Source organism: Entelurus aequoreus, linkage group LG06 (assembly GCF_033978785.1).
Source record: "Entelurus aequoreus isolate RoL-2023_Sb linkage group LG06, RoL_Eaeq_v1.1, whole genome shotgun sequence".
In the NCBI taxonomy this organism is placed as follows: Eukaryota; Metazoa; Chordata; class Actinopteri; order Syngnathiformes; family Syngnathidae; genus Entelurus; species Entelurus aequoreus.
In genome coordinates this window covers 18,316,827-18,386,489 of record NC_084736.1, presented here as the reverse complement: position 1 = coordinate 18,386,489, position 69,663 = coordinate 18,316,827, and the positions used below count along the sequence as shown (strand labels likewise).

Here is a 69,663-nt window from a genome sequence, read left to right as displayed (position 1 = left end):
TATATATATATTACAGTCAAACACACACAACAAAGTGGCAATAAATATTTCAATAATGAATAAAGCAAAATACGTCCTAGACCAAAAATGGCTCCATATTCTCTACTGTTCACTAGTGTTACCATGTCTGAGTTGTTGTGTAGAAATAACTACAACTAGTGTAACAAAAGAGGTCAGTTAGAATAATACATAATGTTGGATGTAGAGAACGCGCCAATCCTCTATTTACTGAATCAGAAATATTGAAAATAAATGCTTTGGTGCATTTGCAAACAGCTAGAATGATGGACAAAGCAAACTATGACCTGCTACCCAAGAATGTACAACAATTCTTCTCAACAAAAGAAAAATATTTGTATGTACGTACAACACTTACAACCTTTAGCATATCTGCATGTGGAATGGATTAACAAACAATGTACTAGTATGATCCAGTTTAAGAAACTGTTCAAACTCTAATGTTTACAAAGGAGAAGGATATTTTAAATTGTATTGATGAATGCATCACATATTCAGTAAATGATGTGAACCATACAGTTAATTGGCACTCAGCATCAAGGGTTGGAGTTGGGGGTTAAATCACCAAAATGATACCCGGGCGCGGCGCTGCTGCTGCCCACTGCTCCCCAAGGGGATGGGTCAAATGCAGAGGACAAATTTCACCACATCTAGTGTGTGTGTGACAATCATTGGTACTTTAATCTTTAATCTTAATCTCAACTATAAAACTATTCTTTTATCCATTCATTTATTGCTGTTGTGTTAAAGATTGAAAAAGGAAGTGAACAATTGTTTGTAGACAGAAAAGGGGTAGGAATAAATAAGCTCTACTTCTTCCTATTCCTTTTCGGACATGTTAGAATGTGACACGGTAAACAATGTAACTGTATACATGTGACAAACACATCACTATGTTGTTGGTTTTCTTTTCATTACTCTTTTTCTTGTTGTTTTCCTCTTTATTTGTTTGTTTTATTAAACATGTCTAAAATAAAATACAAACTGTAATCACTTGCTCCTCGTCCCATTTCTGACATTTCCTGAAAAAGTCTGCCCGTAACTTTTTGAGTTATTTATAGCAGAATAAAAGAAACAGAGTGAACCCTCTTGTCAGTGAGCCACTGTCTTTGTCTCTGCGGGTGGAGGCGGGGCTGCTAGCATACACACACAGAAAGATGTAGAGGTTTCTTAATGTAAACCTAAGGTAACATAGTAGAAATGATGGCAATCAGCCCCAAAATGTAATCACTTGTTTCTTATAGCATTTTTTTACATTTTCTAAACGTATCATTAAAATCTGCCCATCATTTTTTTGTTGTTGTTTTGCTAACAAATGATTGCACAAGAAAATGTTTTTGGTTGCAAAGATGAAAAATCCCTGATAGGCGAACTTCCATAAACTTGCAGCGTTTATTTCAATCAGGTGTTTTTTGTAGCTTTTGTTCCATATCGCTTTGAGGTTGAGTGCAACTTTAGAGGCGTATTTTGCCCCCTGAACTTGTCAAGATATAAATTGCATGACTTGTGTTGCCGCAATCAAAGTGCGTCAAGTCAGGAGCCGCACTTTGTTCCGTCTCGCTTCCTTTAGCACATTTTTTCGACCCTTCAAAGGGTCCCGGGGGGTCTGCCACAGTGCAGCCTTTGTGTAAACACACTGAAGGGGCTTGAACTTCACACACACACACACACACACACACACATTGTTGTATTTGGTACCTTCTTGAGATCTGAGGAAAAAATGCCTACCTCTTTAGGACCACCCTTTCTAGATATATAAAGATTTGTATTTACAACATTAATAATATATACATACTATACAAATATAAAAAAGGTAAGCTTTTAGTTAATTTTTCCAATTTTTTTTTTTGTAATTGGTTTTTAATCCTCATTATTTACTTCAAGTTATTACAGTATGTCTCTATAAAAGTATTATTTTTTTTTTTTTTAAATTAATTTTGGCCAAAGGGGGCACATTTCAATTTTTTACACACACTTGTTATTACATATGTTGACCAGAGGGGGAGCACTTTTAAAACCCCCTCCTTTTTGGGACCACCCTATTTTTTAAAAGATTTCACCACCAGGGGTGCAAATGAGAACTTTATTTTTTGTTTTTTGTAATGTGCTTAAAGACGATGACAAACGGACCACAGATGGCTCCTGTGCCGCACTTAGGGCAACCCAGCTGTAGAAGCTAACTGTTAATGGCCACTATAGTCTTAGTAGCATCGTGTATTTGTTCATCCTATGGTCACATATGGGTTGTGTTACGTCAGCACCGGAAGTCGTAAACTCCGCTGTTCACCTGGCTGGTTTTTTCGGGGATGAATAGGGAAGTCCTTCTTTAGCTGCCGTCTTGTTTTTATCATATATTGCTGCCTTTGCACCTGTCAATGTTTTACTTTTGTATGCACACTAAATCAACAAAAAATCCTGACTTTGGAGCAATGTTCACGGACTCTAGTATTTGGCTCTCTATTACCGGTAGATGCAATGGTTTTCCGTATTGGGACCATGATTTCGGTCCTAACTTGTTCGCCGGTCCTCATATGGAAGGTACTTATCCTTGGCGATGTCTTAAGAAGGACAGAAATACAAGAACACACACACAAACACACACACACACACACTCCGAGCGCTGTAGTCAAGTGTGATGTTTGTTTCTATACTTGGAATGATTTATTGGAAGAGCTCCTGTGAAGGTATCTCGGCGTAATTAAATCTGAAGAGCGAAACAGGACTTTTACTGCAGTGTTTATTTTAAAAAGCAGTACAACCTCCAACTTTACTCTAAGTTTCATCAAAGGAGGAAAAAAAATGCTTCTAAAGTTGCACAAAAGCGTCGTCAAAGCAGCAAACTCCATTGTCAACATGCTTCACTTGAGCAAATCAATATGTTAGTACTTTCAACATTTCACTTTTATGACAGCTGAAAGTAGTGATGGGTAAATGACGCCTTAGTGAGTGTGTGCCACACTCACTGGCTGTATTGACACTAGGAATGTTCACCTTTGAACAGACACAGTGCCAATTCTCGGTACTTGGGAATCGATACCTGTACTCAACGGTACCAATTTTAAATATGTGTGTGTGTGTGTGTGTGTTAATAAATGTTAACTGATTGATGATAACATTTAAATTTTTTATGTAACATTTAAAAATGTGATGATTATGATAACTGCTGTCTCATTTGCAATGCAGTTGTACTTTCAAGACATTTGATGGCAGTGCTTTATAGGCTAGCTATGGTATGTTGTCTAACTAGGAAGTAGCTTTTTCCATGTCGCTGAATGTGTTATGTTGTGCCCTACAAAGTGTTCATACTGTAAGTATTGTGCTCATTACACACCAGCTGTTTGATTGTACCGTGCCTCTTAGTTGTAGTTTGCTAAATTTGGAGGTGTTGAAATCGCCATGTGAAATTGCTAATGCTAATAGTAGCCTGTTTATAGGCTGAGAACTATATCACAATTTAAGTGTTTTATATTGGTCGATTTCGATACTTGATATGTTTTATGACCAATGGAAAATAAGGACCAGAAAAAAATTATTTGAAATGTTTTTATTTCAAATGTAACCTTCCTCTGATTATAATCTCCTCACCTGGAAAACACTCCAACAATGTAAACAAAATCACATTGAACACTTAACAATAGGTTCTAAAAATGAAGGTATAAATAAGGCATGTGTAAGAAATGTTTAATAAAGTGTAACAAAATAGTGCAAAGTGTAAAAATGTCATAATAGGCAAACCTGAGAAGAGCTATTTTCTGCAGGTTTAGTGGCCAGAAAGTTACAGCTGTGCTCTAAAGGGTGAGCGCGGCTAAGGTGGTGTGGTATATTACCTGTCTTGGTGGGGACGAGCGCCTTGCATCATTTACAGACCACATTGGTCTGACTACGGTCCTCTTTGAAAGAACTCCAAAAAAAAACTGCCATACAGTCGAGGTGACTTTTCCCGTTTTATCCACAATTTTTTCATTTTTACTTTCTCTTCTCACTCCATGCAAAGAGACAACCAAACCTGATAATTGATACTGTTACCTGATTGGCTGTTAGCATGTCATTCCTACTGATCAGCATACTTGCCAACCTTGAAACCTCCGATACCGAGAGGTGGGGGGTGGGGGGGGGGGCGCGGTCGGGTTGGGGCGGGGGCGTGGTTAATAGGGGAGTATATTCACAGCTAGAATTCACCAACTCAAGTATTTCATATATATATGTGTATGTGTGTGTGTGTGTGTGTGTATATAAAATACTTGACTTTCAGTTAATTCTAGCTATATATATATATATATATGTGTATATATATTTATTTTATTATACATATAAATAAAATAAATACTTGAATTTCAGTGTTCCGGGGGCTATCCAGTAGATGGCAGTATTGTCCTGTTTAACTTCTCCTCCGTTCATGACTCGGCCACCATGTTCAATGGAGAAGTCTGTTATACAAAATGTACAGGCAACATAATTACATACACCTTCCCCTTCGAACTGTCCTGGATGAACTGAAATTCTTGTTTCCATTCGTTTTGGAACTTGCAAGCGTATTTCTTCATCTTGCTCGTTGACGGCGTCGCCATGTCTGTAACTTCCTCGTTCTTCTGCTTCGTCTCCTTGTTGTGTGCGCAGTTGTGCACTCTACTATCTAAAAGCCGTAGATGTTATGACGTCATTGGGCAGGCAAGCTGTTTATATTGTGGGAAAGCGGACGTGAGAACAGGCTGTCCCCACTCAGGTCCGCATTGAGCTGGAGGGGGCGTGGCCTCCAGCTCCGGCTGAACACCGGGAGTTTGTCGGGAGAAAATTTCTGCCGGGAGGTTATCGGGAGAGGCGCTGAATACCGGGAGTCTCCCGCTAAAAACGGGAGGGTTGGCAAGTATGCTGATCAGTGATCACTTCCTGTGTTGCTAGGTTACCAGAGAGCGAGTGCCTTTGTTCATGCAACCAACCTTGCTATGCTTCTTCCGACAAAAAATCTAAATGTTTTATTGATATCGATAACGTGTCTATTGTGATATATATTGATATTGCCTCATGTTTCATAATGCTTCAGTATCACTACTTAAAAGTGTTCAGATGTGACTACAAGGCCTTCGGTGATGGCCAGAGTTTCACCCTGGAACAGACCTTTTCTATTCCCATTGTTTCCTTTGTGGAAAATGTGCACATTTCAAACACAGCAGAGCATATTTTAGGGGTTTGACTGCAGTCTGGTTGTGAGTAAAAGTGCAGCAAACTTCCTTTTAAAAGATGCTGCTTGTTTTTCTCTTTGCTGCATCCAACCTCCATCTATAATTCATGTCTTCATCTCGCAAAAGCAATAAATCTCGACTTTTTTAATCCCGTTCAAGACACAGGGATTACACGTGCAGACGCCTCAAAACAACAGACGTGGGAACCGATACGGTACCTGGGAACAGATACCAGTACTCGACTGTTCATGTGTTAATAATATGGTAATACAATCTTATTTTTCATGTAACATTTAACAGTGAGCTGATAATAACTGTGCTGTCCAGTTATGTTTTGTTTTGTTACAATTTGAGTCTCATTTGCAAATATGCGGTCATTTCAGTTTGGTGCATTGCCATAGACAGGAAGTAGTCTTTGCCATTAAGTTGACTTCTCTCCTTGCTCTCCAACTTCAACAGCAATAATAACCAACAATGTTTCTGGTCAGTACCACAACACAGCGGACTCTGATGCTCTTTTTGGTTCCAGTGGACGACACATCATCCACCTTAATGTGAACAGCCTCTCTGGAGCCAAACTTGACCAAATCAGAAAAAATCTTGTGTTTCTCTGAAACCAAATTTGATCAAAGTATTTCTGACTCAGAGATAGAAATAGAAAACTTTTCGGTTATCAGAAAGGATAGGAATAAACACGGTGGGGGCGTTTGTATGTATAGATAGATAGATAGATAGATAGATAGTACTTTATTGATTCCTTCAGGAGAGTTCCCATATTCACCAGGATATTAAATACATAACTCGCACTGATCTTAACCACAATGACCTGGAATCTGTGGGCGGAAATCAAATTTTAAAACGCTAAGCCGGTACTAATAGGGACTGTTTATAGACCCCCTAATCAGAGTGATTTCTATGGGGCTTTGGAAGAATGCTTGGCAGGAACAGACAACGTGGAGAAAATTATAACTGGGGATCTGAACACAGATATTCAACGCAAAGATGCGCCTGTCTTCAGATCCTTCAGCAAGTTTTGTAATCTGCACGGTCTTTCCCAGCTAATAGCGCTACCTACAAGGGTGTGTGATTCCACCCAATCAACCATAGATCTCATTCTCACTTCAGACCAGCCTAAAATAAAAAATAGTGGGGTCATGATCTGTGGTCTTAGCGACCACTATCTAACCTTCTGCACACGCAAAATAGCTAAACCTAAAGCCAATGGCCACATAACAGCCCAATCCAGATCCCTCAAAAAATACTCCAATGACAATTTCAATTTAAAATTAGATGAGTGTGACTGGTCCCCTGTGCTCGCGAGCAACATGGTCGATATTGCTTGGGATCGCTTTAAAACGGCGTTCCTAAAGATACTAAATGACATGGCTCCCGTGAAAACAGTCAGGATCAAAGCCCGCTCGGAACCATGGATGAATCCGGACCTATTAGCTGCCATAAAAGACAGAGACAGGAAATACTCTGAATACCAAAAATGTAAAACAGAAGTAGATAAACAACCCAATAATATCAACCTCAAATTACTCCTTTCAACTCTCAAAAAGCAATGCAATAAATTAAGAAATAAGTCAACCAACCTGACTAAATCCTTAAAAAAAAATTACATTAACGACAAAATAGAGGAAAACACAAATAAGCCACGTGAGCTCTGGAAAATTCTCAACAACCAGCTTCCTGGTTGCAGCCAGAAACTTAAAACAAGACTCACCAACATCAGCATCAAGGAGGGTGACTCCCTCATTACAGACAAAATGGAGGTAGCTAGCAGACTTAACATCTTTTTCACCAGCATAGCCGCAACTCTTGTCAACAAGCTGTCCCACCACTCTGGTCGCTTTGGTGTAGAACACATTAAAGCCTTCTACAGAAAGCTAGGAGTATCCAACGATGATTTCAAATTAGAAATGGTCACAGCTGATGAGGTGTTTAAAAAATTGAGCGCGCTCCATCCTAACAAGGCCACCGGCCTTGATAATATTCCCTCCAGATTCCTCAGGGACTCTGCCTCCATCATTGCCCCGATCATCACGCACATAATAAATTACACAAGGCCAAGTACCAAAAGATTTTAAGATAGCAAGAGTAACTCCCCTCTTTAAAAAAGAGAAGCAAATTGGAACCTGGCAACTACCGACCTGTTTCTATTCTCAGTTCCATTTCGAAAGTAATGGAGAAAATAGTTTATGAACAGGTCGATAGTTACCTTGCCACTAATAAACTCATGTACAAATTCCAATCTGGCTTCAGAACTAACCACTCCACTGACACATGCCTTCTCTATCTGACCGACCACATCAAACATGAGGTGGACGCGGGCAAATACTGCGGCATGGTCATGCTGGACCTTCAGAAGGCCTTTGACACCGTTAACCACGCTATACTGTTGGATAAGCTCAGAGCAATCGGATTTAACAAAACCTCATGGAGCTGGATGCAATCTTACTTGGAGGGGAGGGAGCAGGTGGTAGAGGTGAACGGCACCGTGTCCCCCCTCCTCTCGGTGAGCTGTGGAGTCCCCCAAGGCAGTATATTGGGACCTTTACTGTTCCTAATATACATAAACGACATGTCATCGGCATGCGACTGTGAATTGTTTTTGTTTGCGGATGACTCGGCCTTGCTGGTATCCGGCAAGGACAAGTCACAGGTGGAGAAAATCCTCAGTGCTGAGCTCTGTAGAACTTGCACCTGGCTCGCTGACAACAAGCTATCCATACACTTGGGTAAAACAGAATCCATCCTGTTTGGGTCCCACATCAACCTTAAGAAAGTCAATGACTTCACTATAAAAGTGGGTGACATTGTTATCACCAGGAAAGATGAGGTCACCTACCTAGGTTCCATTCTAGAGGCTAACCTTTCCTGTGATAAAATGGCAACCTAGGTCATCAAAAAGGTTAACCAACGAATGAGATTTCTCTACAGAATTTCCTCTCTGGTCAACAAAAGCACCTTGAGGATTCTGGCGGGAACTCTCGTTCAACCCTTTTTCGATTACGCATGCACCTCCTGGTACCCTAGCACCTCCAAAACCCTCAAATCTAAACTCCAAACATCTCAGAACAAGCTAGTCAGGTTACTTCTAGACCTCCACCCCAGATCCCACCTCACTCCTACCCACTTCTCTAAAGTGGGCTGGCTCAAGGTGGAGGACAGAGTTAAACAACTTGCACTGAGCCTAGTCTATAAAATCCGCTACACCTCCCTGATACCGAAGTACATGTCAAACTACTTCCTTAACGTAAATGACCGCCATAACCACAACACCAGGGGGAGCTCCACTAACCACGTTAAACCCAGATTCCAAACTAACAAAGGTCTTAACTCATTCTCTTTCTATGCCACATCAATGTGGAATGTGCTCCCAACAGGTATAAAAGAAAGGGCATCTCTATCCTCCTTCAAAACCGCAATAAAAGTTCACCTCCAGGCAGCTACAACCCTAAACTAACACCCTCCCCGGATTGCTAATAATCAAATGTAAACAATCAAATGCAGATACTTTTTCTTATGCCTTCTGATCAAATGTAAACAATCAAATGCAGATACTTTTTCTTATGCATTCTGATCTCTCTCTGTCTCTCTCTCTCTCTCTCTCTCTCTCTCTCTCTCTCTCTCTCTATGTCCACTACTTGATGTCCATATCCTCCCCCCCCTCCACACCCCTGATTGTAAATAATGTAAATAATTCAATGTGATTATCTTGTGTGATGACTGTATTATGATGATAGTATATATGATAGTATATATCTGTATCATGAATCAATTTAAGTGGACCCCGACTTAAACAAGTAGAAAAACTTATTCGGGTGTTACCATTTAGTGGTCAATTGTACGGAATATGTACTTCACTGTGCAAACTACAAATAAAAGTCTCAATCAATCAATCAAAAGACTTTGCCAGCTCATCATTTGTTGAGTCCTACAAAGTGCTCATACTGTAAGTATTGTACTTATCACACACCAGCTGAGTTGTACTTTTTATTACCAAATTTGGAGGTTTTGAAATTGCCATGTAAAATCACTAATGCTAATAAGTAGCATGTAAATGGCATATCTAATATATATTAGCATCCAGCTAGTGCGTTTTGAAATGTAGACACAACATGAGACTACAACCTTTTTTCTAATGAGACTGAAGAGAAATTGGGCATCATGACTCGTTTGTTTCTGTTTTTCCAACAACTGTTAGTTTGTAAATGTCAACTTGGGGTCTCGAAGACGCGACCGTGAATGGATCTGTTGCCAGGTAACCAACTTTATCTATCTCTGGTATGTTGTCTAACTAGGAAGTATCTTTTTCCATGTAGCTGAATGTGTTATGTTGCGCCCTACAAAGTCTTTATAGGCTATCTATGGTATGTTGTCTAACAGGGAAGTAGCTTTTTCCATGCAGCTGAATGTGTTATGTTGCACCCTACAAAGTCTTTATATGCTATTTATGGTATGTTGTCTAACTAGGAAGTAGCTTTTCTATGCAGTTGAATGTGTTATGTTGCGCCCTACAAAGTCTTTATAGGCTATCTATGGTATGTTGTCTAACTAAGAAGTAGCTTTTTTCATGCAGTTGAATGTGTTATGTTGCGCCCTACAAAGTCTTTATAGGCTACCTATGGTATGTTGTTTAACTAGGAAGTAGCTTTTCTATGCAGCTGAATGTGTTATGTTGCGCCCTACAAAGTCTTTATAGGCTATCTATGGTATGTTGTCTAACGAGGAAGTAGCTTTTTCCATGCAGCTGAATGTGTTATGTTGCGCCCTACAAAGTCTTTATAGGCTACCTATGGTATGTTGTCTAACGAGGAAGTAGCTTTTTCCATGCAGCTGAATGTGTTATGTTGCGCCCTACAAAGTCTTTATAGGCTACCTATGGTATGTTGTCTAACTAGGAAGTACCTTTTTTCATGCAGCTAAATGTGTTATGTTGCGCCCTACAAAGTCTTTATAGGCTACCTATGGTATGATGTCTAATGAGGAAGTAGCTTTTTCCATGCAGCTGAATGTGTTATGTTGCGCCCTACAAAGTCTTTATAGGCTACCTATGGTATGTTGTCTAACTAGGAAGTACCTTTTTTCATGCAGCTAAATGTGTTATGTTGCGCCCTACAAAGTCTTTATAGGCTACCTATGGTATGATGTCTAATGAGGAAGTAGCTTTTTCCATGCAGCTGAATGTGTTATGTTGCGCCCTACAAAGTGTTCATGCTGTACGTACTGTGCTTATTACACACCAGCTGTTTGAGTGTAACGTGCCCCTTAGTTGTAGTTGAATTCGCCATGTGAAATTGCTAATGCTAATAGTAGCCTGTTCATGGCAGCTGTTTGATTGTAGCGAGCATCTGAGTTGTACTTTTCATTACCACATTTGGAGGTGTTGAAATCGCCATGTAAAATCACTAATGCTAATCAGTAGCATGTATATGGGATATCTAATATATATTAGCATCCAGCTAGTGCGTTTTGAAACGTAGACACAACATGAAAGAGTACAACCTTTTTCTAACGAGACTGCAGAGAAATTGGGCATCATGACTCGTTTATTTCTGTTGTCCCGACAACTGTTGGCTTGTAAATGTCAACTCGGGTGTCAAGGACGCGACCGTGAACGGAGGCGAGTGGATCCGTTGCCAGGTGACCAACATAAAAGTGCGAGGTAAGAAATATGAAGTGTTTTTGTTACTGTCACTTTGTGTGTGATCGATGTCCCGTGAAAGTGTGTGCTCCTGCAGACACGCTGGAGGAGCAACAAGTGATGGACAGATAACATGGCGACAGACATCTGGAGGTGAGGACACTTTTTTTTTTTTTAGAAGAAGAAGAATCTCACTTTCACTTTCACTTTCGCATAGAAATAACTCCACACTGCACGCCTGACACATATTTAACCGGACAGTTTATAGGCCATATTCCACTAAATCTTTTTTATTTATTTTTTTTACAACTTTTTTATCCTTTTTCAACTTTAAATATGACAATTTGCTTATTGAACGACCTAAAATATGTAGTAGCCAAGTGATTCTCAAAGTGTGGTGTGTGTACCACTAACAGCACGCAGGCTCCATCTAGTGGTACGCCAAAGAATAACTTGGAGTGTTTTATATTCTGTTCAAACTGTGTGTAATGTTACACTAGCCAAAAATATTAGATATACCTGTTAAACTTGTTTTTAATGACTACTTGTGCCTACTATGTCACTGTATTTTAATGTTGGTCGTTATGGTGGTACTTGGAGAGCCAAGTTTTTTCTGAGGTGGTACTTGGTGGGAAAAAAGTGTTAGAACCACTCCGCGACCCCGAAAGGGACAAGCGATAGAACATGGATGGATGGATGGATGGATGGATGTATTAGCAGGCAATTTTATTTTATTTGTGTACAAGTTTCCTAAACTGAGGATTAATTTGTGTTACAGGAGTGAAGTAACAGGAGTGAGTATTAGCGTAGAATTTGTAAAAAAAAACAAAAAAAAACATGACATATAACCGTTAGCATTCATGCTACAGTAATTTTAAAATATTTTTGAAAATAAACATTAAGAAAATAATTGCGAAATCATGCAACTTTCGACCATGTGAGAAGGTAACGTGTTAGCAGGGTAACAGGACTGAGGGATTTTTTTTTTTTTTTTTAAGGAAACCAATTTATAAAGTATCGTAACAGGAATATATAGAAAATACAACATTTCAAAAGGATTGAAATTATATTTCATGTAAAGTCTAATTTTAGGAAGCTCGGTCAGAAAAACTAATGTTTTTTTTCCAGTGTTCAAGGTTGTTTAAATTCCTCTTTGGAATTGTATTGATTGAAATATGCAACCATAACAATGTTTATATGATTGATATCATTTGTATTTTATAGCGTATTTATGGCACTCATTTAGTGGAAAATGCCTTTTTTTTTTAGAGAAAATAAAATAAAAATAATGAAAAACAAGACTTCTGCAATGGCATAAAGCTTCACACATGCTGTGCTAGTGCCCCCTGGTGGTAGTTTGGCAATACTGCAGTCAGGAATTTTTCCTTTTTCTACCATTAAGTACCAATGATTGTCACACACACACTAGGTCTGGTGAAATTTGTCCTCTGCATTTTGACTCATCCCCTTGTTCACTCCCTGGGAGGTGAGGGGAGCAGTGGGCAGCAGCGGTGCCGCGCCCGGTAATCATTTCTGGTGATTTAACCCCCAATTCCAACCCTTGATGCTGAGTGCCAAGCAGGGAGGTAATGGGTCCCATTTTTATAGTCTTTGGTATGACTCGGCCGGGGTTTGAACTCACATTAAAACACTCCGAATGCACTTTAAAAGAAGCTATCTCTTATTTTATGTGTATAAACAGAACATTTTGTACTTTACATATTTTTTCTACTTTCAAGCACCTTAGAGACAGCCAGATGACTGTATTGCTTATCTTAAAAGATGGCAGGTAATTATGTTTAATATGATCAGAACTTGTGGGAAAACAGCAAGCAACAATTAAAGTGTACATTTGGTCCGTTGGAGTCGATATAACCGCACACACCTAAGCCAAAAAATTCATTTAATGACTAATAATCCGATTTAAACTAACCTAAAACAATTATGACTATAAATTACAGTAATTGGACACAATATTAAGTACAGTTTCATGAGTTCCAATTTTAAAATGATAATCCTGTAAGAGTTGCTTCATATTTATTGAACAATATGCCTTTCATATTTAATGTTACTACATAGTGTAATCCAAATAATAGAAACACATAAACGGTGCAGCCAGTGTGTGATTTGATTCCAAAGGTCAACTTTGTATTCTACGAAAATAAATCAACAAATTTCACGCTGAAGTGAATATTAATTCTGCATCTGGACTTCATTATTTCAAACCAACACCCTACTTTCTCTCTCGTCTTATGAGTCCTCCTTTAAAGTCCATACTGTCATTCAGAGTTAAGTTGTGCTTGCTCCGGTCTGGCGAACTCAGACGCCTTATTTCATTTTCATATTTCATTTCTGCGTCAGCACATTACTGACTTGATGTCCTGGGTCGGAAGATGAAAGTCCACTAAAGTCAATGTTTGCTTTGTTCAACCTGTCACCAGGTGACTGATCGCCATAGTAACCAACACACCTTCACACCAACACAGTTGATGATTCCTCATCAATTATTGATCAATTATAATGCAAGTGTCGTAGCTCATTTTGCTCAGGCATATATTGATAATAAAAGTAATTCGCTACGTCAAAGAGATGTATTGTCATATAATATTTGTCCTAAATACTGATCATCCCAAACTAGAAAAACCCTCAGAGTGCAGACCTATGCCAGGTCCTACCTTTTAATAGTTAAAAAAAAGATCAGGATCAGCCTTAAAATGTAATCACTTGTACCTTATCATATTTCTGACATTTCCTGAAAGTCAGATAAAAATCCGCCCATAACCTTTTAATCTATGACTGAATGAATGAAACAGAGTTGTCAGTTGTCTCTGTGGGTGGAGGCGTACAGTTCATTCCTGAAAGTTTCATCAAAATCTGCCTGTACTTTTTTTTTTAGTTATTTTGCTATCTAACTAACAGACAGAAAAAAATAATGTCAATGATTGCATAACCTCCTTTGTCTCTGCGGGTGGAGGTGGGGCCGCTAGCGCACACACACACCAAGAAGTTGAAGCTTGGAATATAAAGGTAGGATAATGAAGGAAAAAAATATCTGGACCAACCCCAAAATGTAATCATGAAAGAAACTGAGTCATCCAGTATATTTTTCTCTGTGGGTGGAGGCGGACAGTTCCTGAAAGATTCATGAAAATCCTCCTGTACCTTTTTGAGTTATTTTGCTATCTAACTAACTGACGGAAAAACCAACGTCAACAATTGCATAACCTCTTTTGTCTCTGCGGATGGAGGCGGGGCCGCTAGCATAAACACACACACACAGAAGTTGAAGATAATGTATTCACTTGTTCCTCATCCCATTTCTGACATTTTCCGAAGGTTAAATAATAATCCGTCCATAACTGTCAATAGCAGAATGAAAGAAACAGAGTGAACTCTCTTGTCAGTCATCCACTATCTTTGTCTCTGTGTGTGGAGGTGGACGGTTCCCGAAAGTTTCATGAAAATATGCCCCTACCCTTTTGTGTTATTTTGCCAACTAACTGACAGAAAAGCCAATGTCAACAATTGCATAACCTCCTTTGTCTCTGCGGGTGGAGGCGGGGGACACTAACATACACACACACGGATAAGTTGAATCTTGTAACGTAAACGTAAGATAATGTATCCGGATCAGCCCCAAATTATAATCACTTGTTCCTTATTCCATTTCTGACATTTTCTAAAAGTGAGATGAAAATCCGCCCATAACCTTTTGAGTTATCGATAGCGGAATGAAACATAACGGAGTGAACTCTCTTGTCAGTCATCCACTATCTTTGTCTCTGTGTGTGGAGGTGGACAGTTCCCGAAAGTTTCATGAAAATATGCCCCCACCCTTTTGAGTTATTTTGCCAACTAACTGACAGAAAAGCCAATGCCAACAATTGCATAAACGCCTTTGTCTCTGCGGGTGGAGGCGGGACCACTAACACACACACACACAGAAGTTGAAGCTTGTAACGTAAATGTGGATAATGTTGTAAAAAATTATCCGGATCAGCCCCAAAATGTAATCACTTGTTCCTTATCCCATTTCTGACATTTTCTAAAAGTTAGATACAAATCCGCCTATAACCTTTTGAGTTATGGATAGCGGATCGAAAGAAACGGAGTGAACACTCTTGTCAGTCATCCACTATCTTTGTCTGGGTGGAGTTGGACAGTTCCTGAAAGTTTAATGACAATCCGCCTGTAAATTTTTCGAGTTATTTTGCAAACTAACTGACAGAAAAGCCACTGCCATTGATTGCCTCACCTCCTTTGTATCTGCGGGTGGAGGCGGGACCACTAGCATACATACACACACACACAGGTTGAAAATTGAAACGTAATGTCGTAGAAACTATCCAGACATGCCCCAAAATGTAATGACTTGTTTTTTTTCATCCCATTTCTGACATTTCCTAAAAGGTTGAGGCAAATCTGCCCATAACTTTTAGTTATTTTTTCTTACTCTTTATTTTTATGTTCTTTTCATCTTTTCTATGTCTATGAAACGGCAACCTTAATGAGCTTCAGTCTTGTTTTTATTATGGCACTTTTTACATGACACTTACAAATTCCTTAGTGGGTTGTACAGCACGTGAAAAGACAAAAACAAAAGTAGTCAAGGTGACTTTTTTTTTTTCTTTTTCTGAGTTATCATACCAAGCTAAAATATGAATTATTGCAGCATGTCAGGTTTTTGTTCATTTCTGCAGCAGTTTCATCGCAGCCATAAGTTATCGTTTTCATGTATCTTGAAGGGGCTTGGAATTAAATAAGTGGACATCATGGAGGAAGATTGTTTTCAAGTCTTTAAAACAGGAAACCGGTTTTTCTAATCAAAATACTCCTACAATAGTCGTCATTCTTGGCTTGATAATTAGCTAAAAAAAACAAGTTTTACTTCAGTCAGCAGTTAGCAGTCAAAGAAGAACAGGAACAGGCTTCAAGGGGATGGAAGGTAAACAGGTTGCAACAAAGTGCTACGAGATGATCCGTTGGCACACCAGGAGTCACATGTTCATTATTTACATAAACAAGCTGCCGTCATGCACTTTTTGGAAAAATAAACTTCTCACATTCTGTCGAGTATTTAGAGTCATTTTGGGGTTTTTTTGTCCAGGAAGCATTCTGTGATGTCATGAAGTCAAAACATGCTACGAGGTGGACTCCCATCAGGGCGGAGTCACGGTGAGGCTGACTGAGTGATCCCCCCCACCGAAGCGGACCAGCAGCGAGAAGTGGAAGATGATCGTCCGATCCTCTTGCCTCTGGTCTTGGCTCACCTTGGAGTCCCGGATCGGCCGCTTCGTGGCTCGCCTTGGAAGATTGCCTGATGCGTCGGTATTTAAGGTTTTAGGTCCGAACCCAGCTGAGAGGAACCCAGAAAGATTCCCGCTCCAGTCTTTCCAGGATACTCCTCAGTTCCGTGCAGGCGCTGGCCGAGTCCTCCTTGATCAGGACCCGGTCCACCAGGTGTCCGTACTGCTGATCCATCTGGATGGCCGACTGACGCATCTCCTGTAGGTCTTCGTCCTGTTGAGGAAGACATGAGCGCACTTGCACCGCAATCTGTCTTTTAGAATCCCCTGAACTACTTAAAAGCCTACCAAAGGGTTCAGTAACTAGGGATTCTACCTCTACTATCATGGACTGATCCTTCCAAAAGTTCAACTAAATGAATTCCTGGAAGTTCAAAGCAATCCCCTGAAATACTTAAAATCCTACCAAGGGGTCAGTAACTACTGATTCTACCTCTACTATCATGGACTGATCCTTCCAAAAGTTCAACTAAATGAATTCCTGGAAGTTCAAGGCAATCCCCTGAACTACTTAAAATCCTACCAAGGGGTCAGTAACTACTGATTCTACCTCTACTATCATGGACTGATCCTTCCAACAGTTCTACTAAATGAATTCTTGGAAATTCAAGGATCACTTTTGGGACGACATTATCCCTAGAAGTCTAAAGAAATCTGACTTTCTGAAACAAAGATTCTTTTGGTCGCAAAGATGAAAAGCCTCAACTCACTGTGACTCGGCCTTGTTCCGCCCCCCCTGGCGAGCTGGCGGCCGTGGTGCGCCGCCTTCTGCTGTCGGGGACGCGTGGTTTAACGAAGACGACGTAAGGCTTAAACTCGGCTGTCCTCAGCCTTTTCAAGGCCTGTAGATTCATGAAAGGATCAGAGCAACAAATCCCAGGTGGTTGCACTAATAGGATGACTGTGGTTCTTCACTGATACCTCAGGCTGAACGTCTACGACACACATCTTGTTCTTGGACTGCACTGAGCGGATGGCCTCAATGCTGGTGCCATACTGGTTCTCCTTGTACTCCCCGTGTTCTATGAACCTGAAGGAGAACCCGCCAAATGTTTAGCAAAACCTCTTGAGTCCACAGTCCAAAGTAGGAGAGACTCACTTGTTGTTGAGGACGTCCGCATCAAACTGCTGCTTATTGACAAAGTGATACTCCACTCCTTCCTTCTCGTGAGCTTTCTTGGGTCTGGTGGTGTCTGCAGGACCACAAACGAGCCTTTTAAGATAACGCCATCTTAAAATGATCTTGATGTCATGTGGGATTTGGAAATTTGCTCCGGAGATCCGGGTGAGGGAGAATCGGTATCTCAATTATTCAGTATTTTCTTCAGAATCTATAAAGTCTTTGAAGTTTCAAAGACTTACGTGGAACCGCCACCGCGTAGCGATGTGGGTTCTCTGCAATCACCCGCTGCTTGAGTTCATTGATTCGTGCCCCAAGAGAACCTTTAGGGGTGAAAAATACAAGTCATTTACCACACACAAGACATCCATGATGACATCAGTCATTGTGGCTTGTGCAGCCCTTTGAGACACTCGTGATTTAGGGCTAAATAAGTAAACTTTGATTGATTGATTGATTGAAACAACAAGATCTGCTGACTGAAGCACATTTGAACAGGAACAACTCAAATGAACTAATCTAGAAGATGACAACTTTATTATGGTCTGTAAAATGTGAAGCTAGGCAGTCTAACTAATCAATTTATTGACCTAAATACAGAACGTTGTTTCGTTTGGTTGTCTTATTCCGAGGTTTACATCTAAATACATCAGTTCTTCTCATAAGTAGTTCAATCAGTTATGATTCGCTAGATGAGATCCAGGTCAATATGGCAGATGTCACCTCATTGCTTGATTATAGTCAATTATAGTCGTCGTTTGTTCTGTTTTGGTTCGTAGCCTTGTCATTGGCTTGTTAGCTTTCAACTAACACTCATGCTAGTGACATTAGTCCTGTGACTTAGCTCATGCTACATTGATTGGGTCTACATAAATGATTTTATTATCCTTTCTAACACCCCATGCCGCGAAAGATATTTGTGGTTCTCTGTTATATACGTATTACACTATGAAGTAACACTTTGTACTTTTCTTACCAATCAGAACCACCAGTCGGGGCCTCTCATTGGGCCGTTGTTGGTAGCGGGTCACTTCCTCGTAGGTCAGGAAGTCTGAGTCCCCAGAATCTGAACCGTTGCTGGAGGACCCCTGTCGATCTTTTCGACTCAAACGGAAGCTCCTGCGTAGACCGGCTGTGGTGGTTTTGGATGACAGGCGTAGAAAAGATTCAAATATGGTAAGAGGACATAAGGATGGTACTTCATGTCTCTTAACGCGACTAGCAAATGTTAAAAAGGAATCAGATGAATGCGTAAAGGTATCAAAACTTGATCTTAATGGAAAACTCAGGCCAACCGTTGATGTTCATGCATTAAAGCCAATAAGAGTAAATGTTCTCACTGGTATTTTCTGAATGACCATGTTTATTTACAGTGAACTTTGATCCCAGTATACAAAAACTATTGGCTTAATTTCCGTGTTGTCTATGGCGACACATGCACAGGCTACAGTGCTGAGGCGCCTTGCCACGATGGACTACCCCCGAGGGAACGAGCCGGCCACTGTACCTGAATAAAACTCCCAGGAAAACACCTGGCCACAGGAGGGCGCCACTGCTTTACACTTGGGAGAGACTGCAAGTGGTGTTAGAGCGGCACACGACTCAGGCTCACACGTGCGAAACCCAGGTGAACGAGCAGCAGACGTGCACGCTTAGAGTGCGCAATGCGTCCAACGCAGCGGGGCCCTCGTGGGGGTTAGGGGTCAGGGGGAAAGGGTAGATGCAGGCAGGTGTGAAGGGGGATGGAGGAGGGTGCTGTACGGCTCCAAGCAGAGTGCGGAATGTGGTGGATCGCCATCATGTTGTTGTTGTTGAGTTACGAGGTGAAGTTAGCCGCTGTGTTTGGATTCCCAATGTGAGCATTCCAGCAAGAGGAGCAGATGGGTCATGTTTGGCTGAGGGATTGAACAAAGACTATTGGTAAAGTCCAGCTCTTTATGGCAAGTCTAGCTGTCGTAACGTTACCGTACTGACCCTGCATATAGAACCACTCTGAATATAGGACCCCTTTTTCTTAGACTTTTTTTTTATGGAAGAAATACTGTCTTTTATTTAGGTCAATATGGTAATTAGTCACCCTGTCTAAGTCTTCTTGAGAACATGTCCAATGTCCAGAGAGCTAAACCAGTTTCTACTTTTAGCGCCTATTCTCTTCATGATCTTGGACTTCACTGCCACTCTCCATGCTGATTTTCTACTTCATATTCAACCATCACTTCTAAAAACACAAACCTATTGCGAGTGTTTCCCTTCATCAACTTCCTCTAATGGACTGATTAGAAACTTTCTTGAGGCCACCTTTCCAAAAAAGAGAAGGTAAAGACCCTATTTCCAGTCTCTTCTCCCTAAGTACAACTTAAATGGAGTCCAAAAGAGCTTCCAGCATTTTTTTAAAGCTTCTGCAACTTTGTACCGTGCCAAAGTGAACACTACTGTCCTGCTTGGTGGAAAACCGGAATTAGACATCCATGACTCCATCCCTAATCCTTTATGACCTCCATCCCCCTGACATAGAAAGCAACCCTACAGCCAAACATTTGGACCCCAGACTAGAAGCATCCAGGGAACCAGCAGACCGCAGCCAAGGACAGCCATGACAGTCAAAGAGCAGAGAGAGGGTGTTTTGGTGATGGAGGATAGGGAAGGTGTGCTCTCACCTATGTACTGTCCATTGAAATAGCCCTCACAGTCACAGTCGTCTGTAGGGAGGCAAGCAGGGACAAGAAGAAGGGGTGGGTCAGCACAGGGCAGAATTGTTACGGAAGGTCTGTGGAGGACTTGAAGAAGGGGGTCAGGGCTTGTGGAGCAAGAAGACTTAAGGGATGATGATAAAACATAAATATGGAAGGATAGTTGGAAAGATGACAAAAACTCGAGGGCTCAGAGGCTCGAAGAACTAAAAATCAGGAGGATGAGAAGAGGTGGTGTAGTCTTTAGCACCTGTAGCCTGATTGGAACTCAGTCCAAGCACCTTTTTTTAGGCAATATGCAGGCATAGTGAAGATGCAGTCAACATGCACACATGCAAACATGCCGGCTGTGGCGTGTAATCGGCGATTCTACTCACCCTTATCACACGCTTGGTCAACTGCAAGACAAGAAGAAAGCGTTAAAACATGTTTTATTTATTTGGGTAGGAGAATGTGACGATTTAGAAAAACAGGATTAAAGCAGACATACACTGTATATGTCACTAATGGGAAAAGCTGGGGCCCCTGCTGGGCTGTGGGGGGGAATAAAGCCAGCCGGGTGGGAGAAGAGAGGGCGACTGCCATGTTGCTAAGCCGTGGTCCCGTAATCGGATCACCCACAGCTTACAATCCACACAGAACCCCTCAGCCTCGCCCCAAATACTGAATATGGATCTGCCCCTCACCTGCCTGGCTGCAAGCACGCAGAATTCCAGCTAGAAAGTGAGAAGCATATTGTTGAGGCATGTGGATCTACTTAATCTGTCACTGGACAGATGGACTGAGTGAGCATGGCTGGGATTAATTCAACCCCCCCTCCCCAGCCTCCCTTGTGTCTAAAACATTTCCACCCGCACAAGAGAGGACATCCCACAGTACCAATTAGTAAATGTCACCCTAACAAGTTAGCAGAGGAAGAAGGTGGGGGTCGGCAAACAGCGAGCAGCAACTCACAGGCTGGTGTTTTGGGAGATTTGGGATTCGGGAGTGTGCCCACTTTCATCCTGTAGGCCAGTCGCCTGGTGACGTGCGAGTAGGAGGACAATGAGTAAGAAGGAAAGAGAAGAAGAGATGAGTCAGTCAACAAGGTGCCTCTTTGTTGTTGACGGTGATGCAACACAGAGAGGATATTATCTACTGACCTCCGCAACAGCTGTAGAACCACAAATAAAGGACGCACCCAAAAAAAGCCCAAGAAAAATACTATTTTCGATACTCCAATCCCTATAATATTCCTCTGATTGAATGCCGAGCTGCAAATATGCGCAGATGTACTCCACTAAAAAGATACTAATACTACATACGGAGGAGGATCCAGGCACCAAACCAGTAACCCTCGAGTTCTGAGACAACAGCTGTGCATGTGTGGCTCTGGTTCCTCTTACCTCTCCTGGAACTGTTTGGACGGGACCAGCCCAGCTCGCAGGTTGCTGTCTCCAACTCGCTTGGCCTGCCACCACGTTGAGTCATCCTGGGTGACCACCTGCAGGATGTCGCCCCGTTTGAAGGGGAGTCCCGCCTCCTGGCAAGGAGTGGCCTTGTCCTCCAAGGGAACGTAGTCGAACAAGGCCCTAACGTACACCTGGGGGGATGTTATCCACATTAAAACCAACCCATGCTTCTTGTTATCAAGCCTTTGTTTGAATTCTGAGGACCCAACCCTTCAGAAGAATTATCTATACGGTCTACAGAGACAAATCCTTTAGAGGAGACCTCAGAAACCAAACCTCGATACACAGAATGGGACAGTCTAACCCTCTAGAGCAGGAATATTAATTTAAATTTTTTGGGGGGCCACATTTCTAGAAATCTAAGGACCAAGGGGATGGACTTCTCCCTTCAGTATTAGTCTTTTTTTGTTTATTCAGTAGAACCAATTTAATTTCTATGACAGAAACTTTAGTGTTTTTAGTAATCTGCTGAGAAAACATGAGTCCCTCACAAGCTTTTTTAACTGAACTTGCGAGGTTAAAATGTCAACGTAAGGATCTGCCAATGTGTTTCTGGTGGTCCAAGTTCCTCTATACAACAGGAGTACTCTAGTGTTCTTAGGAATTTGCTACACAAATGTGAGTCTGACACAAGTCTTTTGAACTGAACTTGCGGGCCACCAGCTGAATAGCCCAAATGATGAAAAAGAGAGGCCCTAAGATCGAACCTTCAGGAACACCACTTGTATAGCTTAAGTGGAACAAATGACTACCGACTGCATCTGAAGTGACCAAGCTACAGCAAAACCTCAGTTACCTCGATCAGAACACAAAAAGAAGTGTAACTGACAAAAAGGGGAGGACTTAAAGAGGTGCCTTGAGGAACGCCTCAGTTGTGTACATCACAAGTTTGGACCCCTGTGTTCTGTATTTAGACTCAGACTTAGACTTCCTTTATTGTCATTCAAATTTCAACTTTACAGTACAGATAAGAACAACATTTTGTTGCATTAGCTCGTTGTAGTGCAGGATAAAAGAGCAATAAGGTGCATCCATCCATCCATCTTCAACCTCTTATCCGGAATCGGGTCGCGGGGACAACAGCTCCAGCAGAGACCCCCAGACTTCACTCTCCAGAGCAACATTTGCGACTTCCTCCTGGGGAATCCCGAAGCGTTCCTAGGCCAGAGAGGAGATGTAATTCCCCCCCATCTGGTCCTTGGCCTGCCACAGGGTCTCCTCCCAGTGGGACGTGCAACGAGGACCTCCCTAGGGAGACGCTCGTGAGGCATCCGCACGAGATGCCCGAACCACCTAAGCTGGCTCCTTTCCAAGCGAAGGAGCAGCGGCTCTACTCCGAGTCTCTCTCGGGTGACTGCACTTCTCACCCTATCTCTAAGGGAGATGCCAGCCACCCTTCTGAGGAAACTCATTTCGGCCGCTTGTATCCGTGATCTTATTCTTTCGGTCATGACCCACACTTCATGACCATAGGTGAGAGTAGGAATGTAGATAGCTCGGTTGACCGAGAGCTTTGCCTTCTGGCTCAGCTCTCGTTTCATCACAACAGTGCGGCAGAGAGACTGCAATACTGCCCCAAGCTGCTCCTATTCTCCGGCTGATTTCCTTCTCCATCTTTCCCTCACTCGTGAACAAGACCCCAAGATACTTAAACTCCTCCACCTGGGACAGAGTCTCGTCCTCTACCTGGACTGTACAATCCATCGGTTTCCTGCTGAAAACCATGGCCTCAGATTTGGAGATGCTGATCCTCATTCCAGCCGCTGAACACTCGGCTGCGAACCGATCCAGTGAGAGCTGAAGGTCACGAACCGAAGGTGCCATCAGGACCACATCATCTGCAAACAGCAGTGACGCAACCTTTAGCCCCCCGAGACGTATACCCTCTCCGCCATGGCCACGACTCTGCCTAGAAATCCTGTCCATGAAAATCACTAACAGGATAGGTGACAGAGCGCAGCCTTGGCGGGGACCAACCCCCACTGGGTGCAGATATAAATAAATAAATAGTGTCACGGCCAGGGCGCATTCCAATGTGCCCTCATCTGTTCGTCCTGACGAGCGCACAGCGGGCCATGCCCACATGCGCTCTCTATCCGCTGACAACGCGCTCGGACACGCTGAGCGCAGCACGCCCACGCAGCGACAAGCCTGCATGCAATCTCCTATCTGCACACCTGGAATTGATAAGGGCTGCTTAAAGGACCAGTGGACCCAGGCATCCTGGCGGGAAGTTAGTTCTCATATGGTGAACCTGTTTTCCTTCCGTTGCCCTGGATTTCGACTGCCTCCCTCGTTCCTTGACTCCTCGCTTGCCCCTGGACTCTGACGCCTCTCTTTCGCCTCGGATCACCTGCCTGCCCCATGGACTGCCTCGTTCGCTCTCGTCAACACTTGGTAACACACACTTCAGCTAACTACACACATAGTCTTACACCTCACGCTCTTGTATTTTGGTCACACTCCATTATATAGTTAGTAGTCTTGTTTGTTATTATTATATATACATTGACTATATATATATAATACATTTATGAACATTGCCGCCCTCTGGTGTCAGTTGCCGTCACCTCCCCTTTAGCAACCATAACAAATAGATTACTGTACAGATAAATATATTGCACTTTTACATATGCATCCACGTTTATGGATGTATGTTATATTGTTTTTATAGTCCAGCGTGTTAATCCCTTTTTGGGGGGAAATTGAGGGGATTATTATGATGCGTTCAAAAGTCTTATGGCCTGAGGGAAGAAGCTGCTACCGAACCTGGAGGTTCTGCTACGGAACCTCTTTCTAGAGTCCAACTAGCCAGCCAGGTTAAAATGTCCAAGCAAGGATCTGCCGATGTGGTTAAGGTGGTCCAGGTTTCTCTACACAACAGGAGCACTCTAGTCTTTTTAGGATATTTTTCAACTGAACTCACGAGCCACCAGTTGAATAATCCAAATGATGAAGAAGAGAGGACCTAACATGGAACCTTGAGGAACACCACTGGTATATAACTAAAAAAGTTGAACACAAGACTATTGACTGCATCTGAAGTAAACAAGCTACAGCAAAACCTCGGTTACATAAATCCGAACACAAAAAAAGACGACTTAAAAGTGTTTTGAGGAACGCCTCAGTTATGTAATTCAAATGTTTGGACCCCAGTCTTCAAGTTCCTCCCTTCCCCTTACATCACGATGCTAGGTGGCTACATATTAGCATTTCTGACACCACACATTTGAAGGGATAGTAGCAGTGCATTTGTGGACCCGGTCCATCCCGGAGAACCCACCTTGCTCTCCCGCAGTCTGTCCTCCTCTTTAACGGCAGGGATGATCTTGAGCGTGATGGATCCCTGCGACTGAGACTAGGAACCACATTAAGAAATTAGCCCCGAACCGTCACTGACCGCAGTACGTGCTAGAGGTGCCTCACCAGCAGCTGACTGATCTCGTCCGGTCTCTTGTGGATCACAGAGACGCCATTGACTTCCCTGAGTTCATCTCCGACGTGGACCAAACCTGCCGGGAGGAGCAAAGAACGTCTATGAAGGATTTATTTGGATAATTGCGAGCTGCAGCCCCAGCAAGATGCTGACAACTGATCAGTGCTCAGTCCTTCCACGCTCACAGTTCGAAACAGAGCAACATGTTGCCATGGTAGCGTCTGTGACCATTACAGTCTGTCAGGCAAGGCCCTTTAAGTCGTTAACATGGTTACAAATCACTCATATCTCCACCATCAGGCAGCCTTACTGTTACATTTGCATGACAAAATAATGGAAGTGGAGGAATAAAACGTGCATAAGCAAATTTTGGAAGCCCAATAAAAATCTCAAATTAACTCAGAAGATTATAAAGTAAATCAGTTTAATATGAAAATAATGAACATAAGTTTGCCATCCTTCAAGCTTTTGAGTTTTTTTTACCGAAGCACAACTCACCGCTTCTGTCCGCGGCGCCTCCTCTCATGATGCGAGCCACAATCACGGCCCCGGTCACGTCGTCTCGCCTGATGGTGGCGCCCTGGAGTCCGTGCAAGAAGAAAGGTAAAAACGTGCGTAGGGTCCCACCATACCTTGGGGCCCCGTTTTGCTTTATTAGGCTCGTGTAAAATGTCAGTGAATCAATGACAAGCAATTCATATGAAATTTTACTGCAAACGTATTCTTAGCCCTTTTCTGCTCTGTCACTGATAAAAATATACTGTAAAAAAAAAAAATTGTAATTGGGGGACAACAAATAGATTTTTTGCTTGGGGCCCCAATGTAGCCAGGGAGGTAGTAAGTAAAACAGTGTTATATTTGCACCTGGATGCAACCGCTGCTACTAACCAGAGGCTCCTTGTTCTTCACCAGACGCACTATCTTCACCGACTCCTCCTCCAGCTCGTCCTCGTAGTCGTCCGGCAGCGGCGGCAGGACGGGATCGAAGCTCTTCTGAGCGACGGTGTCGTGTACGGACAGAAGGGCCTGTCAGGATGCGACAGACGCAGCAGCTTCAGGTACATTGATGCACTTAAACGTTCTATGAGTAGCATCACAGACAAAAAGGTGTCCCTCAGGCATCCCTACTAAGTCCCATCCTGTTTGCTAGAGTAGTCATCATCTTTCGATATCAAACATAAAGATTCATAAAGATGACTATCACACTAAGAGCTCATAAGTTAGCGTCAACATTGTAGTCAGACACAGGTGGTGTTTTGTTTTCTCACCATGAGATGTGGCGAGGTGAGCAGGTGCACCAGCTCCCTCTCCTCCGGGCTCATGCCTCTGCTCTGCAGCTCGTCCACCACCTGCCCGTCACACACACACACACACACACACACACACACACACACACATGAGGACACGCCACAGCAGCAGCTTCCTGCCGAGCCCACTCAAGACGAGTGGCGAGCGGCCGAGGTCAGCACTTTTGCCTTCCGCCAGCCAAGGCAGCAGGATGTCGGCTCTTGATGAGATGAGCCTCGGGCTGAGTCAGCACTTTTTTTGGAGTAGCTATAGCTTCTTATAATGCTCCTTGGCTGGAGTCCACTCGGGGTGAAGAAGGTATTACCTCCTCCAAGCAGACTTTTGTACGCCTGGCCATGACCTCGTCATACATCCAATTATTGTAGATCTGCTGTTAAGGATATTTTGTAGTATTTCTGTATGAACTGCACAACTTTTTGTTACTTTCGGGGAAAAATTCTGCAATTTCCCCCCAAAAAATATGTATTCTATATTTGGCAGCGTTTTGAAAATAAATGACATACCGTATTTTACGGATTATAACTCGCAGTTTTTTTTCATAGTTTGGCCGGGGGTGCGATTTATACTCTAGAGCAGGGGTCACCAACGCGGTGCCCGCGGGCACCAGGTAGCCCGTAAGGACCAGATGAGTAGCCCACCGGCCTGTTCTAAAAATAGCTCAAATAGCAGCACTTACCGGTGAGCTGCCTCTATTTTTTAAATGTTATTTATTTACTAGCAAGCTGGTCTCGCTTTGCCCGACATTTTTAATTCTAAGAGAGACAAAACTCAAATAGAATTTGAAAATCCAAGAAAATATTTTAAAAACTTGGTCTTCACTTGTCTAAATAAATTCATAATTTTTTTTACTTTGCTTCTTGTAACTTTCAGAAAGACAATTTTAGAGAAAAAATACAACCTTAAAAATGATTTTAGGATTTTTAAACACATATACCTTTTTACCTTTTAAATTCCTTCCTCTTCTTTCCTGACAATTTAAATCAGTGTTCAAGTAATTTTTTATTTTTTATTGTAAAGAATAATAAATACATTTTAATTTAATTCTTCATTTTAGCTTCTGTTTTTTCGACGAAGAATATTTGTGAAATATTTCTTCAAACTTATCATGATTAAAATTAAAAAAAATTATTCTGGCAAATCTAGAAAATCTGTAGAATCAAATTTAAATCTTATTTCAAAGTCTTTTGAATTTCTTTTAAAATTTTTGTTCTGGAAAATCTAGAAGAAATAATGATTTGTCTTTGTTAGAAATATAGCTTGGTCCAATTTGTTATATATTCTAACAAAGTGCGGATTGGATTTTAACCTATTTAAAACATGTAATCTTAATCAGGAAAAATTACTAATGATGTTCCATAAACTCTTTTTTTAAGTTTTTCTGAATTTTGAATTTTAAAGAGTCGAAATTGAAGATAAACTATGTTTCAAAATTTAATTGTCTTTTTTTTTCGTGTTTTCTCCTCTTTTAAACCGTTCAATTAAGTGTAAATATCATTAATTATTAATAATAACATAGAGTTAAAGGTAAATTGAGCAAATTGGCTATTTCTGGCAATTTATTTAAGTGTGTATCAAACTGGCAGCCCTTCGCATTAATCAGTACCCAAGAAGTAGCTCTTGGTTTCAAAAAGGTTGGTGACCCCTGCTATAGAGCGATTCATGTGTGAAATTTTTAACACATTACCGTAAATTATCAAATAATATTATTTATCTCATTCACGTAAGACAGTGGTTCTCAACCTTTTTTCAGTGATGTACCCCCTGTGAACATTTTTTTAATTCAAGTACCCTCTAATCAGAGCAAAGCATTTTTGGTTGAAAAAAAGAGAGAACGCAGTAAAATACAGCACTATGTCATCAGTTTCTGATTTATTAAATTGTGTAACAGTGCAAAATATTGCTCATTTGTTGTGGTCTTTCTTGAACTATTTGGAAAAAATACATAAAAATAACTAAAAACTTGTTGAAAAATAAACAAGTGATTCAATTCTAAATAAAGATTTCTACACATAGAAGTAATCACCAACTTAAAGTGCCCTCTTTGGGGATTGTAATAGAGATCCATCTGGATTCCTAAACTTAATTCTAAACATTTCTTCACAAAAAAAGAAATCTTTAACATAAATATTTATAGAACATGTCCACAAAAAAATCTAGCTGTCAACACTGAATATTGCATTGTTGCATTTCTTTTCACAGTTCTTTTTGACAGACATTTAAAAAAAAATCTCACATACCCCTTGGCATACCTTCAAGTACCCCCAGGGGTACGCGTACCCCCATTTGAGAACCACTGACGTAAGAGACGGGGCATATATCAGCAATCGTCACGCACACACGTCAACCAATAAAAATTTGGCGAGGGCGGGTTATGGCAGAAGTGCATTTTGAAAAAAAAGATGCTACCTGCTACTACAGATTTATTAGTAAACGTATAGCATGTTCTATATGTTATAGTTATTTGAATGACTCTTACCATAATATGTTACGTTAACATACCAGGCACGTTCTCAGTTGGTTATTTATGCCTCATATAACATACACTTATTCAGCCTGTTGTTCACTATTCTTTATTTATTTTAAATTGCCTTTCAAATGTCTATTCTTGCCCAAAAAATGCGATTTATACTCCAGTGCGACTTATATGTTTTTTTCCTTCTTTATTATGCATTTTCGGCCGGTTGCGATTTATACTCCGGAGCGATTTATAATCCGAAAAATACGGTAATTAAAATGACACCTAATATAAACACAAGTGCCGATGCAGTTTTGGTTAATCCAGATCTGATCCAGAAATTGCAACAATGAAACCCTCGTTTATTGCTGGTAATTTGGTTATATTTATTAATTATCAATAGAATATTTTTGCTCGTGCAAAGGGACGTAACGATATGAAAGTTTCAAATCACGGTTATTGTCATCATATAATTGTTTAAAGTGCTCAAAAAGTACTTTGTGTTTAAAAAATAAATACGTTCCCACACAAAATATTGGCAGAAGAAATATGTTACATAATCTGGCTGCTTTAAAGCCATATCATTTTTACTTCAAGGTGTTTATCTTCTTCTGTATTAATTTGTAAAAATGGTTGTGTTTTTTTTTTAATGATAAACAAAATAAACATGTGTTGGGCGCGTCATATCTGATTTATGTGACGTCACTCAAATTCACTTCCTGTTGTCGTATTGCTTCTCTGTAGAAGAGAGCACAGCTTGTGGTGTTTATGTGGAAAATGTAAATACATCTGTGGAGGTTACCCTCCTGTGGTTTCCTCTGACCACAAAGATCCTCGCGTGAGCCCGTGGGTCTGCTGTAACAATGTTTTTGTTGTCCGCACACGCGCCAGGTCAGCACTCTTTTCGTCAACTTTTCAGTCTTTTCTGGCTCCAACTGACGTGTCTCGTCTCGGCTGCTGCTAATAAGCATGGCAGGTGATTGGATGATCAGCCCCAGCTGGGTTATTCCAATCACCTGCCAGCTGTGCTTCGAGGCCGGTCCTTCCACACGCCGCTCCGCGGCAGGCCCGCAGACCACGCCCCCCTCCACAACATCTTAGTGGCTCGGACAGTAATGTGTTTATACAAGTTTGGATTGAAGAATGTTGTTTTTTTTAATGGAGAAAGGTGTTAATGTCTCTTGTTTTCTAACTTCTCCAGTAAATGAGCAATGTCACCGATCAACCTGTCAGTTTATAAGTGTTATCAATAATTGAATACGATAACTTTGATTTAAAACGGTAATGCTAACTGTGAGAAGTTTTACCACGGTTTATCAATGTACATTCCTACTACAGCATAAAAAAACTGAGAAACGTTTTTCTTTACATTCTGAGAGTCCTCCAGACATGAAATAATACTCATATAGTCACCTTTACACTCTTTTGATATGTTTAATCCATTCTAGTCATGCTGTCTGAGGCTGAGCCAATGAGTGGCCCCGATACTGCACAGCACGCTCTGATTGGTTTGGTCTCATTACTAGGAATGTGTACCCTCTACATTTGAACTGATATGGTACCACCTGAAAATCGATACAGGTACTAATTTTCGATACTTTTGCGTGTGTTCATAAAAGTTAATTGTTTTTTATAGTAAAACCTCATTTTTTGTTGCAACATTTAAAAATGAGCTGATTATAATAACTGCTGTGCATTTGTTATATATCAGTGTTATTTTTATCACATTTCTGAGCAAGTATAACATTACGTTGCAATTACAGTCGCAAGTCCAGTAGTGTTTATGGTGTGTCGGACAGTTCAGTCTTTGCCGTCTGTTGTGCCCTACAAAGTGTTGGTACTGCAAGTGTTGTACTTATTACTACTTAGATTTGAATGTGTTGAAATCGCCATGTAAAATCACTTATGCTAATCAGTAGCATGTCAAAAGCAAAGCCAATGTATATTAGCATCAACCGAGCGCATTTTAGGAAACGTGGAGCCTGCTCAGTGGCCTTGTGGTTAGAGTGTCCGCCCTGAAATCGGTAGGTCGTGAGTTCAAACCCCGGCCGAGTCATACCAAAGGCTATAAAAATGGGACCCGCTACCTCCCTGCTTGACACTCAGTATCAAGGGTTGGAATTGGGGGTTAAATCACCAAAATGATTCCCGAGCGTGGCAACCGCTGCTGCTCACTGCTCCCCTCACCTCCCAGAGGGTGGAACAAGGGAATGGGTCAAACGCAGAGGGTAATTTCACCACACTTAGTGTGTGTGTGTGACTATCAGTGGTAATTTAACTTTAACTTACAGTGGAGCGTTTTTTTGAGTCAATTTCTTTGCTGGCATTGAAAATTGTAACATTGCCTCCAGGTAGTTTGGATGAGTCCGCTCTCAGTGCTGCTGGAGTGATCGCCAAGTGCCGAAGTGCAAAGAGTAAGCCACCGGGCGTGACGTCACACGCAACCCAGTTACCAAAACACGGTACCGTTGCATATTACGTGAATAGTACTCATCCCTAGCCAATACTGCTGCAGTTTTGATATTTTTAGTACATTTTGCCATTTTATGCTTAAAGAGGCTTAATTTAGGGCAAAAACATGTAGGATATGCATAAAAAAAACTTCAAAGCGCGATGTGGCGAGGGACGTGGTGTCACTTACGTCTTCAGCCAGACAAGACACACTGTGGAGGACCGGAGTTGGACTTTGTCTCTCGTACTGTCTCAGCCTCTCGTGGATCTGCAACACAAACCCAAAGTGCACCTTTTGAAGAAAAATACACGACATGGCGCCTTCCTGGCAAAAGACACGAGCAGGAGGAAGTACGGAGGAACCTCCATTTACCAACCCCTCTATTTGCAAACTTTTGGATTCACAAACTTGCCAAATGTGCATGTATGAACCGTGTCTATGTGTGCGAACGCTTTATTGTAGGGGTGTCAAACTCATTTTAGCTCAGGGGCCGCATGGAGGAAAATCTGTGCACACTATTAAAATCATGGCATTAAAAGTAAAAAATAAAGACAACTTCAGATAGTTGTTTTTTTGTCTTACTTTGGCCAAAAATAAAACAAACACATTCTGAAAATATTACAATAAAAATATAGAAAAAAAATCCGGCAGCGGTAAAGTTTAGATCCATGTAGGAAAGAAGAAAGTGAATGAATGTTTATAACTGAATGAATTACATATGCATGAAAATGTGTTTTCTTTTGTATTATTTTTTTTTTATGAATCAATTAACATTTATGACAACCTTTTTCCAAAACACAATATAGAATGTGAGATATAACAGGATAATGCATACGTTTATCATTTGTTTTCAAAACGCTTACAAAAAAGTGGGACCCCAAAAATTTACTGTGAGACCCCATTTTTATGACTTGACTTTCGAAAATTCCTAGCGCCAACACTGATGGAGTATTGGTGCGTGCAAAACAGCAGCGGGCGGCTGTGGCCTGCGGGCCGGTTCTAATACTAATCAAATATCATCCCGGGGGCCATAGATAATTCATTCGTGGGCCGGATCTGGCCCGCGGGCCTTGACTTTGACACCCCTGCTTTATTCAGTCATGTTGTGTCGCGCCTCCAGGCAAAAAGCAGGGCGCAGCATTTTTGGGGAGGCGGCGCCCTCCGCAGCACTTGCTGCACAGTACACTACTAGTCACTACTCAGTACTTAACACTTTTCTGTGTTTTTGCCTTTTTGACAAGTTCTGTCCATTTTGCTAACTCAGTGTGAGTCCCAAAAAGACAACAGACCAGCTGGGAAAGGAGGAGATAATCTCTGTTACGAGCTGTTTCATCGGGTTGTTCTTTGTTTAGATCAGTGGTCCCCAAACTTTTTGACTTGGGTTAAAACAATTTGGCCGGGGGCCGGGTTCTGTGTGTGTGTATATATTATTATTATTATTAGCCTTTATTTAACGAGGTAAAATCCCATTGAGATCAAAGATCTCTTTTCCAAGGGAGACCTGGCCAAGAGGGCAGCAGCAAGGTTACATTAAAAACAGTAAACAAATACATAAAACATCACATTTACGACATTAAAACTTGCTCACATAACACATGTGCATACAGACAAGGTAGACTGCAGTCCTTTCACAGAAGCTTTAAACTCATTCAACGTAACAAGGGTTTGAAGTTTAATATTCGATTGTAGGTTATTCCAAGCCTTCGCTGCTGAAACCCTAAATGCTTTCTTGCCCAGTTCAGTTCTTACTTTGGGGACGACAAATTGCAGAACATTCATTGAACGAAGATTGTGACTTCCTTGTTTCTTTGTTAAAAGACAAGACAGATAAGATGGAGTGATGCCCAGAATGGTTTTGTAGATGAAAACATACCAATGATTGAGGCGTCGAGCACATAAAGATATATATATCCATACATCCATTTTCTAGCGCTTGTCCCGTTCGGGGTCGCGGGGGTGCTGGAGCCTATATATATATATATATACATATATATATATATATATATATATATATATATATATATATATATATATATATATATATATATATATATATATATATATATATATATATATATATATATATATATATATATATGTATATATATATATATATATATATATATATGTATATATATATATATATATATATATATATATATATATATATATATATATATATATATATATATATATATATATATATATATATATATATATATATATATATATATATATATGTATATATATATATATATATATATATATATATATGTATATATATATATATATTCCTCGCACACTAATTGCTGACACTGCGGCGCAATGATGTCACGTTATCGGGTTAGACAATATGATTTGCCTGAGCGGCTCGGCGACACCGAGAGTAACAAGCGGTGGAAAATGGATTAGAAAGGACAGATTTAAAATAATTATAATAAAAAATAAATTTAAAAAATAAACTTTTTTTTTTTTTTTAGCTTGGGACCGTAGTTTGGGGACCCCTGGTTTAGTTTCTGGGTGTCTTTTTGGTTTTGTTGGGTTCACTTCCTGTTTTGGACTCTTATTTTTGTGACACTTCCTTCTGTAGTTGTATTCTGTTGCAGTAGCTTTACCCTCCTTCTGAGCGCTTCCCTCCTCACCTGTAGATTGTTAGTGTTAATTCATCTCACCTGCGTTTAATGAGGTTAGAGGACTATTTAACCCAGTCTTCCTTAGTTGTTGGTGTTGGCATCATTGCATAGGTTTTGATATATAAAAGAACACACAAGGTATGTGGATTTTGATATTTTTTTTCACCTTAGATTGTGTTTTGTTTGTTCGCTGGCCAATCCAGCTCGCTCCTTTTTGATGCACAGCTTTCCCTGTGCCTTTTTTGTTTCATACATTGGGACAGTAAATTCTCATTGACTTGCTTTTTGGGGTCACATGCTCCACTACGAAGAGCACACCTAACAATGGGCCCCATTCAGCAACCGTTCTTAAGACATTTTATTCTTAGGCCCACTTACGAAGTTTTTAAGGATATTGTTGCATTCACTGTTAGAATAATTATGTATATATTATCACACAACTCTTATGCTTAAGGGCCGTTGCTATAGTTATTATCAATTGTGCTGAAGTTGTACTTTTTTTTTTATCTGCGCAAAGCCAGTTGTCTCGTATCAGTGTTTTCAGAACATGGAGTGCCGTGACGCAGACAAAGCAGAGACAGGGCGATATCACAAGTGTCAACACATTTGCATTTCATTAATAATCATATATTGTGTCTAACTGGAGCTGTTGAGATTACCCCCTTCCTTCAGCGGCAGCTTCAAGTGATGTAACCAGGGACCTCCCAAATAAATAGAGGAAGCACGTGGGCTGAACTTTAGAATGTAGTTTGGATCTGTAACTAGAGTACAGCCCAAAAAAAAATGTCTCTCCTCATTAAAAAAAAAACAAAAAAAAAATGTTTTGTTTTGTTTTTGGTCATAAAGAAATACAATCATGTGTGCTTACGGACTGTATCCCTGCAGACTGTATTGATTTATATTGATATATAATGTATATATTGCGTTTTTTATGTTGATTTATTTAAAAAATAAAAATAAATTATTGTGCGGCCGCAGCCCGGTACCATTCGGGCCACGGACCGGTGGTTGGGGACCACTGCTGTATAGCACTTTATATTGAGTATAAACCTTCACTAAAATATGGACTTTCGTCAAAGTTGTAACCCATAATTCATATTCACATTGTTTCTTTTTGCTTCACTATACAAACGTTTCTATTTACAAACGGTTCAAGAACCAATGAAGGTGGTAAATGGAGGTTCCACTGTAATACTGGTGTCCCTCACCTTCATCAGGTACCCCAAGCTCCTCTCGCTGAAGACGTCTCTGAGGAACACCATGTCCTCCTTGTGGTTGGCGTCGGGCCGCAGCTGCGAGGTCAGCAGGGCCAAAGTTTCGTGGAGCCCTGGCGGGTGGAGAAGGTGGGTGTTACTAACAGCAGGTGATGGAGGACTCCAGCACTGCAAGTCACCTCACCTGTCCCCGCTGTGAGGACCGGCATGGCTTCTTTCATGGGTCAGCCAGGTGAGGAGGACAACACCCGGGCGGGGTCACTTCAAACCGCATCAATCATAAAGATGCTCGGTGATGTTTCACATGAAGTAACGTCTCTAGTGGAGAGTGGACAGAAAAGCTCTAAATGAACACAAGACGCCCGGAGGGACAGAAGTCCACGCCAGCGCGCCACAAATAGACTCAGACGTGACACTTTCTGGGTGGCGTTCCAACAAAAATGACGTACAGCTGGCGAAATCTCGTTAGGAGCTTAGCGGCGGATCACACAAACATGATGGAGCTCACCGGTCAGCTGATTGGACAGCAGCTTTTATTTTCTTTTTACCACACGCTCGCCACTACACAGCTGGAAGTCTGAATTTGACACTTTGGGGAAAATGTCCCAACATTGGCTTGGATGAGACGTCTTAGCTCGTAATTAAATGCTGCTGACTTTGAGAGAACATTTATTTTATTATAATTAGAGATGTCCCATAATATCGGACTGCCGATATTATCGGCCGATAATTGCTTTAAAACAGTGGTCCCCAACCCCCAGGCCGCGGTCCGGTACCGGTCCGTGGACCGCACAAGAAATAAAAAATTTAAAAATATTTTTTTAATTTTTTTTTTATTAAATCAACATAAAAAACACAATATATACATTATATATCAAAATAGATCAATACAGTCTGCAGGGATACAGTCCGCAAGCACACATGATTGTATTTCTTTATGACAAAAAATAAATTAAAAAAATAAACCCCCCCCCCCCCCCCCCCCCGCGGTTACGTCTCCCAGTCATACTTGCCAACCCTCCCGATTTTCTCGGGAAACTCCCGAATTTCAGTGCCCCTCCCGGGGCAACCATTCTCCTGAATTTCTACCGATTTCCACCCAGACAACAATATTGGGGGCGTGCCTTAAAGGCACTGCATGTGCGTGCCGGCCCAATCACATATCTACGGCTTTTCACACACACAAGTGAATGCGAGGCATACTTGGTCAACAGCCATACAGGTCACACTGAGGGTGAACGTATAAACAACTTTAACACTGTTACAAATATGCGCCACACTGTGAACCCACACCAAACAAGAATGACAAACACATTTCGGGAGAACATCCGCACCGTAACACAACATAAACACAACAGAACAAATACCCAGAACCCCTTGCAGCACTAACTCTTCCGGGACACTACAATATACATACATATAAAGATGGGTGGGTATGGGAACCTCAGGTTTCCCATACATTCATTTATCTGTTGCAGTGCACCACAATTTAACTCAAAGTTTATTTATATAGCCATTAATCACAAGTGTCTCAAAGGGCTGCACAAGCCACAACAATGTCCTCTGCATCATCCTCTGCTTCTTTTTCCACTTTTCTGATTTATAAACGATACCAGAGCGTCAAATCATTAGGTTTCACAGATTTTCATGCCTCTGAACGCTTTGTTTTGCAGTTATTTTTAACAGTGGGCACAGTGTGAGGGCATTTCTAGCACATGCCAGGTCTTTAATGTTATACCTTCCCGTTTTATGCTCTCCTGCGTGCTCTGTAGAGATGGAATTTTACGGCTCTTTGAGGAGCTTGCATGGTCGTTTTTAACAAGATATGATGAATAACTGTGTTTTTATGCGCAGTGTCCCACACTGCAAAAAGTCAGTGTTCAAAAACAAGAAAAAAATACAAAAATGAGGGGTATTTTACTTGAACTAAGGAAAATTATCTGCCAATAGAACAAGAAAATTTGTCTTGTCAAGACTTTTTCCAAAAAAAGTAGAATTAGATAACTTCAATGAACCCAAAAATACCTTTTTTAAAATAAGAATATTCTCACTAATAACAAATGCACTTTTCTTGGTAGAAAAAAAAAAATATAAGACCTTTTTGCTCAATATGTTGAAAAATACTCTTAAATGAAGTAAATGCTAGTGCCATTATCTTGACATAATGATATGCACTTGGCATTACATTTCTTGAAACCAGCAAACTTATACTAAAAACAATTTTATTGTTCTTAATGGAAAGGCAACAAGGCAACCGCTTGTTACTCTCGGGGTCTACTAGCCGCTCAGGCAAATTATATTGTCTAAAAATGCATTTTCCCATCGATAACATGACATCGCTCCAAGTGCGTGCTCTTTCAGTCTTTCAGTCAATTAGTGCGCATATATACAGCCCAGCCCCCGGCCAAAAAATGTTTAATTGTAATTTTGAGGAATTCATCTGAAAGTGCATGAACTATTTCTGTTCAAAATTGTTAGAAATGTCACATGTTTAAATATTAACTGTCAGTTTACTGTACTGTGCCAACTGTACTACTATATGAGTACATATTTTCTATTGTTTCATTGAAAATAAATCCGCAAAGTCCATTTGGCTGTCATCCGTTTTAATTATGAGACAAAATTGTGTCAAAGTCATGATTTATTTTTGTTCATGCTTGAAATAAGAAATTATTATTTAAAAAAAAAAAAAAGTAGTTTTATACTTGTGAGTGTTGACACAGCTTTGCAACACTTGATATTCTAGTTTCAAGCATGTGTTACTCAATATAGGTCATAAATTCTCAGCAACAAGCTGTAATATCTTACTGAGATCATTTAGGACCAAAACACTTAAGCATAAGAGTTGTGTGATAATATATACATAATTATTCTAACAAAAACCCAAAATAGATTTTACTGTAAAAAAAAAAAAAAAATTGCTCAGTTGCCAGGATTTTTATTTATTTTTTTTACGGCATATTACTGGAAATGCAATGGAAAAACAGTACCACTCTTTACAGTCAAATCTAGAGTGGTTGATTTTATAGTGTATTACTGTAAACCAGGGGTGTCAAACTCATTTTAGATGGGGGGCCACATGGAGAAAAATCTATTCCCAAGTGGGCCGGACTGGTAAAATCACGACACGATAACTTACAAATAAAGACAACTTCAAATAGTTTTGTTTAAAAAAAGAACTAGCACATTCTGAAAATGTACAAATCATAATGGGGTTTTTTCACACTTACATGTTGCGGTTAATAGTATTCTGTCTTTATTTGTAGCTATTTCTACTTTCTGAATAAATTATGTGATAATGTTCATCAGTCAACTCATTGCTGTTAATTTTCGATCTATCAAGATAAAAAAAAATATCAAAATAAAATTACAGGATGTTATTTATGTAGTTTGCTCATTTTCCTCGACTGGTGTACTAACATGTTTTTTTTTTTTTTTTTTTTTTTAAACTTGTAGCATCTACAAAGATACAGAGGATCGCTATAGTGACATCTAGTGGACAAATTTAGAACAGCGGTTTCTTTCATTCAAAAATTTCGGCTAATTTTTATACTTGGCAAACTCATCCCGCGGGCCGGATAAAACCTGTTTGTGGGCCTGAGCCGGCCCTCGGGCCGTACGTTTGACACCCCTGCTGTAAACAAACAGCTGCCTTTTTTTTTTTTTTTTTTTTTTACTAAAAAAAACTTTGGTACTAACTTGCCAGAATTTTACCGTAAAGGCTATTGTCATTTTTACAGTGCACGATTTGGTGACTTGCTTTGAAATCATAGGTCAAGCTGATATTCAAGTACTTATTTTTATTTAAAAAAACACAAACATTTTGTTGCATTATTAGATATTACATTTGAAAAGATATGAATATAAACATAAGCATGCAGTTCGTGTGTTTTTTGAAACGTCAAAATGAAAATAACAAATATTTAGTGAGAAAATATTCTTTATTAAAGTACAGTTTGTATATTATTACCATTTCGTGGGCCATATAAAAATGATGTGGCGGGCCAGATCTGGCCCCCGGGCCTCGAGTTTGACACCTGTGTCTAGCGTCATTAACGAAGCTAACAAAGGTTTCAGCCCTAAAACATATTAGACTCAGAACGTGTGTGTGTGTGTGTGTGGTCAGGTGGTGTAGGGTCTCTCTAACAGACTTGAGCAGCTTGATGGTCTCCCCATGCTGCCAACAAGATGCTGTCACACCAAGCAGCAGACGCTCGGTGACGTGTTACTCACTACTACGCGCACGGCATGCGGAGGATCAGCCTGTTTGTTTTAAAAGGCTACCACATGATCGTCGGCGGCGCATTTCAGAAGCTTCGCGGTTTCCCCTAGCAACGGACAAAAGTCTCAGGACACAATTCCCCCTACAGGAAGTGAAAATGCAGCTGCAATGCAACAGCTTGTCCTCTTCTGGGAGGATTTCTGTGCCCGTTTGCCCTTGTTCTTCCACACCACACTCCTCCACGCGCGCCCCTATGGACCTTGCTTTGTGCACAGGAGGACAGAACGAGGTCAAGTGTTTCCCACAGGTTGTCATCGTAAATTATGTCTTGGTCTAATTTGCATAACTGGCCATGACTGGTGAAATGGAGCTTATTGGATTGCGTCATTGGAAATGTGCGACATTATCTGTAACCTTTTTTTAACAACTGAACGTGACGTTATTGAATTAGAGGTGTTGCTTTCATTTCATGCAGAATGAAATGATTTCAATAGGGACGATGCAGTTCAACATGCAACTGATGTTTATTGCCAATTTCCCATTGCCAATGGTCTCTTAGAGAAATAACATGCTCTAACATTTCATACCAACTATCAATACACTGACATTAAATACATGATACAAGCCGGTATCAATTTAAAAGGGCCACAATAATGTGTACTAGGGTTGTCCCGATACCGGTACCAAAATGTATTTCAATATTTTTCTGAATAAAAATGGGACCACAAAAAATGGCATTATTGGCTTTATTTTAACAAAAAAATCTTAGGGTACATTAAACATATGTTTCTTATTGAAAGTTTGTCTTTAAATAAAATAGTGAACATACAAGACTACTTGTCTTTTAGTAGTAAGTAAACAAACAAAGGCTCCTAATTTAGCTGCTGACATATGCAGTGTCATTTATCATTCTATTATTTTGTCAACATTATGAGTGACAAGCTGTAAAAATGAATTATTTATCTACTTGTTCATATCTGGTTATTTTCTGTTTTAAACATGTTCTATCTACACTTCTGTTAAAATGTAATAATCACTTATTCTTCTGTTTGGATACTTTACATTAGTTTTGGATGATACCACAAATTTAAGTATCGATCCGATACCAAGTAGTTACAGGATCATACATACCTCATGTGTGCAGGGGACGTATTTCATGAGTTTATAAACATAATATGAATTTTAAAAAAAGGAAAAAAGATTTTGTGACGATAAAAAATATCAATGTAATCATAGTTCTCCCTTTTCTGTCTACACACTGTCTGCTTGTAAGTACTCTGTAATTGTGCGCTGCCGAACATGCTCCTCTGCTCGTAAAACCAGCAATGTCACGACGTGATGTCATGCCCGGGAACCGGTACTTTTCAGAATATAGTATCGTTTTTGATTCACTAGTACCACGATACCATACCGCACAACCCTAATGTGTACATACCTTCAGCCAACACTCAGCCTTTGTTGTGAACAGATTCATGTCTGGGATTAAATTTGATTTGTTCCATATACTCCATAATTGACAGCCCGTGACGGAACAAAGCAAAATTGTCCAATGTAGTTTTTCAATATAATATTTTACATTTCCATACCATCCCTCTTACTGTTATGTCTTTTCATGTACCTAGACCAGGGATTCTTAAACAGTGGTACGTTTAGCACTATTGGTACGCACGCTCCATCTAGTGGTACGCCAAAGAATCACTGTATTAAAGTTTTGTTATCTATATTCAAACATTGTTACTGTTCAAACTGTGTCTGTTACAGTGGCCAAAAAATTCAATATATTTGTTGAATAAAACCTATTTTCCTATATTCAAACACAGTGTTACTGTTCAAACTGTGTGTAATGTTGCCGTTTTAAATACACTTGTTAAAACCGCTGCCTTATTTTTAATGAATACTTAGGCCTACTACGCTACTGTATTGTAATGTTGGTCATTATGGTGGTACTTGGAGAGCAAAGTTTTTTCTGAGGGGGTACTTTGTGAAAAATGTTTGGGAACCACTGTATTAGCCCATCACAGGCAACTTCATTTCATTTGTGTACAAGTTTCCTAAACTGAGCACTGATTTGTGTTACAGGAGTGAGTATTGGCGTATAATTTGTAAAAACATGAAATATAACCATTAGCATTCATGCGACAGTAATTTTACAAGAAAAATAGGCTTTTTGAGAACTACTAAGACCAAAAAAAATTTAGAAAAATAATCCAGAGATATACAGAGTAGACGCTCATGCCGGAGCCTTACATGTATTTATGTTTTAATTATTTTATTATGCACGGCTTTTAAATAAAATGTACACGTCATTGCGTGTCTGATATATCACCATATTGATAAAGGGATGCGTTATAATGCGTAAAGGAGCGTATTTTATATTTATGAGCCCCAAAATAAACCTAGTCACTGCACTGCAAAAACTGAAATCTAAGTAAGATTAAATATCTCAAATAAGGGTGATATTTGCTTATTTTCTGTCCGATAAGATAATTCTTCTCACTAAGCAGATTTTATGTTAGTGTTTTACTTGTTTTAAAGGCCTACTGAAACCCACTACTACCGACCACACAGTCTGATAGTTTAGATATCAATGATGAAATGTTAACATTGCAACACATGCCAATACGGCCGGGTTAGATTAGTAAAGTGCAATTTTAAATTTCCCGCGAAATATCCTGCTGAAAACGTCTCGGTATGATGACGTTTGCGCGTGACGTCACGGATTGTAGCGGACATTTTGGGAAACCATTGTGGCCAGCTATTAAGTCGTCTGTTTTCATCGCAAAATTCCACAATATTCTGGACATCTGTGTTGGGGAATCTTTTGCAATTTGTTTAATGAACAATGGAGACTGCAAAGAAAAAAGCTGTAGGTGGGAAGCGGTGTATTAGCGGCCGGCTGCAGCAACACAAACACATAGCCGGTGTTTCATTATTTACATTCCCGAAGGATGACAGTCAAGCTTTACCATTGGCCTGTGGAGAACTGGGACAACAGAGACTCTTACCAGGAGGACTTTGAGTTGGATACGCGGTACCGTGAGTACGTACGCAGCTGCGGCTTCCAAACATTTGATCGCTTGCCCGTACGTGCGTGCCGCTATGTGCATGTCACGTACGTAACTTTGGGGACTTTGGGAAAATATATGTGCTGTATGAACTTTGCGGAGGTGAACGATACTTTGGGCTGTGGGATTGAGTGTGTTGTGCGGGTGTTTGAGTTGTATTGGTGGGTTATATGGACGGGAGGGGGGAGGTGTTTGTTATGCGGGATTCATTTGTGGCATATTAAATATAAGCCTGGTTGTGTTGTGGCTAATAGAGTTTATATATGTCTTGTGTTTATTTACTGTTTTAGTCATTCACAGCTGAATATCAGGTCCCACCCGCGTCTCACCGCATCTTCCCTATCTGAATCGCTTCCACTGCCCTCTAGTCCTCACGCTCACTTTCCTCATCCACAAATCTTTCATCCTCGCTCAAATTAATGGGGAAATCGTCTCTTTCTCGGTCCGAATCGCTCTCGCTGCTGGTGGCCATGATTGTAAACAATGTGCAGATGTGAGGAGCTCCACAACCTGTGATGTCACGCTACTTCCGGTACAGGCAAGGCCTTTTTTATCAGCGACCAAAAGTTGGGAACTTTATCGTCGATGTTCTCTACTAAATCCTTTCAGCAAAAATATGGCAATTTCGCGAAATGATCAAGTATGACACATAGAATGGACCTGCTATCCCCGTTTAAATAAGAACATCGCATTTCAGTAGGCCTTTAAGGGCCGTTGCTATAGTTATCATCAATTGTGCTGAAATTGTATTTTTCTTTGTCTGTGCAAAGCTGGCAATCCAAAAGATTGCAAGCCAGTCTCGTATCAGTGTTTGTTTCCAGAATCGGCCTGCTGACTGCCAAGGCCGAACATCGAGTACCGTGACGCAGGCAGAGCAGCATTTGCATTTTTGTATGATCATATATTGTGTCTAACTGGAGCTGTCGAGATTACCCCCTTCCCTCAGCGATAGCTTCAGTGACGTAACCAGGGACCTCCCAAATAAATAGAGGAAGCACCTGGGCTAGACTTTAGAGCAGACCTGGGCAAATTAAGACCCGAGGGCCACATGCGGCCCGTTAGGCTTTTCAATCTGGCCCGCCAGGCCTTTTTTTAGATCTTTAAGATGGAAACTGTAGCTGCCATTATGATGTGCAGTGATGTTTTCAAATGACCGTAAGTCTTGAACTATACAAAGTATTTCATTAGTTGGAATCTGCCCTTTTGCGTGATATACTAGTTACTATGGTAATCAAATTAGTTACTATGGTAATCTAAGTGACAGCAGCTCAGACGAGGCACCAAGCAGTGTGGGTGGAGAGCGTTTCCACAGAATGTTTCCAGAGCGGCCAGCCTGAAATGCGGGTGTCAGGGACAGACGCGGAAGGAGATTTTTACAACCAAGTTCTAAAGCTTAGTGATGTATCAGATGGTAGGTGTTTTGTTTTTTTCATATTTCGCTGTTTGTTGCATTTTTTTTGGTGTTTCGCTTGATTGTAAAATATGTGGATGGAGAGGGCGTGTGACGTTGAAATGTTGTCAATATTCAGTGTTTTATCGTTCATAGCTAATTTTGTAAATCCCACATTCTTTATTTTCATGTACATTCTGGGTGTCTCATTCAGTAAAAAAAAATGTAAAATCCATTCCGTTTAAGGCGGTCCGTCATAACGTTTTTAGCATTCAATCAGACATTATTGTGAGTTGTTGTATTAGTGTTCCTAAAATCAGATATACCGGCCCCCAGACACATTTTTTTCCTCTAAATCTGGCCCCCGAGTCAAAATAATTGCCCAGGCCTGCTTTAGAGCTTAAAGGCCTACTGAAATGAATTTTTTTTATTTAAACGGGGATAGCAGATCTATTCTATGTGTCATACTTGATCATTTCGCGATATTGCCATATTTTTGCTGAAAGGATTTAGTATAGAACAACGACGATAAAGACTTTTGGTATCTGATAAAAAAAAAAGGCTTGCCCCTACCGGAAGTAGCGTGACGTAGTCAATTGAACATATACGCAAAGTTCCCTATTGTTTACAATGATGGCCGCATGAAGTGAGAGAGATTCAGACCGAGAAAGCGACAATTTCCCCATTAATTTGAGCGAGGATGAAAGATTTGTGGATGAGTAAAGTGCAAGTGAAGGACTAGTGGGGAGTGGAAGATGCTGTGAGAGCCGGGGGTGACCTGATATTCAGCTGGGAATGACTACAACAGTAAATAAACACAAGACATATATATACTCTATTAGCCACAACACAACCAGGCTTCTATTTAATATGCCACAAATTAATCCTAATGCTACCTCCTAGCTACTAGCTCGAGCTAGTTATAGCAAGCGATCAAATGTTTGGAAGCGCAGCTGTGTACTCACGTTATCGCAACTGTGTATCCAAATCAAAGTCCTCCTGGTAAGAGTCTCTGTTGTCCGAGTTCTTCCATCTTGACTACATCTTTCGGGAATGTAAACAAAGAAGCGCCGGCTGTGTACGTGTTGTTGCTGACTTCCCTCGCAAAATAGACACTTCGCACCGACAACTTTCTTCTTTGCTTGCTCAGCTTCTTTCTCCATAATGCAATGAACAAATTGCAACAGATTCGCCAACACAGATGTCCAGAATACTGTGGAATTATGAGATGAAAACAGAGCTATTTCGTATTGACTTCAATGGTGTCCGAATACTTCCGTTTCAATGATTGACGTCACGCGCATACGTCAACCCTCAGAGGCGTTTCGAACCGGAAGTTTAGCGGGAAATTTAAAATTGCACTTTATAAGTTAACCCGGCCGTATTGGCATGTGTTGCAATGTTAAGATTTCATCATTGATATATAAACTATCAGACTGCGTGGTCGGTAGTAGTGGCTTTCAGTAGGCCTTTAATTTGGATCTGTAACTAGAGTACAGCCCAAAAAATGTCTCTCCTCAACTGAGCAAAATGTAACTCTGTCTCTGCATGATTCCTTGCTTTTCGTCTGTTTAATAGATGTCATCAGTGTTTGAACCTGACATCTTCTTTAAGCAAACGTAAACAAAAGCGAATAATCAAATGCTTAGGCAATAATGCAGTATCATTAGCCGAATCCTTACGTTTAAAAAAATCCTATATTTACAAGTGGCCCTCTGAGGGCAGACATAACTGTCATGTGGCCCTCAATGAAAACAAGTTTGACACCCCTGCGCTGGAGGGTCAAAGTGCGCCGTCAGCGGCTCGCCGCCGCGTCAAGGCAGGAAGTAAGATGTTATTTTGGAAGCCGACGCGCTCTACCTTCAAGCAGCTGATGGCCACCACACGCCGGCCGATCGCCTTCAAGGGAACAAAGCTAATCCGCTGCCTTGTTTACGCCACCACAAGGCCACCATCACCACCATCATCACCATCACCACCAGGAGGGTGTGGTCGCAGCCTACAATGATGGAAGGCACCCCTTCTGCTATGTTAGCATCTTCCTGGTGTGTCAGTGACAGCATCGTGCTAACACTACCCCCCCCCCCCCCCCCCCCCCCCCCCTCTGCAGTATCACGCAGCGCCGCTCTGACAAGCCGGCAGATGGAGGGACACAAAAAAAAAAAGGGAAATGTGCAGCGATGGAGGGATAAAGGAAGCTCCCATCTGCTGGCGGACAGCTCATGTTGTTGTAAAGAGGAAAAAAAAAAGCCCACAAGGAAGCGTCTCTTACCTTGTCTTCTCACGACGACTGCAGCCACACTCTTCCTCCTCCTCCTCTGGCTGCTTTGCTCACAAACCTGCTGCTGCCCCCCCCCCCCCCCCTTAACCCCTCCCCCTTTCAGCCCCGCCCTCACGTCTGTGAGGCGGTGGCGGTCATCAAACGAGCAATCCTTGAAAGAGATTGACAGCAGCACTTTTTTTTTATTCTCCGCACGTCTCCATGGAAACTACGGCGTCTCCCTCGTGATGTCATCACTCGACCCTATATAGGCACCAGTGTGACCTTTGAACTCTGCGTAATAAAATAAATCACTCGCGTTCTTAGTTTGGCACACCAGTTTGACATTTATGTTTATTTTTTTATGCATATTTTATTTGTATTGCTTTTTTAGTTGTGTAGTTTTTATTTAATGTTATTGGTTTGTTTAGCTGTATTTTAAATACACAATACACTTATTTTTTTCTTACCTTTGGTTTTTAATCGGTACAGCATTTTGGGGCCTTAGTATAGAGGTTTATTTGAAATAGGGACAGATACAAAAACATAGACAACTGAAACAGTTATCCGATGCATGCATCACAGTGTTTGTAGCCAAAGCTAATTTACAACACTCGTCCCCAACAACAACAACACAGATCCAACATCATTAAAATAGGAAAATAAAAAATAGAATGAGTTGATAATAATGATAATAGTAATAACACAGACAAAGTGTAAACTAGATAAAAGCCAATAATAATAATAATAACACAGACTAAGTGCAGACTAAATAAAAACCAATTAGTAAAAATGAGTAAAAACTAAACATGGGAACACGATTGTTGCTCAACTAGCCATAATTGTGTTTGTTTTTTGAAAGTGACAAGTGCAGGTATACTTTTCAAAGTGTCCGTTAAAGAGTTCCATAGTTGTGGTCCTTTTTATTGAAAAGGCAGTCTGGGCAAAAGATGTTCTACGGAATGACACTGCTCGGGTGGTAGATCTGGTACCACTTTGCAGTCTTGTAATTGCCTTGCAGAGCAATTGGGGAGCAGAGTTATGCAAGCATTTAAAAACCAGTTTGACTGTGTGTAACAAAATAAAATTGGTAAAACTTAAAATATTGTATTTGGTTCAAATTTGGCAATGATGATATCGTATACTCTTCTTGTCTAGAACTTTCAAGGTGCGGTTATAAAGACACTCAATGGTCTTGATTGATGACTGGTGTGCCTGGGACCATGTGGTTAAGCCATAAGATATGTGTGACAGAATCATTGCATTCATAAAAGTAAAAGCACAGCTAAGAGTTAAGCAGTGTCTTATAATCTTAAAACAGCCTAGGTTTGCCTTCAGGGTTTTACACATTTTCTTAATGTGACTTTTAAAATTCAGCTGATAGTCTATGATTATGCCCAAATATTTGACTTCAGGTACTTGTTCAATGACCTCCTCATTAATTTTTATATTCAGGTTTGTTTGAGGTAGCTTTTTTATGGAGAAGCAGACAGAGTTAGTCTTTTTAGTGTTTAGGGTTAAACAGGATGACTCCAGCCAAGATGCTATTTTGTCTAATTGAGCATTTAACTTCTCAGCAACTAGAGTACAGGTCTTACCTGATGTATATACCACTGTGTCATCCGCATACATCTGTAAATCTATATCTGTGCATACATCTGGTAGGTCATTGATGTATAGACTGAATAGTATAGGTCCCAAGACACTACTCTAAGGCATCCCTGTTTCTATTTTGCGGAAGGAAGATCCCACATTATTAATGGTGACACATTGTTCACGGCCCTTTAGATATGACTCAAACCAGGACAATGACTGTTTGGATAAATTGAATTTAGTTCGTTTTGAAATTAAAATATCATGATTGACTGTATCAAATGCTTTTTTTAAGTCTAGAAATACTGCACCGACCACCTGTCCTTTGTCAAGAGAATGTTTGATCCTTTCAGTTAAAAAACAAGTGGCAGATTCTGTAGAATGGTTACGTCTGAATCCGAATTGTAGGGGAGTCAAATAGGGATTTGTCTCAAGGTGGTGCATTAGTTGTTCCGAAACAATCTTCTCCAGGGGCCGTACTTATCAAGCTTCTTAGAGTGCCATTTTACACTTAAGTCCTGAGAATTTGCGAAATTTAGTCCTACTCTCAAACTTAAGAATAAAAGCTTTTTATCAACGTTCTTAAGTCTAAGAATCACTCCTACTCTCCACGATATTTAAGAGACCTTCAGAGGTGTCTTAAGTGGTTAGGAGTTGCCAGCAGGTGATGGCACTGAGGCGAGAGAGACGTGCGCGAACGTTCAGGGAACGGAACAATGTTTTTTTTTATTTTGATGACGAGCAGCTGATCAAACGGTATCGTTTAGACGGAGCGGATATTATTTTTGTCACAGATTTAATACTTTTTGATTCCTTGTTGATTTCTGCATGTGTCTGCAGTGGGCTAGTATATATAGAGCCACCCACACCAGTTTCAAATTAGTTGCCTAATTAATGAATTGGAAAGAAAATGTTATGACAGTAGCGTATGTGTGTGGCCGTGAGGTGAGTGACGTCAGTGAGTGTGTGGGCGATAAAAGAGAGGGAGCGGTAGCGTGAGTGCCGGCGGGGACTAGTTTGTTTTGTATTATTTTGTAGTTTATTGTCAAAATATACACTCTCATTGTCCACTTAAATATTTCCAAGATATTTCTTTATTCTTAGACAAAGGATTCCCTTCCGTGATTGGTCATTTCTATGGACACAGAAATGACGTCACCTAAAATTCCGTTTACGGCACATAGTAATGTCGTAATTCAGCTCTGAGTGTGACACTTAAGATTCAGTCCTACACTTCGCTGAAAGTGTGAGTAAGACGCTTGATAACTAACTTTTAAGTGCAGCTTTCAGCGAAGAATGTATTTACTCTTAAGTCAACTCTTAGCAGACTTCTTAGGAGTAATTCTAAGAAGCTTGATAAGTACGGCCCCAGGACTTTAGATAAAACTGGAAGAAGGCTGATAGGTCTATAGTTAGATGTCATTCCAGCATCACCAGATTTTAAAAGTGGTATTACCTGTGCAGTTTTCCATCCATCTGGGAATTGCCCAGTTTTAATGGAAATATTAATAAGATGGGTAAGAGGCTGTATAAGGATGCCGCTATATTTTTTAAGAAAAGCTGTGTCTAAGTTATAAATATCCTTTGAGTATGTGGTGTTTAGGTCATGTATGACATTTAGGACAGTTGTCTGACTAACCTCCTTGAGCTGAAATGAGCTGTCTTGTTCATTAGGTATGTCTGTTGTTTGATCATCATTAGTCCTACAAGAGAAACCCGAGGAAAGGTTTTTGACAGATTCTATAAAGAATTTATTGAACTCATTTGAGACTTGTATACAATCAGTAATGATTTTGTCTCCTACTTTAAGTTTATATTGGGTTTGGGTGGTGTTACCCTCCGGGTTTAATAGGCTGTGTAGTAGTTTCCAGATCATTTTGCCATTTCCTTTGGCCTCTAATAGCATGTGGATGTAGTAGTTTGATTGGGACATTCTGAGCTGTTTAACTACTTGATTACGCAAGCCTTTAAATATTTTTAAATCAGTGTCACTACGAGTTTTGACAAAGGTTTTTAAGGCATAATCTCTCTTTTTCATTAATTTCCGGATATCATCATTAATCCATGGTAATTGAAATTTTCTGCGGGATTTTTTTCGCTTTCTAATAAATGTATCAATAATGCGTCCGATAGTAGACATTAGCTGATTACAACAGGCGTGTACTTGGTCATGTTGTTGGAGCTCGTCCCAATTAATACCCTTTAATTCGTTTTCAAAAGCAGTTGTTGATTGGCGAGGGATCTCAAGTTTAAAAGTTTTCTAATCTTGATTTTTAAACCTTGTCAGACGTGTCTTTGTGAGTTTTCTTGCAGCTAATGTCAGATTATGGTCTGACAAGCCGGTGACTAGATTGTACGTTTTTAACGATTCTGTCAGGCTTGTTTGTGAAGATTAAATCAATTAGTGTCTGAGTGTTTTTAATGATACGTGTGGGGGTTTCTATCTTCTGACTAAAGTCATGTTTGGTTGTGAGGTCTTTTAGTTTTTTTCTGCAGTGTTTGTCTAGCCAGTTTAAGTTAAAGTCTCCGAAGACAAGTACTTCACTGTTATTCTTAAAATTCTTAAACAGTACATCTATGTCTTCGCATAGCGTTCCAACGCATGCAGATGGAGGGCTGTATACCACCAATACATTGAATTGCATATTTTGTGATAGTGTGACATTAATACATAAACATTCAGTAGATATATCAGCAGTCAGGGGAATTTCCTGTGTTTGAATTGTACTATATGAATAAATAACTAGAGATGTTCGATAATGGCTTTTTTGCCGATATTCAGATATTGTCCAACTCTTAATTACCGATTCCGATATCAACCGATAGCGATATATACAGTCGTGGGATTAAGCGATATATACAGTCGTGGGATTAACACATTATTATGCCTAATTTTGTTGTGATGCCCCGCTGGATGCATTAAACAATGTAACAAGGTTTTCCAAAATAAATCAACTCAAGTTATGGAAAAAAATGCCAACATGGCACTGCCATATTTATTATTGAAGTCACAAAGTGCATTATTTTTTTTTTAACATGCCTCAAAACAGCAGCTTGGAATTTGGGACATGCTCTCCCTGAGAGAGCATGAAGAGGTTGGGGGGTGGGGGTGGGGGGGGTTGAGGTGGGGGGGGGGTATCGGGTATCAGGGTATATTGTAGCGTCCCGCAAGAGTTAGTGCTGCAAGGGGTTCTGGGTATTTGTTCTGTTGTGTTTATGTTGTGTTACGGTGCGGATGTTCTCCCGAATTGTGTTTGTCATTCTTGTTAGGTGTGGGTTCACAGTGTGGCGCATATTTGTAACAGTGTTAAAGTTGTTTATACGGCTACCATCAGTGTGACCTGTATGGCTGTTGACCACTTGTGTGTGTGAAAAGCTGTAGATATTGTGCGATTGGGCCGGCACGCAAAGGCAGTGCCTTTAAGGTTTATTGGCGCTCTGTACTTCTCCCTACGTCCGTGTACACAGCGGCGTTTTAAAAAGTCATATATTTTACTTTTTGAAACCGATACCGATAATTTCCGATATTACATTTTAAAGCATATATCGGCCGATAATATCGGCAGTCCGATATTATGGGACATCTCTATAAATAACCCATAGCAGTAATACTGCAGTACTGTGGTAGCCATTATGGGGGGAAAAACACAAATCAATGACATTTTGGTGCAAATCTGGTTGTGTATTGGTTGTAGAAAGTAGTGTTCTAGCTAACAATCACACAATGAATAAACACTTAATAGCGCTCCATGCTCTACTGATGTTTTAATGATGTATTTAAAAAAATATATTAATTTATGTATAATTAATATTTTAATTGTCTCTTGAGTAAAATGTGAAATTCTATTTTAAATAATTGTTTTCAATCTATTAGTATTTATTTCATGAGCAAAAAATACATCAAATTGAATAAAAGTTTTGTTAGGGTTGAGCAGAAAAAAGCTGCAATGTCATGCAAATTGTTTTAATTTATTTAAATCTTTTTGTAACGTTTCAATTCTGCTTTTTTTTAAAATGTATTTATTTATTTATTGCAGTGATTCTCAAGCTGTGGTACTCCACAGTTCCATCGTGCTCCATCTAGTGGTACGCCGAAGAATCACCGGATTGAATGAAAGTGTTTTATTCTCCTATATTTAAACTCAGTGTTACTGTTCAAACTGTGTGTAATGTTACAGTGGCCAAAATATTCACTATACCTGTTTAAATAAAACTCCTGCCTGGTTTTTAATGAATACTTAGGCCAACTACACTACTGTATATTAATGTTGGTCATTCATGCACCTGGGGATAGGTTGACTGGCAACACTAAATTGGCCCTAGTGTGTGAATGTGAGTGTGAATGTTGTCTGTCTATCTGTGTTGGCCCTGCGATGAGGTGGCGACTTGTCCAGCTGGGATAGGCTCTAGCACCCCCCGTGACCCCATAAGGGACAAGCGGTAGAAAATGGATGGATGGATTATGGTGGTACTTGGAGAGCAGAGTGTTTTTCTGAGGTGGTACTTAGTGGAAAAAAATAGAGAACCTCTGACTCGACTTATTGTCTTTGCTTGATTTGGATGTTATTTTTTATTTAATTGCCTTCATCATTTTGGCACATACACTCGCACACAAAAAACTAACAGTTTTGAATTGAGTTGTCAGCGAGGGAAAAGTGATAAAAACACACCGACATGTTTAATATGTAGATATTAAATAGGTAACTAATCAACATATAAGATACTTTTATAATAGACAATAATTATGCTACTGTTATTTTTTTTATATAGAGAAATATATTTTTTGTGGTTCTAGTTTGTCATTGTGGTGATGTCATCGCCAAAAGACTAATTGGATTGGCACCTCCCCCCACACTGCCCCCACATGACCAAAGGCTTACCACTCACTGCCTTTGTGTACACACACACACACACACATTGACATGGTAATTGTGGGCGTGTGTGAGGCGTCGTGTGTCTCGGGATGCAAAGACACGAGCTGTAAATTAAAGGCGTGCATTATTGTTCTTTTCTTTTTACACTTTTGAACATCCCAGCTCTTCTTTCTTGGTTTGGTTGCTAACTAACCAAAACATGAAGAACTCCTCACCTTGGTAGCTATTTTTATTTGTAAAACCGTTTATTTTTATGCAAAGTTCATGCAACAGGAAAATCTTTTGTTGTAAAAATCCTTGGTTTTTTTCTTAGCTGTGCTTTACTTTGTAGAAAAAGGCAGCGAAAAGCGCCAGTATGTCACGTTTATAGTCTGTAGCAAGAATAATTACGTCACATAATTAAAGAAGTGATTCTCCATCTGGTGGTCCGTCAAAGAATCACTTGATTAAAGTGCAGGGTTTTATTTTCCTATATTCAAACACAGTGTTACTGTTCAAACTGTGTGTAATGTTACAGTTTTAAATACACTTGTTAAAACCGCTGCCTTGTTTTTAATGAATGCTTAGGACTACTACGCTATTGTATGTCAATGTGGGTCATTGTGGTGGTGCTTGGTGAAAAGATGTTTGAGAACCATTGCATTAAAGACATTACTCATGGTTCATATTGTACAATAAAGGCTTAAACTAAATATTATATCAATATTGGCTTGGCTCCTGCAGCCTCTTCGCAGGTTTCTGCTCGGTATTTGATCAGGGAATGTGCAAATTCAGCGAATTTTACTCAAGGAAATGTTAAAAACGGCATTTGGGGGCCAGCCCAATCACATAATATTTACGGCTTTTCACACACACAAGTGAATGCAAGCATACTTGGTCAACAGCCATACAGGTCACACTGAGGGTAGCCGTATAAACAACTTTAACACTGTTACAACTATGCGCCACACTGTGAACCCACACCAAACAAGAATGACAAATACATTTCGGGAGAACATCCGCACCGTAACACAACATAAACACAACAGAACAAATACCCAGAACCCCTTGCAGCACTAACTCTTCTGGGACACCACAATATACACCCCCCGCCCACCTCAACCTCCTCATGCTCTCTCAGGGAGAGCATGTCCCAAATTCCAAGCTGCTGTTTTGAGGCATGTTATAAAAAAGAATGCACTTTGTGACTTCAATAATAAATATGGCAGTGCCATGTTGGCATTTTTTTCCATAACTTGAGTTGATTTATTTTGGAAAACCTTGTTATATTGTTTAATGCATCCAGCGGGGCATCACAACAAAATTAGGCATAATAATGTGTTAATTACACGACTGTATATATCGGTATCGGTTGATATCGGAATCGGTAATTAAGAGTTGGACAATATCGGAATATCGGATATCGGCAAAAAAGCCATTATCGGACATCTCTATTAAAAACCCTTCAGGGATGTTCTAATCTGGGATTTATGATGCCGATACGATCCTCCATGAGTGAGCTCGGCCGATACCAATACCGATCACGTTTATTAACTGTCAATTTGTATTTATGGTGAGTGCTATTGACCGTTAAACAATATGAACACAATGTTTAAACTAGGTCCTTTTTAAAAAAAAAAAATATATATATGTTATCGTACACAATTGTTTGAGCAAAACAAAGTAAATAATACACAATTGTAACAAACGCACCCAAGTTCCCCGGGTGTATCTGCCACTACGCAAGTTAGGGGGTCACGGGTGGGACCTGATATTCAGCTGGGAATGATTAATACAGTAAACAAACACAAGACATGTATAACTATTAGCCACAACACAACAAGGCTATTCTCTAGTTACACAATAACTAGACAAAATTAAAAATTACAATCTATTTTTATTTAAACATTTTTGCCGTCAGTCATCCTGTATCTAAGGAATTGTTCCCAAAATTTGTAAGCATGAAGAAAAACTTATTTTTTATTTTAGAAATATCTACCTAATCACTATAGTATCAATCAACACTTTTTATCTTATCCTCTCGATTATTAATCTACTTGTTACTTTCTGCTAAAATGCAGTTCCATCGACTCTTCTTGAACTTTACCGAGCACTTATTTCTTGGTGTTGTTTCAAGCTAGCTTAGCAGCTAGCTAGCATGCCTGCTCCTCTCGTTGTGTAACATGTTTAGCACCGTCCTAATACTCGCTAACAACACCTAAGATACTGAGAAATGCAGTCTTTATGCCGTAATGGAGGTAATTGTTTTTATTAACTTGTTTATGGAGATACACAATTAGCTGCTAACTAGTCAACCGGGGACTCAAAACAAATACAATGGCGGTTCTCAATTTTTTCATCAAGTACCACCTCAGAAACACTCGGCTCACAGAGTACCACCTTAGTAACCAACATAAACACAGTAGGCCTAAGTATTCATTAAAAACAAGGCACTTGCAAACTTAAAAAACATCATTGTATCTCCTTTCATTTTCTTGTCATCGGTCATATTTTGGATAATATTTCATGTTGTGGAGGTCTTGCTCCTCCGGGTTCTTTGGACCACCAAGGACGGACATGACAGCTTTGTTCATGGTTCTGAACAGGGATTTATTTTTCATTAAATGTTCGTTCCGTTGCATTTCAACCATAGGGTTTCTGGCGTCTCTGTGTCTCTCTCGCTCATGCTCGTTCTCATCCTCCACCATTAACCACTCCCCCTTCTCCTTCCTGACTGCTGCCTTTAACAGAGCGACAGGTGATCAGACAAACACTCACAGCTGGGTCATCTACGCACCTGTCGCTGATCTCGAAGCCGGTCCTGGTACACCCCGCTTCGCTGCAGGTCCGCAGGCCACGCCCCCCACCCCACATATGTTTTTTGTATTTTTTTTATTAGATTTTTATTGTAACAGATAGGGTCCTATGTTATGTTATGTTCCACCTGTTGCGGGCGCAAGAGGAAAATGTGGAGAACATTCGGTTCCCATGCGTGTTGAGTGATGGAAATGACGGAATAAGACGGTTCTGTTTGTCTTAATTGTCTATTCTGGCATCCACTGCGTCCTAGTCATATCGTAACGACTTCCATTGAAGGCTGGTAACTCTTTGATAACGGCTCCAGTTACGTCATTACAATATTTTTATTTGTAATTCTTTGGCGTGCCACTAGATGGAGTCCATGTACCACAGTTCAGGAATCACTAACTGTTATGCCCATTTGATTGTAGACTCTTACTGACACCTTGTGGGGATATGAAAATACTACGCTTTATTAGTTTGGGCACTTCCGGGTTGACGATGTCAGTTCAGTTCATGAGCCAATTGAGAAGTAGACAAGTTGTGTTAGCTCTTACAAGCCTTGGAAAAGATAAGTCTGTAAATAAACTGTTTAACTTGTTTATGTAACTCAATATTAAGGTGGAAAGTGGTTAAATTTGATAGTAAGATGTCTATTGAAAAACGATTTTTGTGCACTGTTTCAATGGATGTTTTGAGGACTTAAAATGGCTGCCAGTCGTATATTTACACAATCGAAATAGTTTCAGCACTCAGCAGTATTTGTTTGATGATAGTACTGTATATTTGTGTAAAGCTAATATTTACATATTGTGTATTACATTTCAGTATGTTATTTGAATCACATAGCTTATACATTTGTCATTGTGTGTATTTCAGTTTTACAAAATCAAAAGTCCAGTGCAAGACAAAAGTAAAGATAGGAAAAAGACAAAGCAAGATCAACAACAATAAAGAGCCTAAATGGATTCATCTGCTTTGGAACTTTATTAGACGTCTTGGATTGTTTGTTAGCTGTCTGCCAAGCTGTATAACCTCAACACGTATAGTGAGGGCAGAACACTAACCTACAATTTTAGTCGAGAGGGGATCGGCTTTTTTTTTAATGAAAATCGTCCGATACTAATCGCAGATCGACACATCCCAGATTGGAAGCATACAAAAATATGTTTAACCGTTCAATGGACAAATACTGGCATTTATTTGATGTTATTTCAATGTTTGATAGGTGCTTCTGGGTTTAAGGGTACTATCATTCTTGCCTTTTTTTTCTTCCTTAACTTTTTCTAACATTGTTTTTAATTCAGTCACTTTCCAATAATTTCAGTGATTTTTGTGGGGTTTTTCCCTTCTTGGGCGTGCCAACAATTTCCAGCACTCACTCAGTCTCAACAAAATCCAAACGAGTGATAATCTCTCTTCTGATTAATTTCACCTTTTCTCATTTTTATGTCCAGGACGCTGAAAAGACCTTTCTTTGGCGTTAATGGACCCCCAGGCGGCGTGACAACCAATCAGGTCGAAGGTAAGAATTATGGTTGTACGGTATACCATAGTGTTGTCGCGATACCAATATTTTGGTACTTTTCTAAATAAAGGGGACCACAAAAAATGGCATTATTGTCTTTATTTTAACAAAAAATCTTAGGGTACATTAAACATATGTTTATTATTGCAAGTTTGTCCATGAATAAAATAGTGAACATACAAGACAACTTGTCTTTTACTAGTAAGTAAACAAACAAAGGCTCCTAATTTAGTCTGCTGACATATGCAGTAACATATTGTGTCATTTTCCATTCTATTATTTTGTCAACATTATTAAGGACAAGTGGTAGAAAATTAATTATTAATCTACTTGTTAATTTACTGTTAATATCTGCTTACTTTCTCTTTTAACATGTTCTATCTACACTTCTGTTAAAATGTAATAATCATTTATTCTTCTGTTGTTTGATACTTTACATTAGTTTTGGCTGATACCACGAATTTGAAAAACCAAAGATGTTGTGATGCCAAAAAATATGGACGTAATCATAGTAGTATCGACTAGATACGCTCCTGTACTTGGTATCATTACAGTGGATGTCAGGTGTAGATCCACCAATGGTGTTTGTTTATATTTTGACGCGGGTGAGCTACGGTGTGTAGTGAAGCATGTTTAGCTATATACTTGTAAGAAACTTACTTTATTTGTCGCCATGGAGGCCAGGATTAGTGATTTAGAAGTAGCTAAAACACTGTCGACGTTGGAGGGACGTTAGCCGCTAGCTAGCTAGCCATGTCTTAAAGCACCTCTTCCTGAGGGCGTTTCAGTCTTATAACTTGATTGATTGATTGAGAAGTTTATTGACATCTTAAAGAATTGAATCCATGTAATACTTTAAAAAGGCAAATGGATGGCACAAAAAGCCAAAAGGCTTGTTTCCATTGTGGTCCATACTTCACTTTTATTGTTAGTTTTTAAGCCAAAAAGCGTCCGTTCTCCCTTTTCTGTCTACACACTGTGTCTGCTTGTAAGTACGCCGTGATTGTGCGCTGCCGAACATGCTCGTCTGCTCGTAAACCAGCAATGACACGACGACGACAGAGGGTGTGGGGGCGGGGAGTTGGCGGTACAGTACCGGATATGATTAATTAGTACCGCAGTACTATACTAATACCGGTTGTGGAGGGAGAGTGTGATCAGCGCGCCCGCAGGAGCAAAGGTCACCGCCTCTGTCGATGGTGTTGAGGGCGGAGCACCATCGGATAGGGGCGGGGCATGTGCTGACGGCAGAGGTGTGGACTCGAGTCACATGACTTGGACTCGAGTCAGACTCGAGTCATGAATTTGATGACTTTAGACTCGACTTGACAAAATGTAAAGAGACTTGCAACTCGACTTAGACTTTAACATCAATGACTTGTGACTTCACTTGGACTTGAGCCTTTTGACTTGACATGACTTGCTACTTTCCCCAAAACCCAAAGCTTAAAAAGTTATTTGGGAGCGCTCCGTATCTTTCATTTTATACGTGTGTGTCTGTCTATTAGCGTGTGTGCTGCTTGTCAGCGTGTGTGCTCTCAGTACAACAGCCAATCAAATTAGATCTACGTTGTTTTCATCCCACAGCTCTCATCCAATCCAATTGCAGGACAACCACCGAACATGAGTTGTCAAACAATGCGGCAGTGAGAAACAATTATGCCAAAGTTGGTTTCGTTCGGGTATAAAAACTACGACTTGGTCAACAAAAAACGAATTGCGTATGCAAATCACGCAGTTGGAATATTACAGACGGAGACGCAACAACTTCCAACTTCATTCGACATTTGAAGTTGCACAAAGAAGGGTAAGTTTTGAATGTAAGCTAACGTTTATTGGCTAAGTAACATGACTTTTATTTGCTGTGTAGTTAAATGAGTGAGGCTGTAAACTCACTGCTAACGTCATAACCATAGACATCTTATAAGGGTACGCAGCATCGAGCGCTACTGCCTACTGGCGCAGACGAGACGCGGGGCCGCCATCTTGGAGTGGTGATCCGCTCCACTCAGTGCAATTCATTTGGCAGGAGCAATGAACTGTCAACGCATTTAATTCATTTTACCTCACTGAATACCACTCATTTTCACGCGGTTTTTTGTCATACGTGTAGCTATGATAACGGACACATGTTTTGGCGAGTTTTATTATTCATAGTTTGCTTAACAGTAATATAATATTCTTATACGCTATAAGTGACCAGACGTCCGAGATCAAAACTGGGAATATAATCCCAGAGAAGAGGGAAAAAACGGTAAGCTATTTTTAAATTGAAGAAACAATATGATTAGGTTATATATACATGCGTATGTCCTACATAAACAATGTATGAATACATTAGATATCTATATATTTTAGGGACCTATAGACTGTAACTCTGTTGCTGCAGCAGCAGAGAGTTTATTCTGTCTTGACACTTTGTATTGATATTTTGTATTACATTCTTCCCTTAAATGATCATGTTTACAGTGATTGTTTTATATGTATTTTTTATGTATGTCGCTTTGGATAAAAGCGTCTGCCAAATACTTAAACATATATAAACACCTGAAAGTCTTTATATCAGCTAAAACCACCAATTTGTTTCACTACATTCAGAATAAAACCAAATGCTGTCTTACCCAACAATGTTAGTATTTGAATATTGTTATTTGAAGACTCATTCCTGGTTAGAATTATACTGTTAAGAAAGTATTGTCTTATATTTTGCCTAAAATGAGAATGCATCATAATCAGTGGCGGCTGGTGAATTGTGTTTTAGGGGGGGGTCATCCTCCCCCAGAAGATTTATTTGTGATTTTCACATACAAATATTGAAGATCTTTGCTCCTTCTCAACTCTGTGGTAATATTATTTTCATAAAATACAACCAATAGTATGTTAATGTTTGTTTTTGCAAATGTGTTTATTCTGGAAAGGAATGAGTTAAATGTTTAAAATTGTTTAAACTATTAAAATGACTGGTTAATAGTGCTATTATGAATTGCAATGTCAGCACTATTTTTTTTCCTGCAATTTCAAATGCACTTGTTTTAATAAATAAATACAGCGTTTTAAAAGCATACACAATCTGTGTAAAAATATTAGTCTGTGGTTAAAAGGACTTGAAAGGACTCGAAACTCAAAATGCAGGACTTGGGACTCGACTTGAGACTTTCCAGTCTTGACTTTGGACTTGACTCGGGACTTGCCTGTCTTGACTCGGGACTTGACTCGAGACTTGAGGGCAAAGACTTGAGACTTACTTGTGACTTGCAAAGCAATGACTTGGTCCCACCTCTGGCTGACGGCGAGACACAGCTGGCAGGTGGTTAGATTTCACAGGTGGTACGTGGTAATCTAATCATCTGTTGTCTTTAACAGTGAGCAGCCGGGAGCAGAGAGGGAGAGAGAGGATACGGACGTGACTGAGAGGTCATGTTCTGCTAGAGAGAACTTTTGATTTAAAACTATTTGTACATTAAAACCTTGTTAAACCTGCACGCTTGGCTCTTATGCCGTGTCTACAATGGAGCTGCTAGGAAGCGACTTCCACACCGGTATACCGTACAACCCTAGTATACCGGTACTAATAAAGTACCGCGATACAAATCGTTTAAAAAAAGGTGATATGCTGTCTCTGCAAGCAGAAACAGTGCGGAGACAGAAGAGGGAGAATGGATGTATTTTGGCTTTAAAACTAACGCTAAAACATATAGCTAGCTTTCTAGTAGCTAGCTGCTAGCTAGCTAGTGGCTAACGCCCGCCCATACACTGTTTAAGCTACTACTAAATCACTAATACTTGTCTCCATGGCGACAAATAAAGTAAGTTTCTCACAAGTATCATCCCTGCAGGACGAGGGATAGCTAAACATGCTTCACTACACACCGTAGGAGGACACAATAGCTAACCGCTAACAACAAGCTAGCACTCCTGGATGTAAACAAATGGGTAGATCTATACAAATATCGACTGTAACGACACCAAGTACAAGAACCGTATATAGTCAAAACTAAAATGATTATATCAACGTCTTTTATCATTACAAAGTCTTATTTTTATTGTTTATACTCTCGGGAAATACTTCCCTGGACACACTTTGAATATGACCAATGTTTCATAAATCAGAAGAAAAGTAATGGGAGGCCTAAATGAAACATTGGTATCGGATTGATACCCGCATTTGTAGTATCAGACAAAACTTATGTGAAATATCAAACAGAAGAGTACATTTTACATTTTAACAGAAGAGTAGATAGAACGTGTTAAAACAAAGTTATTAACAGTAAATTAACAAGTAGATTAATGATCCATTTTCTACCGCTTTTCCCTCATAATTTTGACAAAATAAAAGAATGATAAATGACACAATATATATAGATAGATAGATAGTACTTTGATTCCTTCAGGAGAGTTCCCTCAGGAAAATTAAAATTCCAGCAGCAGTACACAGAATTGAGATTTAATTTAAAGTAATGGGGGTATAAATGGAAACAAAATAGAAAAATATTACAATAAGAATACAAATAAAAAGCAGCAATGAGAATAAAAATATAACAGTAAAATAAGAATATAACAAGAGAAACTAGGCATATGTTACTGCATATATCAGCAGACTAAATTAGGAGCCTTTGTTTGTTTACTTACTACTAAAAAACAAATTATGTTCACTATTTTTTTTAATGACAACATTATTCGATTGCAATAAGAAACATATGTTTAATTTATCATAACATTTTATGTTAAAACAAAGCCATTAATGACATTTTTTGTGGTCCCCTTTATTTTGAAAGATATCGCAATACAAAATATTGGTACCCTAGTAAGAAGTGAAACGGTCTTACTTTCATGTTGGAAGGCATCAGACGTGATGTCATGGGGAGGATGAGGAGCGAGATGAAGGCCAGCGATGTGGTTATGTGAAACCAAAGGCTGCTGGGAAATGTTTCATAATTGGATGCACTTGAGTGAGTGGCGCAGAGCTGCATTAGCCAAAGTCAATTACAGCTGTTAGCGTCTGCATCGTCACAACTCTTCTTTACTACACTGCAGGGCGGGCCAAAGTGCGGCCGGGGGGGCCGTTTGTGGCCCAGCAGATGTTTTTTGTGGGCCCGATGCATTTGAAGGATAACTTGCAAACATTACAAATAGGGATGCACGATAATGGAAATTTTAAACGGGAACGATCATTTCCAGACCTTTAGTGATAACCGATACTAATTTATTAAGATGATACGAATATTTAATGTCACGTTTTTTGCCATCATTATTATCATCACAGTATACAATTAGTAAAGTACTTATACACATGTATAACCAAGTTGTATTTAAAAAAGAATAAAACCGCCACACAATACATTTTCTTGGAAGAAATGTTATATAATTATTTTTGCTCTGCTATTTAAGAGCCATATTTTTATTTGAGCATTTAGATATGTTTATGTTCTTCTGTTTAGATTTGTAAAAAAAAAACATTGTTTTTTTTAATGGTAAAGAAAAAAACGTCTGCTTTATGTGACGTCACACAAATCCACTTCCTGTTGTCAAATATATTTTGGAGTATCAATGGATGTCTCTGCATGGCGCTTTAATGTGTACAACATAATATCTTGGTGGCTCAGACAGGAATGTGTTTAAGTAACTTTAGATTAGGGAGTGTCCTTTTTTTAATGGAGGAAGAAGTTAATGTCTCGTTTTAATGTTAGCATTTAAGCTAGCTAGCGCTAATTTGCGTCTTCAATAAATGAGCAACGTGTTAGCAATCACGGTTTAGCAATCACGGTTTAGCGATCATTTCCATTTGAAAAGGTAATACCAGCCGTAGTAAGCAATGTTCCCTCTAATTTTTCATGTGTGTGAGCAAACGCAAAAACTCCCTGAGCATTGAGTGGAGGCCATGTGAGCAACATCAGACGTGCACACTGTGGCTACACCAGCAGCACACCTGTCCCAAACCTGACTAAATAACAAGTTACATCTCCATCCATCCATCCATTTTCTACCGCTTGTCCCTTTCGGGGTCGCGGGGGGTGCTGGAGCCTATCTCAGCTGCATTCGGGCGGAAGGCGGTGTACACCAACACAGATAGACAGACAACATTCTCTTATTATTATAATCAAATGACAGCAGTCATTTCCATTTCTAATATAAGTGTTTAGGCCCACTTACAATGACAATAACAACAAATATTGTTTTTCATGAACTGTGTACTTGTATTGTTTGTCTGGGTGGAGGTCCTGCTTTGGAAATAATTTGTACAACTTTCAGACAGTGCATTTAGTTCCCATTAAAACATTCACATGTTGCACAATGAGATGTAAGCAGGGGATCATGTGTACATTCCTGCAACTTCCTGTTTGTAAAAAATATATTTTTATTAGTATTTATTTAATATACTAACAGCATGTCATGGTTAATATTTATAAATGAAGATTCCTAATAAATGACACTAGAATAAGCACACATTTGATTGGTAAATCATAGTGTAACGATCTGGAATGACACTTTATGTGTGGTGTTGGAGTTGTCCGACTTTTTGTGTGGCTGTAAACGCATCACTGGCTAAGTGCCATATGTGCATGTGTTGGCGCAAGTGAGAAAGAGCGAGCGGCTGCTGTTGATCTAACAAAGTTGCTTTTGGTCTGGTTTGTACTGCAGAAAATGACCACTTTTGCTAGATATATTTTTTTTTACTAATGTTTTGGTGATGTGTTTATGGCCGACAATAAAGAGTTTTGCTCAGTAAAGTGATGGATGGAATTCATGTCCTCAAAGCATCTCGACAGACGTTACAATATTTGAACAATGATGATGAAAACAGTTTTCTCTGTCGTGTCCGTGTGTCGAAAATTGTTATGCGCTTATTTTTTTATTTGATTTTGTGCGTGGCATAGATTTGCCGTGCGCAGAGGACGCTTGAGCATTGCGCAATTGCACAGGCGTGCACCTTAGAGGGAACATTGGTGGTAAGGTTTACCGCGGTTTCTCTTTATACCATTTATCGTTACATTTCGTGTGTGTGTGCGTGTGTGTGCGTGTGTGCGTGTGCGCGCGTTTACTAGGGCTGTCAAAATTAACGATTAAATTTGTGTGATGAATCACAAACAAATGTTGCATTAATCTCAAACACCCTTAAATTAATTGTGCAATTTATTTTGGCCGTACAAGTATTTTCACCTTCACCGCTATGTATGTATGTATGTATGTATGTATGTATGTATGTATGTATGTATGTATGTATGTCTATACTCGTATGTGTGTTTGTATGTATGTATGTATGTATGTCTATACTCGTATGTGTGTTTGTATGTATGTATGTATGTATGTCTATACTCGTATGTGTGTTTGTATGTATGTCTATACTCATATGTGTGTTTGTATGTATGTATGTATGTATGTATGTCTATACTCGTATGTGTGTTTGTATGTATGTATGTATGTCTATACTCGTGTGTTTGTATGTATGTCTATACTCGTGTGTTTGTATGTATGTATGTATGTCTATACTCGTATGTGTGTTTGTATGTATGTATGTCTATACTCGTATGTGTGTTTGTATGTATGTATGTATGTCTATACTCGTGTGTTTGTATGTATGTCTATACTCGTGTGTTTGTATGTATGTATGTATGTATGTATGTGTATACTTGTATGTGTGTTTGTATGTATGTATGTCTATACTCGTATGTGTGTTTGTATGTATGTATGTATGTATGTCTATACTCGTGTGTTTGTATGTATGTATGTCTATACTCGTATGTGTGTTTGTATGTATGTATGTATGTCTATACTCGTGTGTTTGTATGTATGTATATCTATACTCGTATGTGTGTTTGTATGTATGTATGTATGTATGTATGTATGTATGTCTATACTCGTGTGTTTGTATGTATGTATGTTTGTCTATGACTCGTATGTGTGTTTGTATGTATGTATGTATGTCTATACTCGTATGTGTGTTTGTATGTATGTATGTATGTATGTATGTATGTATGTATGTATGTCTATACTCGTGTGTTTGTATGTATGTATGTCTATACTCGTATGTGTGTTTGTATGTATGTATGTATGTATGTCTATACTCGTATGTGTGTTTGTATGTATGTATGTCTATACTTGTATGTGTTTGTATGTATGTATGTATGTATGTCTATACTCGTATGTGTGTTTGTATGTATGTATGTATGTCTTTACTCGTGTGTTTGTATGTATGTATGTATGTATGTCTATACTCGTATGTGTGTTTGTATGTATGTATGTCTATACTCGTATGTGTGTTTGTATGTATGTATGTATGTATGTATGTCTATACTCGTGTGTTTGTATGTATGTATGTCTATACTCGTATGTGTGTTTGTATGTATGTATGTCTATACTCGTATGTGTGTTTGTATGTATGTATTTATGTATGTCTATACTCGTGTGTTTGTATGTATGTATGTCTATACTCGTATGTGTGTTTGTATGTATGTATGTATGTCTATACTCGTGTGTTTGTATGTATGTATGTCTATACTCGTATGTGTGTTTGTATATATGTATGTCTATACTCGTATGTGTGTTTGTATGTATGTCTATACTCGTATGTGCATTTGTACGTATGTATGTATGTATGTATGTATGTATGTCTATACTCGTGTGTGTGTATGTATGTATGTATGTCTATACTTGTATGTATGTATGTCTATACTCGTATGTGTGTTTGTATGTATGTACTGTATGTATGTCTATACTCGTATGTATGTATGTATGTCTATACTCGTATGTATGTATGTCTACACTCGTATGTGTGTTTGTATGTATGTCTATACTCGTATGTGTGTTTGTATGTATGTATGTATGTCTATACTCGTATGTATGTATGTCTACACTCGTATGTGTGTTTGTATGTATGTATGTCTATACTCATATGTGTGTTTGTATGTATGTATGTACTGTATGTATGTCTATACTCGTATGTGTTTTTGTCCATACTTGTATATGTGTTTGTATGTATGTATGTCTATACTCGTATGTGTGTTTGTATGTATGTATGTCTTTACTCGTATGTGTGTTTGTATGTATGTCTATACTCGTATGTGCATGTGTACGTATGTATGTATGTATGTATGTCTATACTCGTATGTGTGTTTGTATGTATGTACTGTATGTATGTCTATACTCGTATGTATGTATGTATGTCTATACTCGTATGTATGTATGTCTACACTCGTATGTGTGTTTGTATGTATGTCTATACTCGTATGTGTGTTTGTATGTATGTATGTATGTCTATACTCGTATGTATGTATGTCTACACTCGTATGTGTGTTTGTATGTATGTATGTCTATACTCATATGTGTGTTTGTATGTATGTATGTACTGTATGTATGTCTATACTCGTATGTGTTTTTGTCCATACTTGTATATGTGTTTGTATGTATGTATGTCTATACTCGTATGTGTGTTTGTATGTATGTATGTCTTTACTCGTATGTGTGTTTGTATGTATGTCTATACTCGTATGTGCATGTGTACGTATGTATGTATGTATGTATGTCTATACTCGTGTGTGTGTGTGTGTATGTATGTATGTATGTCTATACTCGTATGTGTGTTTGTATGTATGTACTGTATGTATGTCTATACTCGTATGTGTGTTTGTATGTATGTATGTCTATACTCGTATGTGTGTTTGTATGTATGTATGTATGTCTATACTCGTATGTGTGTTTGTATGTATGTATGTATGTCTATACTCGTATGTATGTATGTCTACACTCGTATGTGTGTTTGTATGTATGTCTATACTCGTATGTGTGTTTGTATGTATGTATGTATGTCTATACTCGTATGTATGTATGTCTACACTCGTATGTGGGTTTGTATGTATGTATGTCTATACTCATATGTGTGTTTGTATGTATGTATGTACTGTATGTATGTCTATACTCGTATGTGTTTTTGTCCATACTTGTATATGTGTTTGTATGTATGTATGTCTATACTCGTATGTATGTATGTACAGTATGTCTACTCATATGTGTGTTTGTATGTATGTATGTCTTTACTCGTATGTGTGTTTGTATGTATGTCTATACTCGTATGTGCATGTGTACGTATGTATGTATGTATGTATGTATGTATGTCTATACTCGTGTGTGTGTGTGTATGTATGTATGTATGTCTATACTCGTATGTGTGTTTGTATGTATGTACTGTATGTATGTCTATACTCGTATGTGTGTTTGTATGTATGTATGTCTATACTCGTATGTATGTATGTCTACACTTGTATGTGTGTTTGTATGTATGTATGTCTATACTCGAATGTGTGTTTGTATGTATGTACTGTATGTATGTCTATACTCGTATGTGTGTTTGTATGTATGTATGTATGTCTATACTCGTATGTATGTATGTCTACACTCGTATGTGTGTTTGTACGTATGTATGTATGTCTATACTCGTATGTGTGTTTGTATGTATGTCTATACTCGTATGTGTGTTTGTCCATACTTGTATATGTGTTTGTATGTATGTATGTATGTCTATACTCGTATGTATGTATGTATGTACAGTATGTCTATACTCGTATGTGTGTTTGTATGTACAGTATGTCTATACTCGTATGTGTGTTTGTATGTATGTATGTCTATACTCGTATGTGTGTTTGTATGTATGTATGTCTATACTCTTATGTGTGTTTGTATGTCTATACTTGTATGTGTGTTTGTATGTATGTATGTCTATACTCGTGTGTTTGTATGTATGTATGTCTATACTCGTATGTATGTCTATACTCGTATGTGTGTCTGTATGTATGTTTATACTCGTATGTGCGTGTGTACGTATGTATGTCTATACTCGCGTGTGTGTGTGTATGTATGTATGTCTATACTCGTGTGTTTGTATGTATGTATGTCTATACTCGTATGTGTGTTTGTATATATGTATGTCTATACTCGTATGTGTGTTTGTATGTATGTCTATACTCGTAAGTGTGTTTGTGTGTGTGTATATGTGTATGTATGGTTTTTCACGTGCAAATTTTTTCTTACAAACACAATATACAAAAAAACGAAGCAACATTTTAGGAAAATGTTCATACAAAACCAAATCATACAAAAAGCACAGCATATCAAAACAGACTTTCCCAACTATATATACATTTGAAACAATTTTGCACGTGAAAAACTCGCCCGTTTACTCGAGGAATTATTCCACAGAATAGTGTCAGGGGGGAAAAAAACCCTACGAGTATGTTACTCAGTTTTTTATTGAATACCATTGCAAAATATTCCACCGTGGTGCCAAAAAAAGTTGCGAGTGACAGCACTTTGGTGTAGCAGGTGAGAAACTGTATTGAATTCAAGTCCGAACTTGTAGCAAAGTACACATGTGGCCCTCTCCTCCTCAAGTCATCAATAATTAGAAGTGATGTTAAATGTATTTCACATTGTTTTCTGCATGTACCGTAAAAAGTTGTTTTTTTCCTTTGGTTTTTGTACAATTGCCTTTGTCTTGTATGACAGTATTAGCACCTCTGGCTATCATCAGCTTCTTCCAAGTCGTCTGTTCGATGCTTATTGGATTGCATTCTTCTCTAAGACAGCTCGGTCGGGTCTGGTGACGCCTCGGGTATGGCGGCGTGAGACATGATACGGAAGGAACTGTGAACCTGCCCCCCATCATTTGTGTAACGATACAAATGTGTGTCATTTTTGATGTCACGTGACGGCGCTGCACGCTCCAGATTAAGGAGCAGCAAAGCCAGATTTGTCTGACAAAATCCAAGCCGACCAGAGCAAACTTGACCTTTTGATTCGAGTATGTTTATTTTGGACACTTGTCACATTTACAAACATGCCAATTCAGAGATTTTCATTTGCGCTTGAACCTCGTTAAGCATGAATAAATAGGCAGGTGGTGTGTTTAAATTATTTATTCATCTGCTGACGTGCAGGTTTTTACAAAAAACCTGCACACATTTATAAAAGTACTGTCTCAGACACACAAAGCAAGGGTGTCCAAAGTGTGGCCCCCGGGGCACACTTGCGGCCCACAGCTAATGTTTTAATGTCCTGCGGCACATTCTAAAAATATGAATACAAAACAAAAACAGTGGAATAAAAGAGAAAACAGGTGAAATGTAATGAGAAAAAGTTGCAATGCAGGCTGTTTTTTCTTGAAATCTGGCATTAATCAAAACAGAATACTGAATCAAAATCAATGTTATGAATTATTGAATTTTTATTCAAGACGCAAATTCCACTAACATTTTTGGGGGTGAAATAGTGCATATTTTAAGTTTGCCATAAATTGTTCATATAAATTTTTTATAAAATAAAGAAATAGAGAAAACATGTATGACTTATATTTGAGTGAGTGGGGCCCTTTTGGATACACAATAACTTTAGTGGGTTTTATTTTCTTTTTAAAAATAAATTCAAATTAAAGGTGTTATGAATTATTGACTTAGTCAAAGCCCCAATGACTTCAAATCAAAAATTCCACTGGATTTTTTTGGGGGGATAAAGTATTGTATATTTTGTTTGCCATATTAAAAATAAACCAAACCAAAAAAACATAAAAAATAAAAACTTATAATGGAGGGATAGCTTTGAAGTTGAGCTAGCGACTTTAAGTGTTGAAAGTTAAAAAAATAAATAAAAGTATGACTTAAATGCAGTGGCGTGCCGTGCGTTTCCCACCTCGGCCTTCAGTGATGTCTGACTTCAATGATTACCTCTCAAAATACCATCATTGATGTCACCAAATGACCATTGCTGGAGAAATACTATACAGGATATATATTTATATATACAGGTATATAAGCTGTCAATAATGCATAACGTAAATTCTGATTCATTATTATAGCCTCAAATATAATATATACATATATATATAAGTCAATAATTCATAACATTAATTTTGATTCATTATTGCCTCAAAAATAATGAATCAAAATTAATGTTATGAATTATTGACATATATATATAAATATATATATATATATAAAAATAAATATATTTATGTTGTAAATATATGTAAATAAATATATATATATGTCAATAAT

General features: G+C 39.4%; 1 protein-coding gene across 4 annotated transcripts; it reads right to left on the bottom strand.

Moving 5' to 3' along the window:
• Positions 1 to 15,356: 15,356 nt before the first annotated feature.
• Positions 15,357 to 45,930, bottom strand: mpp3a (MAGUK p55 scaffold protein 3a). Of its 4 annotated transcripts, XM_062050152.1 has the most exons (20): positions 45,863 to 45,930; positions 35,098 to 35,231; positions 34,908 to 35,026; positions 31,256 to 31,333; positions 26,120 to 26,200; positions 25,740 to 25,877; positions 25,350 to 25,431; positions 24,842 to 24,927; positions 24,699 to 24,773; positions 21,350 to 21,546; positions 20,919 to 20,983; positions 20,342 to 20,362; positions 19,932 to 19,973; positions 18,782 to 18,847; positions 18,251 to 18,406; positions 17,517 to 17,597; positions 17,254 to 17,347; positions 17,076 to 17,184; positions 16,865 to 16,996; positions 15,357 to 16,368 (listed from the first exon to the last, which is right to left on the bottom strand). In XM_062050152.1, the coding sequence occupies exons 2-20, from the start codon at positions 35,132 to 35,134 to the stop codon at positions 16,189 to 16,191; spliced, it is 1,839 nt and encodes a 612-aa protein (XP_061906136.1). In that variant the 5' UTR covers positions 35,135 to 35,231; positions 45,863 to 45,930; the 3' UTR covers positions 15,357 to 16,188. The 4 variants fall into 4 exon arrangements, with proteins under 4 accessions (XP_061906136.1, XP_061906138.1, XP_061906137.1 ...); XM_062050154.1 differs by lacking the exon at positions 18,782 to 18,847; XM_062050153.1 differs by lacking the exon at positions 19,932 to 19,973.
• Positions 45,931 to 69,663: the final 23,733 nt, after the last annotated feature.

What these genes read in the sequence shown, in the direction of transcription:
- mpp3a (XM_062050152.1), bottom strand. Translation starts at nt 35,134, where the DNA reads ATGAAAGAAGCCATGCCGGTCCTCACAGCGGGGACAG. An exon ending in TGTCTTGTCTGGCTGAAGAC is followed by an intron (nt 26,201 to 31,255) that starts GTAAGTGACACC and finishes TGTGACGGGCAG; the next exon opens with GTGGTGGACGAGCTGCAGAG. An exon ending in TTCCTGGGAGTTTTATTCAG is followed by an intron (nt 18,407 to 18,781) that starts GTACAGTGGCCG and finishes AAACCACCACAG; the next exon opens with CCGGTCTACGCAGGAGCTTC.